This window comes from Gymnoscopelus braueri (assembly GCF_963280865.1).
Source record: "Gymnoscopelus braueri genome assembly, chromosome: 13".
NCBI classification, from domain to species: Eukaryota; Metazoa; Chordata; class Actinopteri; order Myctophiformes; family Myctophidae; genus Gymnoscopelus; species Gymnoscopelus braueri.
In genome coordinates, this window is record NC_137615.1 from 10,378,030 (window position 1) to 10,450,118 (window position 72,089).

At 42.1% G+C, this 72,089-nt stretch overlaps 1 protein-coding gene across 2 annotated transcripts; it reads right to left on the bottom strand.

Moving 5' to 3' along the window:
- Positions 1-10,111: 10,111 nt before the first annotated feature.
- LOC308098417 (uncharacterized protein) lies at positions 10,112-53,219 on the bottom strand. Of its 2 annotated transcripts, XM_080446764.1 has the most exons (6): positions 52,653-53,219; positions 28,191-28,520; positions 21,575-21,889; positions 17,918-17,992; positions 16,976-17,250; positions 10,112-13,229 (listed from the first exon to the last, which is right to left on the bottom strand). In XM_080446764.1, exons 1-6 carry the CDS (start codon positions 53,053-53,055, stop codon positions 12,954-12,956), a joined length of 1,674 nt encoding a protein of 557 aa, XP_080302890.1. In that variant the 5' UTR covers positions 53,056-53,219; the 3' UTR covers positions 10,112-12,953. The 2 variants fall into 2 exon arrangements, with proteins under 2 accessions (XP_080302890.1, XP_080302891.1); XM_080446765.1 differs by lacking the exon at positions 17,918-17,992.
- Positions 53,220-72,089: the final 18,870 nt, after the last annotated feature.

Here is a 72,089-nt window from a genome sequence, read left to right on the forward strand (position 1 = left end):
CTAGTAGGCTACTACACAGGATGTGACTCATGAATGCATGCCAGAAATATGCCAGTGACATATAGTACACTACAATATATACATGCTGGCGTACACAGAATGTCAAAATGAAACAGCTGGTATTTTATTCAGTGCTGGCAGGAACGGTAAGGCACACCAAGGGTTTGGTGAGGTGCTGACCTTCGAGAACAATCTTACAAAGGAGAGGAAAAAGTCCCACACTCCGGCTCCATATGCATAATGTCGTTTATTTGACGTTTCAGCCCTTATAGGCCTTCCTCAGAATCGACAAAAAAATTGTGTTGATTCTGAGGAATTTGATTCAGTGCTGCCAGAAACCTTTCAACAAAGTGAATCCAAAATCTATTTTTTTCTAATTGTCCATGAAGCTGCCTTATTGTGCATCACTGACCTATGGGACCACAACTGTCCCTGTTCTCCATATATGGATGTGGTGTTATTACTAGTAAATACAGATTTATTAAGTGAGAGGTGGTACATAACTGTAATTTGCTGCTTTGGGACAGTTTAGGACAACTTTGGGTGTGTTACATAATTTTTATTGATTGGTTGGTGGTTGATTGATTTGTATTAACAAAACACATATGAATTTTCTTTTTTGCATACCGAAAAAAAAATCAATCAATAATAAATACATTTACCATATTGGGGCTGGGTCCTTGCCAGCCGCCAGCCCGAGTTCTGGTCCAACGTGGGGCCCTTTGCTGCTCGTCTCCCCCCAATCCCTCTATCCTGCCATTTCCTCTCTCTCTCTGCTACATTTAATAGCGGTTCCAGGGTCATACTGGCTAAAACTAAACGTGCAAGGCCCATAGCCTAGAGCAATTTATTTATTAATACTTTCAACAAGGCCCCCCTATTTTGGGCATAATAAATTAATAAAAAATAAATAAATAAAAAAATAAGCTCTATAAATTCACAACGTGCCACATTGTGATGTATATTCTTTTCCAATCCAAATCGAAACCACAACCAAAATAATCGATTTATGTATTTAAGTAAAACACAAACTTGTCACTATAACAGAAGGCAGTCATTACCACTGTGCTCAGGTGGCGCAGTGGTGAAGTCCCTGCCCACCACTACTACTACGGAGGCTGTGGGTTCGAATCCACCGTGGTACGACCGGCTTTGTCGGGCGTCTACGCAAACACAATTGGCCCGTGTTCGGGGGAGAGCAGCCGGGCGGGGAGGGTGATATTGGTCATTCATTGCATATCCTATACAGGCTCTGGGGTGGCACCTGTCAGCAGGGAGTGTTGGTTGGGAGGAGTAGCACAAAGGCTCAACGTCCTCCCGGTGGAGGCTCCTCACTGGCAGTTGAGTCAGTAGGATACAACACAGTAATGTGTGTGGGGAGGAATTAATTGTCATAACGACTAAATTGGGGGGGGAAACTGCTCAGAATTTGGTATAAGTCATCATATGGCTGCAATGAGAACATTAGGCCTACTACATAATGGCCTGTATCAAAAGTGAATAAATTACACTTAGAAAAAAATAAAGATGATGAAACCATATAAGCTATATATTTTATGCATTAATTACTGAAGTAATTATTCAATTAAGAATAAATCTGAGAATGAGAAAAATCTCTTAAAGCTGGCAACTAAAGCCTGCTTTATACTTAGTTGCATGCTGGTGTTGCATGCGGTAAATAGCAGATATACAAGCTCACGACGAGTCACATTTGTGATGCGTTGTGAGCTTTTATATCAGCTATTTACTGAGCACGAAACTGGCACGCAACTTAGTGTAACTGAGGCTTAAGGAGAAACTCTCAGCCTTAAATCAAGTGGATTCAGGATTTCCTTTTGGTCAGAGGCAGAGTGAAGACCAAGTGAAATTGCTGGCGACACCAAGACCACCAAATTGTGGTCAAGACAAAGACCCATCTTGAGTACTACAGCCGTACTGACTGAACATGTTATTCTTAAAATGTGATATCAGTGTGCAGTCAAAAGGAAAGGCTGCGACATCTTAAGACTGGTACATACTCAAAGGAGTATGTACCAGCCAGGCTTTTAGAATAAAGTAATGCCACAAGACACATAGAAAACAGACAATTGGGAAGTTGTTAACATTTATTGGTTTATTTGACTAACATTTAAAGTACCCAGTCTCAACTTCTAAAACAGGTAAGAAAAAAACATCACCATTTGCCTACATAATAATCATATTATCATGACAGTTTTAACTTGGCATGAATGACATTCAGACTTGCACTCATGTTCTCAACATGGGGCGGCACAAGGGAAGAAGACTCATGGCTGGACACCATTCCTATTTAAGATAGTCCATTCCGGACATGCAACTACTGAGCGAGTAAACAAAATAATTCCACTGTGAGAAGAGTAGCTCACATTTACAGGAGCATCCATTCGTCACGGTGCTTCTGGTGTAAGCATTTGGCAATAAACTAACAATCAACATGACTTCTGTTACAAAAAGGTCAAGGGTTAAACGTTAAAGCATTACAAAATATATATTTGTTTTTCTTTTTAATTTTACTATAGGACTCTTAGATCCAGAAAGTACTTCTAAAAGCAAAAATAAATGTGGTGAAATCTACGGTGTTTTCTGGAATGGACTGACAGAAAAGTAGAATGGACCCAGCCTTGATCAGAGATTCAGAGGTCAGAGACCAAGCTAGGCCCTTAGAATTTGGCAGGTCTAGCTTAGTTTAAGAGTCCCAAATTACAAAAAGGGCATATTTCAGAAAAAACAAGATTAATAAAAAAAAATGAAATAAAACACTTTAGACTTTATGGTAATTAAATTCACCAGTATCACAACTGGAGTAGAAATAAATAAAAATAATTCTGGATTTGAATATAATCATTCAACACGGTTCCCTGTGTCAGTAGGAAAAAAGAAAAATCCCTTTAATTCCCTCATTCGTAATTTGTATAAGGTGACAGATCATCCCTATTCTGATCATTTTCAAACCTCTGACATCGTTTTGGGAGGAGGCTGGAGTACTCTGGGAACCACACAACCACTTTTCAGGAAACTGCCAAAAAGAGAGACAAAATAAAAATAAAATAAAACGTATCATGGGAATCTTGATGTGTCTGGTGATGTTTGAACCACTACTAAAGCAATGTCGGTTTCACATGCTTTGTGATTCATTTCGTGACCGTTTTCTTGAATGTCCTCCAACATGGTGAGAGCATGAAGAGAAAAGCACCTGGTTAATTCAATACAGATTCAGCAGAATCAAGGAGCACAATCCACTTCACCATCTTTTCCCCTTCAGCTACACCTCTACTGTCCTAACTTTAGTGGATGTACAGGAAAATCGTTTTCATACATCTGATATGTTTGTCCAGTGTAGTGTTTCGTCTGTATGACTTCACTGATACTCATGGCTCTGTTCCATATATATATATAACAATCGTTAATTCCCTTTTTCTGCTTCACTTGAAGGAAGAATTTGATCTTAATTTCACCAACGTGCTAAGTAATTAAGGCTTGATTACACAAAAAAAAGTTTAATAAAAAAGTAATTCAACAAGATTGTAAACATGATTGGCTCTGTAGTCATCTGTAACAATTCATTATTGTTGTTACGACAATCACCTGGTCTCTGGTGGTTACTGGATCCCTTTCCTTACCAATATATAATACAATAGCCTAATGTCACACTAAACTACTATTAACTGTTTGATCCTGGCGACTGTACTATTCTAACCAAGTGCTTTTCTCTTCTTTATGGCTTTTTTTGACCGAGGACTTGACAACAGGTAACATACACTGCCGTTGTTCAGGGGGAGTATTCTCATGTTCGAAATTCGACTGAATGTCCTATACATGCCTTGTAGCCCGTTCATTTTCCAAAGCGCTTGGTTATGGAAAATGTATTGGTACTGTAAATAAGAACTTTGTGTTCCAACAGTCAAGACCATTTGGGCCTTTTGAAACCAGCTAAAACAACATGCTTTTGAAATATGATTTCTTTCCTTGTCTCTTGTATAATATAAGCCAAGACCCGCCTGTCCAACAAAAACAAAAAACTCTACATGTCAGGTAGTCAAATAACAATGACTTAAAAAAACTATTGAGGTAATGAGGTCTGTGTGTCACATATAACAACCGTTTAAAAAAACGACAAAATGAGGTATTGTGTGGATTGGTAGAGTTGACAGAGGGATGGAAAGTGCAATACATTGGAGTAAAGACACAGTCAGTACAGTACTTAAAAACAAAACAAAAGAGGAACAAAAAAATAATGCAGGTTCACACTTGGCATTTGCAGAAAAGCGGTTGGGTAATTCACATATAATGCAAAGCAGAGACTGAAGCGGAATACATTTTATAGTTGCTGCAGTTGGAGGGTTAAGCGTTCGGATGGCTGAATGTCGGGGGGGGGGGGGGGGGGGGACATTATCAGTGAACGAAACCAGACCCTGCCAAGATATGCTATGTGTTTTTTTAAGGCATCTTGAGGATAATCCGGTGTGTAACATGTTGAATCAAACATACCAAAATGTTAGGTTTTCTTTTGCTATTTTGTCCAGATTGTCTGATCGTCTGTAAAGCAGTCTCAGATGTAGAGCAGCCCTGGTTTGGTTTACTACCGTGCAGGATGGTCATGGTACTTCTGAATCAGATTTCTATTTTCTAGCCAAAGGCGGTGTGTGCACATGTGTGCACACATCCTTATTACTGTATGTGAGTTTTAGCCAACATTGTGTCTCTCAGAACGCCGCCCCCCCCCACCTAATACAATCCATCATGGCTCTAATGCCCGATTTATACTCATGTGCCGCGTGAAGAGAGCTGATTTACAAGCTCACAACGTGCCGCAGTGTGACATGTTGTGAGCTTGTAGATCTGCTGTGTTCGGCGCGCGACAACAGCGTGCAACCAAGTATAAATCGGGCGTAATAGTTGCGAGTGCTTTCTCATGGTCTACAATGTTGAATAAGAGGCTAATGTTATCATGCAACAAACATCTACAGCCAGGAAGCAGAGATTCATCTAATATTGCTTGGCGACAAAGTTCAGTTCCAGTAAGGACATATGGAATCGCTGGACCCTAGAGAGAGACATAAGTTCCACAACTCTTAAAAAGTTCTAGAGCATTCTATCACGAAGACATTCTGCCTTTCACAGTAACCAGCAGCCTAATCAGAGATCCAACCGATTGTGCATGCTGAAGCATTGTAGAGCAATATGAGCATTTCAATAAAAGTCAAGATGACAATGTGTTTTCTGTTCTATCTATGTATGTTATGTATCCATCCCACCCTTCTTTTAGCCCAAAAGTCATAGAAAATGATGCCAAAGTTATTTACAAAATACAAGTCACCTCTGAGACTCAGGCAATAAAACATAGAAAATACTGACATTTAAAGAGAGAGCGAAAAGCTAGCTTCACCAATGTGTGAATGCAAATGCTGGGCGAGAAGGTGACGTAACGCATCTACCCGATATGAATTTACATGTTTTGAAAAGTAGACGAGATGTCACCTACATATTTGTCATTCAGCACCGCTCAGGGTTCGCATAATTACAGGCATATGCTAATTTGTATTGAAGAGGTGCGGTGGTGCCTGTACTGAAGCCAGTGATTTTCTCAAGAATAAAGAGCACTTATTGTCTAGACTGCAGAGCTTGTCCACTCTAGTCCAGGTGACCCACATTGGGTTTAATTCTAGCTGTCTAATCAGGGGCCGTGTCGACCTTAGACATCAGGTGAATGCAACTAACTACAGCGTAGCTGGCAGAAGAGAACATATTTATTTAGTCATCTATGGGCCCACACTAGGACCGGAGGTTAAAAGAACCACTGGCTTAGAGGGGCGTAGCTATTTTCTTTTTCCAATGGAAAGTAGGCGCAGTTCAACGTGACAAGTCTTCTAAAACCTAGAATGATTTCACACAGTCGTATCCAGTTCCTTGTCACCTGAACATGGAATTAAAAAAATCTGAATCAACTGGTTCACGTATAACCACATCGATGACACTTTACGTGCCACACAGCACCGACCACAATTACAATCAACAACTAAATGATCTTCCATCGCACAAGATCAGGCTACTACGATGAACTCAAATTCCGGCGACTTCATCGTTATATTAACTGCCAAATTACTTCATAGAACAGAAAAGAGACTGTTCACTACACCTGCCCAAAGTGTATGGTAGAATAGATGTAACTCCTACACCTGCCCAAGGTATATGGTAGAATAGATGAGACTCCTCAGGTGCAATAGATTCACCATTTGGCTGGTGTTCATGTCACGCAGTGAACCGTCTACCAATGCAGCTGAGGTTGAAGGTTTGGGGAGCTAGGGAGCTAGGCTAAGCTTGAATAGATTTGGGTTGAGGTTTAGAGATTTCAAAGGTAGAACCTACAGCGTGAATGTGAGGAATTGACCGAAGAGACAGCGATACGAGACAATGACTTCATGTAATGAAAGAATGTCGGTGTCAAGTGAGACCTTTAACCGCACGAACCCTAGAGTCCCAATTTTGGGGCGTGTCATAATCAGGCAAACATTCTGCAAAAATAGCAGATCTACAAGCTCACGTCATGACACATTGTGAGCTTGTAGATCGGCCATTTCTGCCGACGATAGTTGTCTGTACTTGGAGGGGACCTGCCAGTACAGACCCCTGCGGAACCCGGTTCTGTTCTGTTTTTAACTGTATATTGTTGGTTCCCAAACCACATGCTGCAATGTACCCAAAAGGACCATGTAACCATAATTAATACAATGGTAATATCTGACCTGAACGCAACAAGAACCACAGCTACAAATTCACAGGTAAAGTTTTGAGGTAACGTAGAAGCACTAATTACAGCCCAATGTGTAATGTAGGCAAATCGTTTATTGACTAATGGTGAGAGCACCCCTTAAATCACAAGAATAAGGGACACCAAATTGAAAGCAGTTAACAATAAACTACCAGCACTGTCCCCTTGAGCAAGGCACTAACTCCAGTGTAGCAGCCCGCAGCAGCAGCTCATGGTTACACCAGGCATTTATTTTCTCAGGTGGGAACCTGCAGCTATTATGAACATTAGGTCGATGCTGAATAATAGCCGGTATGCTCAGCAAAAACCTTTTACTGGATGAATAAATGTTAACAAATTATCCACATTGATTTTGTATTATTTCTTTTGCCCCAGTTATAAATCCCAAGCTACATTGACTCAAAATGTTGCCGGTGTATTATTGACTTAAGAAACACCATCAATATTTGGAGAGTAGATAGCAGAGCGCCATGGCAGCGCTGTAAACACACAGGAGTGCAGGGTGTTCATACGTTATGTGTCTGGCTTTCACAAAAGCTCTTCGGTCATTGTTTCTTTGTAGTTATTATTTAAATGAGTTTCACACCACTTTCATTATCCATTGTATAAGTTCACAAATACGAGGGTATCATTGATAAATAATATCAATGTCTGAAGCACATACACTTTCCCCAAGTGGACAACAGCCGGGTTGACATGGAAAACATTGTAAAATAATGTAGATGGGCAATTCTGTCTTCAATTGCACAATTGTCCTTTTGTTTAGCAAAAAAACTACTTTATCTCGAGACTTTTGGAAAACCAGACTAGTTTAGTTTGGATGCCTTTAAAAGTTTGGACTGACCTGACACTGTGTACTAAATACACAACTTTATCAAATGTAGGTGTAATTTATAGGGCCATTAAACTATTAATAAAAGGAAGAGAGGGTGTTTCGTCTGGTTCAGTGAGATTCCTCAAACGTAATTACTAGGGTTGGGTTCCAGTCCTGCATGTCCATGTGATTCATTGCTTTGTGGAATTCAATTCAATAACGCATGATAGTTTCTTGTTGGTTCCAAGCATCAAAGGGACTGGGAGAAAAACTGGCCTGTTTGAACCCAACCCAAACAGAGCATTGGTATGGTGTAAAGGTGACAATGATTACACAATTGTTTAAACCTACGGTCCAGATATGATTTTGTCATGAGGTAAACCACGGTCTGGGGCTGAGCTGTGGGGTTTCCTACCCAGTGAAACAGGGGTATAGGCAGTGAGGGCCCTATCTTAAACGCCGCCTTAGCCCTTATGCCTAAACATTTTTGATTTAAAATGTTCTTAAAAATAGTAAAACATGCTTACAAGTTTAGGCATGAGGGGCAAGGTGGCGCGCAACTACCCACTACCAGTGAAACTGGGGTAGAGGCTGTGGGGTTTACTACCCTGTGAAGCAAGGGCAGAGGAAAGGGGGGGGGGTCATCTTGTTTTAATGTCTGGTGAATTATCCACACAGGGCTCCCCACATGTGCCTCTTATTTCAATAGCTAATAGAATCTCTGTTCTGGCCGTTGAGCTTCATTGGTTCTAATGAGATTCCTTGCGGGGGTTGTGAGGGAGATGATAAAAGTAGGACACACTCTCACCTCTCAGGGTGCTTCCCTAAAACATTGCCATGGTGGTGAATGTATACACATGTTCACATACAATACACGCACGCACGCACGCACGCACGCAGTATTTCTTGCCTGCTTGCTACAAAGTCCATGTTTTGTGTTGCCACAAGCTGTAGAAGAGTCTACAGAGAGGCACACACGATCTGAAAATCAAGGAAGACACTACAATACAAAAAATAAAATCATAGAGCCTGGATGAAATAGCAGGCCTTTGAAATAGAAATCGACTGACTGACAGTGACAGACAGGCTTTCCATGAGTGGAAAAACAACAAAAACCAGCATGACATAATTTTGTCAGCATCTTAGAGACTTCCATTTCACCAATCCCACCTCTAAACGCTTCCTGTTCTGGAATGGCCCCTCCCCTTCCTGTTCTAGCCCCTTCCCTCAACAGTGTCCAATCATGGAGAAGCAGAGCTGCCCATATAAGGCAGGCTCTAAAGTCATCCAGAGATGCAAAAACAAAACAACCCTACATTACCACGGTACTGACGGTAGTATTGCTGCACTTCCTGGGTCACGTGACCTAAAAGTCTTGCATCGTAATCATCGATCCGATGATTTCCTCTTCCTCAACTTGCTTCCGTTTGCCTGACCTTCGGAAACTATCTCTTCAGAGTACCGGCATTGTGTGTGAAATGAGGAAATGGGAATTGCCTAAAGCCTATACAGTAGCAGTTATGATGATAGCAGGTTGTCAAAGACAGAGTGAATCTACAGTATGTTGACTACTGTCCATCATTGGTGTCTCGCTGAAAGAAGCCAGGCTTGATAAAGAAAAAGCATGCCGTTTAAGTGCCTATAGCTAAACCCTTGGTCACGCTATTCGATCTGGATCAGGATGCTTTTGGCTTCGGCATTGGATAATTGTTTGTTTACATTCCAAATATCTCAACTCCTAAACCAGACCAACCTGTTGAGCGTGGTCCCATGTTGATGATATCATCATCACCACTAGCAAAACAAACCACCCGAACATTTCAGGTGTCGTGCCTCGACGGTCCGCCTCTGTCACTTCAAACCGTCCAGCAGATCTGTACGTGTGAGGGTTCTAAATGTAACAAAAGACACATAGCTGTGTTTGTGGAGGAGGTATTCGTGTTGAGATGAAAGTAGAATACTGAGGGGAGAGTGACAGGTAGTAGTTGATAGCGAGCTGACTAAGCAAAGGAAAGAGGAATAAAAAGTAAAAGAGAAAAACCCCATCATTCTGGTTGGCGATGTGCATCGAAGAGGAGACCAAATAACCCATTTCAATCCGTGAACGCGTCTGTGTCATTTTAGATTTCTTTGGATATAAAAAATTTGCAGATATACAAGCTCATAGTGCGGCACCGAGTGCCGCGCTATGAGCATGTAGATCTGTTATTTTTTTTAAATGGTGATTTTTTTTTGCAAATCTTTGAATATATATTTTTTATGTTCTGCTTCTGGTGGGGGTCCCTGGGACAAAATATTTTGAGATGGGGGTCCGCGGCCAAATACATATCATTTTGGGTGGGCCTTGACATGAAAAAGTTTGAGAACCACTGATATTCTAGCAACCTAAGTTTCTTTTTTTTACTGATTTAGAAGACTTTTGTAGAATCCCCCAAAGATTTGAGTTAAAATGTTCACTTTAAAAATATATATATATTTTCAAAGATTTGTACAAATTTTCTAGATAAAAAAAAAAAAAAAAAGATCTACATGCTACACCGAGTGCCGCGCTATAAGCTTGTAGATCTGCTATTTTTGAAAAGGCCAAAGTATAAAATAATGGTTATGGCTAAAATGTAAAATGACACAGTATGCGTTCCGTATTGAATGGGATAATGTCTTCCTTCCGCCTTGTCATTTCAATTGCTCTCTAAACCCTGGCTCATACTGGGCATCGTTCTCCTTTTTCTCTTTCATTCCGTTTGTTATTCTTCTGTTCTCCCTCTTTCTCCAGACTTAACGTTTGATCAGTCCCTTCTGAAGTTATACAACAATATAAAAATGCAAAGGTAGAAACGGTCTAACAAACAAAAAAAAAGGTTCACATTCAATGAATCCTTAAAAAAAAACGCCACTGATGCACGTTGAGCAGTTCAGTTCAGTTTTGTTTGTTTTTGTTTGTTTTTGTGTTTTTTCTTGTCTGTACAAGGCTCTGGGGTCCGATCGCCGGTTGGGCACAGAGGAAACGATGCCCCATCGTCCATGTAAAACAACTAAAATAAAAAGCAGAAAAATCCCCGTGACGACAATCCAAAAATGTAAAAATACGAAGAAAATGCACTTGACAATAATCCAAAACATGTAAAAAAGAAAGAAAAAAAGAGAGAGAGAGAGAAGTCTGTTCCTTTTGAGAAAATCATAAAGGCCACTTAAAAACAAGGTCAAAATGAAATTGGTAGAAAATAAACAAGGTCACTTCATTGGTAAGTGACCACTTCGACTACATTGCTAGGTCCATGCTGTACAGATTTATACAATTAAAAGAGACTACAAAAACTACAACTACAAAACTACGATCCCAGGGCAGGGAAGAAAAGAAAATCCACCGGCCACAGAGGCTGCTGCTACATCCCCCAAAATTCACCAGCCGCTTTTGTTTTTCTACCAGCCAACTAGATTTTTAGAGCCAAAAATGATGGCTGGTCTCCCTCTTATGTGACTGGTAGTGGGGAGGATATTCCCCTGCATTTGTCTGGCGTTAATTTCCCTCCCTAATCCTTTTTGAACTGGGTTGCTGTAGAGATTCATTGACATCCAGGTGGAGATTTTAAAGGAGTGAAAACAGTTCTGTACAGCAGGATGGTGTAATTAGTCCAGTCTGCCCAGAGAGGGCTGTGTATGTGCGTATGTGTGTTTGTGTGCGTCTGTTCTAACTTCTGTCTCGTTGAGTTCCGTTTGATCTGGGTCTAAGCATACAGACCCATGATTTGCCACCTGTTTAAAAGTCTGTCCTAATAAAGTCCTGTCCTGTTTCATGTCAATGGCTTCTATTGAACTGTATCGTGTTCTGATCAATTCCCTGTATTGGATAATTATTATGTTCATATTGTGCCCAGTCTGTTGTGTTGTGTTGTGTTCCCCCATGTTAGGCTATGTTGCACTGTGGTCCAGTGTTCCGTGTTCGTCCATTGCTTGGTTCCTTACTGTCTTCCAGTGGTTCTGCAGAAGTGATCTGGTCCGAACTGCAGTTCCCTGCTGGGCTGCATTCTCTCCTTCCTGGCGTTCTGTGAGTTCTGGTTCCCATTCTTTTCCGTGGTATTTTTCAACCTTTTCCTTTTGGTTCTGTGGAACGCTTTGTGTCCCTTTTCTTTTAAAAACAACAGAGATCTGTTCTGTTCCTTTGGTTCCCTGGGGATCTCTGGAGCTGTTTGGTTAGACCAGTCCAGTTATATATGCTGCTGCCGTGCAACCGATATGTTGACGTCTGACCACCCTGTGTGAATTTATGCTGACCTGCAACCCGCGTGGTTCCTTGTGAATTCCAGGAAGAGGTTCTGTTGGCTCAGTCTCAGTCCTGTCCTGCTGTTGTTGTTGACTCACCCATTCCGGTTCCGTTCTGCTTCTCTTTTTTTTTGGCCTTCGGGTGATCCCGTTTCAGCCCTCGATCTGTTTGGTTCGTTTTGTGGATCCATATTCTGGTCCCATCTCAATGTGCCTGTGTTCTGAGGCTTTGCATTGAACCCAAAAGAAACAACAGCTGAACTGTGTTTTTAGCATTATGCTCTGAGCTTAACAGTAACATCTTGGACTGCATTACTTCCAGGCTGCAGGTGTCCACTATAAACCTGTTGTTTGAGAAAAGTCTCTGATGTCTATTTTCGGGACTAATCTCATTCTGTTGTCAACTTCTAATTGGGACTTGGTTCAGTTCTTCTTAATGCGAGTCCAGTTTTCCTGTGTTCCGAGTTAACCTGATTTGCCTCCGCGGCGTGAGAACGAAGTACTGAGCTCTCCGTCTTGTGAGATCATTCTGCCGTTTTCTGTTCCACACGGTTCTGTTCCGTTTGATGTCCCTCGTTTCTCTTCCAATTAGTTCTGTTCACTTCAACGTCGTGTGCTGTGTTCTGATCCGTCGACCCGGGTTTGGTCCTGATCCTTTTAAGATTTCCCTGCCCATTTCAGTTTTCCGCTTTGTGTTCAATTCTGTACTTTACGCCGGCGTCCAGTTCCATTGCATTCCGGTCTATGATCCGGTTTCTCCTCTGTTCTGGTCCCAGATCAGTTCTGTCTCGACTGGGTTTTCTTCCGATCTGTATGGACCATAGGGGGGGGGGGGGTGGTTTCCTGCCTGTTTTCTCGTGTGCCGAGTCCTGATCCTCGGTTCTGATTCCGTTCCGTCTACAACTGGTTCAAACTGCATTCTTGTTCTGAGTAATCTGTTCTGCTGACCTGGGTTCAGTTCTGTTGAGGTTGATCCTGCCGGTGTTCCGTTCTGTGTTTTAAGCTAAAGTCGTTTCTTTTTTCTTTGTCAAGTCACCCGGGTTTTGTATACGTTTCTGTCTTTACTGAAGTCGGTTCTGTTGCTGCATTCGCTCAGGGTCGTTTCCCGGGGTGACTGGCGCGCAGGTGGCCGTGCAGACGGGAGGCCGAGGAGAAGCGCTTCCCGCACTCCGAGCACCGCAGCCCCGACGACGACGACGAGACCGTCGTTGGCGCGGCAACGTGGTGCGTGGGGGAGGGGGCGGAGGTTTCCATGCCGACGGCATCCCCCCCCCCGCCGTGCGTCTGACGGTGGGCCTTGAGGAGAGAGGCGCGGCTGAACCTCCGGCCGCACTCCTCACACTCCAACCACACTCTCCTCCTCTTCTTCTGGAGACGGAGAGAAAGAGCAAAACAAAAACGCACACAGTTACATAATGAATACAACAATAAACATTACATTTTAATCATTACACCAATTTTAGCCTCCGTTTTAGAAAGCAGCTAAAAATTCTATCGATTACTTTTAACCCATTAAGACCTGGAACGCATCTGTGTCACTTTAGATTTATTTGGCTATTCAAAAATAGCAGATATACAAGCTCATAGCGCGGCACCGAGTGCCGCGCTATGAGCTTGTATATCTGCTATTTTTGAAAGATCGTGATTTTTTTTTTTTTTAATGTTTTTTCAAAAATCTGTTTGGATTTAGAAAACATTTTTAAGAATCGCCTCAGGTCTTAAAGGGTTAAGCACTTTTAAGCACTTTCCATCCTCTATTTTTGGGCATATCATTCTATATATCTTATCTTATATCTTTTTTCTATATTTAAAAAATAAAAACATACATATTTTAAAAAGCAGTTCTAAAAGCTCATATCATGGTGCGATGTGTTGTGAGCTTATAGATCGGCAATGTTTTGCTGCACAACACCTGGTCGTTCCAAAGTCTAGACTGAAGACAAAAGGTGATCAGGCCCTTTGTCACCAGGGACCCTGGACTTGCCTGAGGAGATCAGACAGGCTAGCAAGCTTGTTCCTTTTTAACCCATTAAGACCGGGAAACCATCTGTCGTTTTAGATTTTAGCCACTTTTAACCATTATCTTATATACTTGGGCTATTCAAAAATAGCAGATCTGTTTTGGGGGGGAAATCAGACAGACAGGAAAATTGTGAAAATGTGTGCAAATCTTTGAATGTATATGTTTTTTAAAGCACATTTTTTTGTACTCAAATCTTTGCTTCTGGGGATTCTACAGTAAAAAAAGAAGAAGAAAAGAACGTATGTTGCTATAATATCAGTGGTTCTCAAACTTTTTTCATGTCAACCACCCAAAATGATAGGTATTTGTCCCCGGATCCCCTGCATCTCAAAATATTTTGTTCCAGGGACCCCCAGAAGCAAAGATTTGAGTTAAAATGTATATATATATATATATATATATTCAAAGATTTGCACACATTTTCACGATTTTGTTTTTCAAAAAATAGCCAAAGAAATCTAGAAAGTGACACAGATGCGTTCCCGGTCTTAATGGGTTAAATCACTTCTCAAAACACACTGTTATTATAGACTTGATTTTACTACCTGATTACAGGTAAGTCTGTCTTTGTGTTCTTATCTATTTATGCTCCATGTTTCTTCTCACACACTTATTTATACTTTCATGCCTCTTCTATTAGGTCTCGCACAGTTTTTCCTTTGCTGTGTGAAGCGCTTTTTAACCGTTTTAAAAAGTGCCATACAGACAAAGTTTATTATTATTGTTATTTGCATGATATTTACAGGTATTTCTTATTGACTGGGATAGGAGAGTGATGCGTTCACTACAAAACAACTGTGACGTCATGTTGAACAGTACAGGTGGGAGTCACCAGGGGGCGCCAATTGCAGAGGTCGAATTTTGTGGGGGTTGATTTGTTGATATATATATAATAATTATGAATATTATTTATTTTCTTTTTGTCTTCGTTTTTTTAATTGGCTTCTTTTTCATTCAATTAATCGAAAAAGTAACTGATCGCTCAGAAAATAATCAATAGTTGCAGCACTCCGGGTACTGTTGAGTGACCCCATGACCTATCGTCTAACACCACCAGTGTTGCCAGATTCTGTGAGAGAAACAAGCGACCAGGTCTAGGAAAACCAGCCCAAAAGAAGTGACTATGGGCCACATGAGCACTTTAACATATACGTCAGCTATTTGAAAATAGCAGATCTACAAGCTCACAACGCGTCGCGATGCGACGCGTTGTGAGCTTGTAGATCTGCTATTTTCAAATAAAATCTTGCGGGGAAATTATAATAAGCAGATCTGGCAACCCTGACCACCACCCGGCTAAGAGACCCTCAGGCACAAACTTTTCAAGCAAGATATGGTTGCACTCGGGCAGAAACCCACCTTATCTCCATATTTTAACCTTTTGTGTTCTCTCGTAAATTAAAATCACATAATTAAATAAAATCGTACTACAGCGTCACACAAAAGGTATCAAAAGTAACAGATCTAGGGCGCCCACTGGCCTAGCGGTCCAGGCACAGACCACATATGCTGGTAATCCAGCTTGACAGCGTGTCGCGAGTTCGACTCCCGATCCCAACGACCTTTGCTGTGTGTCACCCCCCGCCCCCCCATCTCTTTCCCCATTTCCTGTCAGCCCACTATCCTACCAATAAAAGGCAGAAAAAGAAAAAAAAGGAACAAAAAAAAAAAAGTAGATCGACAAGCTCAAAACGCTGCGCGCAGCGACGCGTTTCGAGCTTGTAGATCTGCTACTTTTGATATTTTAGAATTTGAGTCCAGGAAAAAGGCACACAGTTTTGGACACATGAGGTTTCCACTCGACCAGAGACGATATATCAAAACCTTATAGAAAGATTCCAGGATGGAAAAAAAGCTAATATTGGTGACCAGACGGCTTTTCCTCTAGCACCACCATTCGCCAATGTGCAGTTGGGCGTTAAAGGAGCTACACCATGAATTTAAAAAAAATATTTGATATTTAATATCATATGGTGTATGTCCCTCAAACCTTTTTCAAAAGGTTTGAGCCTAAATCATCACTCAGATATACTCATCCCAAGTCAATTGTCTCTGGCTTATACAGCACTTTCAGCTGCAATACCAAAACGTCCTCTTGGGCAGGGGGGGGCTACTGAGCAATTCTGTCTGTTAATAAAAAAAAAATATTAAAAAAAAATATTAAAAAAAAAAGAAAAAATGGAAAAATTCTGCATAAAAAGAAGCATCTAAGAAAAATACAAAATCGAAAAAAAAACACTGAACATTTTTGAACAATTCCACCAAGTGTTTGAGGTGCCTGTTTCACCCACTTCCGGGGGGCGGAGCCAAAATCCGAGCCCGAAGTATTTGTTCGTAGACCCCCACTTAGGGGGGGTAGAAAAAGTTTCGGAGCGATTCGGGCACTTTTCATTTAACATTGGGTTTGCCATCAATAATGTTTGTGACATCATAAACATTTCCATTCTGAAATCGCCTGTTCAGACACGCCCATTCTGGAAATCCATGAAATGAGAAGGAATGACTGAATTTAAAAAAAAAACATTTTTTTGGGTACAAGAGACACTGGGGACACCAAAAAATACAAAAAAACAAGAAAAAAGTGATTTTCATGGTGTAGACCCTTTAAGGAGCAGCACGGCATTCTAGAGCATTGGTTCTCAAAGTGGGGTTCGGGGACCCCCCAGGGGTCCTTGGGGGGGGGGGGGGGTACCAGGGGGTTCCCAGCAAAATGAGTTAATTTTTGTATTCAATTCGGTTTAACCACTTGAGCCCGATATACATTGGCTATTTGAAGATAGACGATCTACAAGCTCACAACGCGTCGCAAAATGCGACGTGTTGTGAGCTTGTAGATCTGCTGTTTTCAAAAAGAATCTTGCAAAAATGTTTAACATTTGGAATATTTTTTGAAAAACAAATCTTGTATGGGGGTCCCTGGCACAAAATATTTTCAGGTGGGGGTCCGCGGCCAAATACATATCAATTTGGGGGTCCTTGACATGAAAAAGTTTGAGAACCACTGCTCTAGAGGCCGCTAGCTGATCTTTTATGGATCTGATTGGGGGAAACAAAAGCAGGAAGCCGACGGACAGGCGAAAACACTCCTCACCTTCCTCCCTTTGTCTTCCTCCTCCTCCTCCTCGCCCCCATCCTCCTCCTCCTCGCCCTCCTCCTCTTCCTCCTTGATGGTCACGGGCGACGGGTACGTGCGGCGGTCGGGCGGCTCCGCCGCCGCGCTCTCGCGGCGGCAGTTGGCGATCTCCGTGGCCAGGGCGGCCAGCGTTTCCGTGGCGTCGGCGTTGTCCTGGTCGTCGTCCAGCAGCTGAGCGGGCAGCGTCAGCAGGCGATGGAGCATGGAGGCAGACGAACAATGACCAGAGAGGTCTGGAACACACAGAGAGAGAGAGAGAGAGAGAGAAGATTATTCATCACTTACAACATCTAGACATGTGTGGTTCTGAAACTTCTTCATGTTAACCCATTAATGCCTGAGGTGATTCTTAAAAATGTTTTCTAAATCCTAACAGTTTTTGGAAAAAAAAAATGTTTGAAGATTTTTCAAAAATAGCAGATCTACAAGCTCATAACGCGGCACTCGGTGCCGCGCTATGAGCTTGTATATCTGCTATTTTTGAATAGCCAAAGAAATCTAAAGTGACACAGATGCGTTCCAGGTCTTAATGGGTCTTAATTTCCACCCCCCCCCCATCTGAACAGGCTCTGTGCCAGGGATCCCCAGAAGAGAAGTGACAAGCTGTGAGCTTGTAGATCTGCTATTTTTGAATAGCCAACATATAAATGGATAAGGTGGTTAAAATGATTGTGATTCTACGTCAAATGGACCCCTGAGGGTCCCCGGACCCCACTTTGAGAACCAATGCTCTAGACTTGGTAAACTTGACCTGAGTTGGCTCTGTACTTGGGCCTCTTTTTTTCCCCGTCTTCACCTTCACCAAAATAGTCTATTTTTGGCAAATGTTCCCCCAGAATATGGATGCTGCGGTTCAAGTGGTTAAAGGCCCCGTGAAATCTAAATGAGATAGATAGATACCTTTATTATTAGAGCCAGATCCAATGCCAGATTTCTGGGTCCAATGCTGATCCCAATTCAATGAGAGTCTCCTCTCTATTACCGATGGTTTGTCCAATATTTTGTGAAAGAAAAAGGGGGGAAAAAGTGCAATATCTTTAAAACAAACAGTTTGAAAAACTTGAAAAGCAAATAATGTTTTGATAGATAAACATTTTCAAATGAAGTATATACTGTATATTAAAGGGATATTTCACTTTCAAACAAGTTTGGGGTCATTTTAACGTCTACTCACGCTTTTGTGAGCACCCCAGACAGTTTTTAAGTTGCTTGATTCAGCATTTATATATATGTAGATATTAATTTTATCAGACACGCCCCCTTCCTATATGAACCCATTGTAATTCCATTTTAACCATGTTAGACTCATTGAAAAGACCCATCCTTGGTTCTGGTGACTGATATTGTCCTTCTAATGCGTGAGAGGGACATGTTTTTTCATTTGGAAAATGGAAAAAAATGTAAACTGTCTGGGATGCTCACATATATGTGAGTAGACGTTAAAATGACCCTAGACTCGCGTGGCCAGACTGTTGCCTCCCACAATTCTCAAATGTTTCCGGTCATACAGTCTGGGACTCGGAAGCTCTGATCATCATGATTAAAATATAAAGCGGATGTGAAGCCTCCTCCCCACTTCCGTTGCGTCTTTACAGTCGCGCAAATTCATCCTAATATAAATCTAAAGTATCTAAGTATATATAGCTTGCTGCTTAGCAGAAATGGAAATTAAAAAATAAAATGTAAAGATATTTAAAAATACATTTTCGTGAACGGAAGTGCCAGCTTCTTCTCTCGGATTTCGGGAGGTGTAGTTCCAGACTCTATATACTGTAGCATTCAGGAGGTGTAGTTCCAGACTCTATATAGCATTCAGGAGGTGTAGTTCCAGACTCTATATAGCATTCGGAGATTGTGAAATAGTTGTCTGACTACGCGAGACTAAGATGACCCCAAACATGTTTGAAAGTGAAATATCCTTTTAAACTTCAATTATGGAAAGAACATTTAACTTATACAAAGAACAAGCAAACAAGTAAACATATAATGTACAAATGAACAAATTGTGTCGTCAGTAAGTCAGCTGATATATCAGCCAAACCGATATTGGTTGGGCACTAATAAAAATCAATGTGTACGTTTGTTTAAAACATAATATCTTGCACTGAACATCATCTACAATATATATGCCAGTATCTGTCCCAAAAATTATGGTAAAAAAAAAAAGTGGTTTTGTATAGTTAGTCATGTTAAAGTTTCTATTTATCTGGAAAACATTTTAAAAAAATTGATGACTCATCCTTTACTTGGGAGGAGAGGCGTCCTGATTGGTTAGTCAATACCGGGCACAGTGAGGTCTGACAAATACTTCATTATTTTTAGAAGGGCCTTGGAAGAGTCACAGAGACCAGATTTTCCTCCCCCTTTTTTCTCTTTTTTTCCAGAGCATTCAACTTGTTGTTAGTCGTCTGAATGTAATGAAGAATCTACTAATTTAAACAAAAAATTAACACAAATAAACTTGTCTAGTGCAACTTTAAATGTGCAGAATCAAATGTCATTCTGTCTAGCCATTTCATGTGGCCTTTAAGTGGAACGAGAGTAAGAGAGAGAGACAGGGGATTGCACAATCCACCATGACCTGTGCTCTAGTGGTAATGTCCCTTATCTCTGGACCTACATCTAACCCAGCTAACCTGTAACCCTGCTGTCTTCCTGCTGAAGCTCCTCTATACCGTCTCCCTCTCAGTTGCACTTCCTCACGTCCCCAAGAGAAATGCTAAAGACAGCAATGTTCTCCTTTTTCCAAAGCAGACATAGGAGAAGCTCAGGTCAATAAGAAAACCTTGGGAGTATTGTCTTTGCGTCTCTAACAAATCAAACTTCTACATGGCAGTCTCCTTGACAACATTCTGAACACTTTTCCAAGCCATAATCACATCAAATCTAAATGCGTATCCAAGCCATAATTGCTTAAATGCTCATCCAAGCCATAATTACTTTAACTCTAAATACTTACCCAAGCCATAATTACTTCAATTCTGAAATTCAACAATTACTGATGTTGCTGCAGCACACACTACTACTGTTACTAATGGAACTTACTTCTACTACAACAGGTGCTACTGCCATTACTACTACTGCTGCTACTGCTGTAGTCTTGCGTAGGCAGACGATTGCCAATCTCCATCTACCGATACATCTACATTCAATGTCTTGGCTAGAACAACAGAAAAAACAGCTGCAGTAAAACCTATGCACACTGCTTTATAAACAAAACCTATCACCGTCCAAATAGGAAGGAACCACCCTTAAGTCTTGGCATTGGTTCTGCAGGTATTTCTTTAAAAAAAAAAGGAGGGGAAAAAAAAAATCAGTTTTAGCCACTACAGTGAATCTAGGTGTCACCAGATCGGTATCTGTAAGCAGAGATCTCTGATTCTCTGGCTATGTGAAACTACTGCTGCTGCTGCTGCTGCTGCTCCTGCTACTGATGGTGTTCCTAATGCTACTACTACTACTTCTGGTGTTACTAGTGCCAATACTAGTGGTGTTAACTAATGCCACCATTACTACTCAGGGTTTCCTGCAGGAAGAAACTTAGTCTAGGTGCTACTGGAGGGGGTACATGTGCCTCGCACGCTGGGGATGCACGATATGGACAAAGTGGCACACCTATATTGTATCGCTACCGAGATATTTGGCATAACTGCTGAGGACATGACTGTGGGTTTACACTTGTTTTATAGTGTAGCAACGGTGAAAACTAAACATTCTTCAGAAAAACGGCACATTACAGGTCAATTATGCTCTTATAGATGTTTATTCTGACTGTTAGTCTTGGTGCTGACCAATTCAGCCGTGGTAGTGTGCCTAGACCAGTGGTTCTCAACCTTTTCTGGGTCAGGGCCCACTTGAACATTTTTTTAAAGTGTTCGCGGCCCACCCATATGACCGCTTAACACGGCAGCCAAATGTCATTTTCAGAACAAAGTTTATTTGTGTTCCGGCTTGTATCAATGAAACTAAACATTAAGTTCCTATTTATCGCTATCACAATGAAAACTCATTTTTCAAAGTTGTATAGAAAAAATACCATGACGTAATTTTTTTGGGCGGTGAAACCGCCCCTATAAGTGAGATTTGGAAAAATGTACATTTTCCTGCGCTGTGATCTGGGCCCAGGAAATTTGTACAATTATCCTGCGCTGTGATTGGCCAATCACAGTCTATTCAGGACTGTGATTGGCCAGTGTCACATGACACATGTGCATAGCCCTATATAAGAAACCATAACTTGAAAAAAAACAAAAATTTGTTTTTCAAGTTTTCAAGTTATGGTTTCGTCCATCATAAAGAGTGTTTCAATAAATGTATTTATCTTTTGTACATGATTGGTTGACTCCATTCAGTATTGTGATTAGCTAGCAAGACACCGCCCACTTCACACAGGGTGTGATTTTTTATGTTATATTAACATTACAGTCTTAGTGTTTTGCCAATTAGCTGGGGGCTCACTTTACAACATCCTCACTGCCCACAGGTGGAGAATCACTGGCCTAGACTGAGCTGGTCCGATGGAATCCCCGCTGCTGCTGCTGCTACAGCAGTTCTTACCCGCTGTGGGGCTGAGGGCCGCCTCCCCTCCTCTTCCCGTCGGCGGCTTCTGTCTCTCTGACAGGACGTCGTCGTCGTCCTCGGGGGACAGCACCTCCATGTCCTCGAGAGGGGTCCAGCGGGGGTCCTCCTGCGGGGTGGTGGGAGACGGCTCGAGGTCACAGATGGGGGTGGAGCCGGAGTCCCCCGCGCCCCTCCCGCTGCGGGGCTCGTCTTTGATCTGCCAGATGTCGCTGCACCACTTCTGCCCGAACACCTTGTCCAGGATGGGAACCCAGTCCTGAGAGACGGAGATGACCGCCGGCTTGTCCCGGTCTGAAGGAGGAGAGGAGGAAGAAGAAGAACCGGAGTGGAACAGAGGGAAGAGATGACGATGGAAGGATGTGACAGAAAACAGCGGGAGAAAAGAGAAAAGACAATCGGAAAGGAAAGAGAGATGAGGGGAAATAAGGAAGGAGAGGAACATACAAGAGACTTTTAATGACAGATCTGTAAATGTGAGTTTGTCGTCATAGTAAGCAGACCAAGGGCAGTCCAATCCAGAGACGACGATCATACACCAGCTCTCTGCTCTTACTTCCTGGTTGACACAAGGAAGCTTTTTAACCCTTTAAGACCTGAGGCGATTCTTAAAATGTTTTTTAAATCTTAACAGATTTTTGAAAAAAAATCAAAAAAAAAAAATTCACGATTTTTCAAAAATAGCAGATCTACAAGTTCATAGCGCGGCACTCGGTGCCGCGCTATGAGCTTGTATATCTGCTATTTTTGAATAGCCTAAAGAAATGCTACAAGTTCATAGCGCGGCACTCGGTGCCGCGCTATGAGCTTGTATATCTGCTATTTTTGAATAGCCTAAAGAAATCTAAAAGTGACACAGATGCGTCCCAGGTCTTATTTCTGAACGATTGCGACCTTCGTCATATAATCGGTGCAGGAATATAAAAGAAGACGTATCACAGGTTGTTTTCTAATCACTTGCTTTTCGATGTGCCACAGTACATCATTGTATTGAGGCATCTAAACAGCGGCAGGTATCGTTTCTGTCTCGGAGGTATCGCGAGATTTGGTTGCCAGACAGGAAATGGTTGACAGTCTCGCGCTAAATTTGGCCGTTCAGAAACATACTCTGTGCTCTTTAGATACCTCTATAAAATTATACAGTGTACACATCGAAAAGCAACACAGCAGAAAACAATGTGTGATATGTCCTCTTTTGTTTTCCTGAGCCGAGTATTTTATAAAGGTCTCAATCGTTCAGAAATAGTGTTTGTTCATAAGCTGTCCAGCCGGCTCTCATAGACTGCAGTGTTATTTCACCGACTTCCGGCGAGTCTGCCACCCAGTGCGACGCATCTGCCGGCTGGAATTGCACGATAGAGAAAATGGCGTCGGCTTCCCTTCCTTTCAAAAGCTTCCTTGGTTGACACAGGAAACACTAGACTGAAGCCACTGAAGAGTGCCGATCTCTGAACATGTGACTGATTTGGAGCACATTTATCAGTCTATTAATGAGTTCCTCCCGCTCTCCTTGATGGTGTTCTAATTAGCAACGTCACCTAGTGTAGCTTTGGGTTGGAATGAAAACCTGCACCCCCATACAAACACACACACACTCAATCAGTACACACACCGACAGTAAGTTTCATTAATTATTAACACATAATGTGCATTGATTACTGTTGTGTTCTATTATTTATGTCTGCTACCGTATTATTTATTTATTGCTATTATATTACTTTATATCAGTACTAGGCGCCAAAATCACAAGGCAGATCCAGATGGCTAGGATTCGATGCTACGATGCTAGCCACTGAAGACTGTTTTACTTTACATTTAATATAAGCTGGTGCTTCTATAGTCATACTTAACTCATATCCTAGTGTTGTCTTTTGTGAAGACATTCACATAAACATGCAGACAAAGGGAATATCGGATATAAACACTATCGACAGTAGTGTATTCATTTACACTGTCTATAGTGTATATATCTCCAGGCACTGTTCAATAATTGCCAACTGCTCCTTAGTTATAAAGGATAAATGCAGAGGACAAATTCCAGTTATGTGCAAATGTACGTGGCCAATACCCCTAAAACAACTAAAGAGGGCACATTAATTCATTATTATTCATGATCTATAGTGTTTACATCGTATTTGTATGCATGTACCTCCAGCTGTTAGTTTCCTGGAGACTTTATATTGCATACTGTCCATACTAGTGTAGACACTATCTAAATCTTAGCGTGTTTATACTTCTGTTAATACTGTTCATACTGTATATCTTAGCACATACACATATCGACCTTTGCACTTCATTCTATTTACATGTTATACATACATACATACATACATACAGTATGTACATTACACTGCCCTTTACTGCTTCTTTTGCACTTCTGGTTAGATGCTTAAGTGCATTTGTTTCTTACTATTTGTACTTTGTGCAATAACAATACAGTTGAATCTAATCTAATCTGATCTCATCTACCGGTAATCTAAATATCTATCATGACACCAACTGCTCAATGTAAACCAAATAGTAGGTTTGAAACGGTACAGAATATACAAGGCAACCAATAGCATTCAATACAACGTTTTATTATTTAATTATGTCCAGGGAGAGGGTGAAGATCCAGTGTGTTCCTCCACCCATGGTCTTGCACTCCTGTTGGTGCTAGTTCTCTTTCACACACACACACACACACACACACACACACACACACACACACGCACATGCACACGCACACGCACACGCACACGCACACGCCATTAGAGTGGTTGAAATATAAAATTTCCACATTATTCATGATCTTATGGAACAAAAGAAAAACACCTTTTATGGATCGATGTCTTACCATAATTGGCTGTACAGCGTTTGGAAGAAAGGAAGGATAAATGGCTTCCCAAAAGATACCGACAGGAGAACAAAATAGTTGTTCCAAGTCAGCAGAAGCAACAATAACAGACAGTTACATACCTTGCAAATGGTTGCATCTAGCTGGCTTGCTACTAGGTCATCAAAGTTAGTCTTCCATGCTTTCTCAAATGGTTGCATCTAGCTGGCTTGCTACTAGGTCATCAACAGAAAAATATGACATGATAATAAATAATTATTAGCCAACTGCAATTATTTTTATTTATTTTTCCTGTAATCATCCACATTTATGCTGCTGTTTTCATCACTAGTTACTGATCCACTGACTACTAATAAAGGAAGTGTGTAGCGACTGAATTACACAATTTCAACCAATTATAAATTATTCTACATTTTCCACACGCTTTCTAAAATGTCAAACTGAGCAAAAATAGCCGATCTATAAGCTCACAACGCATCACGATACAATGCGCTAGGAGCCTCTGGATCAGCTATTTGCACTATTTGACGTACAATGAAGTATACAAGGTTTAAATTGAGTTAATCCAGGAACAACCTTGCTAGACACAAACAAGCCATATTACCTAGTTGAGCTAGCTATCGCTCATTGTAATCAGATGTACTTATACTAGTGATGCACCGAAATGGACATGAACTGTATAGAACAGTATGGGCAGTTTCAATATAAATGTTTAAGTTCAGAATGTAGATTTTACGTATGATGAGTATAGGTAGCCTACAGCAGGGAAGAAGTCTATGAATATCTGTGCCTACAGTACATGTCTCCTACTGTACCGTACATCCTATACACTACTTCTTGAACAGTCCGAATAAACGAGGGACAAGGATGCAAAGTCCATAGTAATGATAACATGAAAAAGATAAGTTACACTTTACAAATACAGGGACGGATAGGAACTAAAGAACCAGGCACACAAACACAATGTGGAAGGGGGAAGATAAATAATGAATCCAGTAGAGATGTTTGCACCAGTAGCCTATTGGTCTGGTGTTTCTTACCGAGAGGGATTCACATGAAGTATTTGCGTTTTAGGCCTGATTTGTACCTTGCCATACAACGGTGTCGCGTACCGAGTATAGCCAAGCTTCAAGCACACTAAGGTCACGAAGGTCACGACACATTGTGAGCTTGTAGATTGGTCGTATTCGGTGCGTGACACCACCGTACGTCGAAGTAAATTATAGACAAACCAGGAGAGGAGAGGGGGGCTTGTAGCCATGTGGCAGATGCTCTGCAGTGAGAGTGCTGCTGAGTGCATGCTATATATAGACAGACAGTCCGTCATAACAGCACCAGTCACTCCCACGCTCATGTTGCACGATTATATTATTGAAGCTGTTTCGGTATAATTATTATTATATAATTTTTTTAGTGGTTTTTATTTTCAGCCGAGTAATTTCGGTGCATCCCTAAGTAATACGATCTAAAGCAAGTGTTGGTAACTGAAAAAAACATAACCTTTGAATGCCACAAAACACTGCAATAAGCTATTGTCTTATGATATAATGAACTAAAGCTGACTACATCAAATACCACTATTTGACTAAATTGATGATATGTCACAGATGCAGTCATTTCATCAACTTACCAGTAAGTGCCACGGAAAGCCTGAGAACGAACGAGGTTCAACGCTGGAACTCTAAAGTGTTGTCGGGAGATATTGGTCTCCCCCACCACGACACGTGTTACTTCTCCCATTACAACAGAAGTCTATGGGAGCGTCGCAACTCTTTCTTTCAGCGGGTCTGAGTTTATCCTAAACTTGTTGCACAGCCGCGTCGCTCGCTGAAAATTCAAGAATGATCAGGGACGAGTGTTGCGGTCGTACGACCCAAGTATATGAATTAGGCTTTAACCCATTAAGACCTGAAGCCGATTCTACAAATGTCTTTTAAATCCCAACAGTATTCTGAAAAACCTATGTTTCTATATCAGTGGTGCTCAAACGTTTTCATGTCAAGGACCCCCCCAAAATTGTATGTATTTGGCTGCCGATCCCCAACTCAAAATATTTTGTTCCAGGGACCCCCAGAAGCAAAGATTTGTTCGCTTTAAAATAATATATATATATATATATATATATATATATATATATATATATATATATATATATATATATATATATATATATATATATATATATATATATATATATATATATATATATATATATATTAAAAGATTTGCACACATTTTCACGATTTTTCAAAAATAGCAGATCAACAAGCTGGTAATGCGGCGCTATGAGCTTGTATATCTGCTGAATAGCCAAAGTGTAAAATAATGCTTTTTTAGCTCAAATCAAAAAATTACACAGATACGTTGCAGGTCTTAATGGGTTAATCTCTGCATTACCTTCTGCTAAGCGGTCACAACTAACGGCCCGGGTCCATTTTTATATTCAGATAAAAAAAACGTATCGTCTCTGTCGGGTGGAAACCCTCATTACGTCCAAAACTGTTACTTTCCAGGATTCAAAGTCCAAAAGTATCAAAAGTAGCAGATCTACAAGCTCAAAACGCGTCGCTTCGCGCCGCGTTTCGAGCTTGCAGATCTGCTACTTTGATGCTTTTGGGGCATCTAACACAAACACTGTGGAGAGTTTTCTATTAATATGAACGTCAGATATCACGGAAAGAAAAAAATACGCGATTTAGCGCACAGACCATCCGCTCACGTTTTTAGCTGCGGTGGACTCGGGATGGAGTTATGAAAATGTACCACTCGTCCGAGGATATAATAACATCATATAAAAGGTAATTCTCCTTTAATAATAATAATAACTACATTGAATCCATTGCAGTGGTTCTCACAAGTGGGGTCCAGGTGAGAGTGTACTAAATGGAACCAAATGGACCCATTTGCACACCCTCAGAGTTGTGGGGGTCTGAGAACCACCGATCCCGTTGGAACATCGGGTCTTTTTGTCCCCGTTTCCCCCAAAAAAAACGTAACGCTTTTGGACGTACGGCGTTTCCACCCGACAGCGACGACACCGTCACCATTACAAATTTAAGTTGATGATTAATTGTCATACAAATAATTGCGATTAACGATGTAATTGTTTTTGGTGTTGAACATTGGAACACAATGAATCAAAATTACATTTCAGATTGCTTTTAAGGCTTCGTAATCCAAAATTGCACGGGGCAGACATGACAACTGACTTCAATATTAAATGAACATATTTCATAATAAAAAAAAATTAGACCAGGGGTCTTCAACCTTTTCAGGCCAGGGGACCCCCAAACTGATGGGTATATGGAGCAGGGACCCCCTACCTCGTAGGGTAGGGGGGGCTACCACATATATTGTATATTTATGTATAAAATGTTGTTTTATATTGCCTGCTCCTACGCACCTGCCCCAGTAGGTTTGCAAAATAAAAAATCTCTACAAAATATGTATAAACATACCATGTTATTGTGCATTGTGCCTCCATTTATCTGTTTGCTATGGATTCATGTTATGTTTAAAGACAATTTGACATTTTGGGGGAAAAAAATATTTTTTTCAAAAATATTGTTTAATCAAACAACAATTTCGCGGACCCCCTGCAGTACCTCCGCGGACCCCCTAGGGGTCGCGGACCCCCTATTGAAGACCTCTGTATTAGACGATGATGTTATAATTGTGACAGGCCTATACATATGCAGTGTATAGTTGGCTTGTAAATTAGTGGCTGGTGAATTTTGTAATCCGTCAACACACACACACCATCGCTGGCCGCCTTGTTGGTCTCCTTCTCCTTCTCCATGTCCTCCCTGGTGTCGTCGGAGCCGCTGGGCGAGGCAGAGTCATTCTCGGAGCCTCTCCTCCTCCCTCCTCCTCCTCCTCCACCACCACCACCACCTCGGCCGTTCTCTGCTCCTCCTCCTCCTCCGCCTCCTGCTGCTGTGCTCCTGTCCAGCCGCTCCTCCAGGACGTGCTGCTCGCGCTCCTTCTTGGTGATCTCCAGGAGGAGGTCGTCGAAGGAGGCCTCCACGATCTTGGTCAGCTCGCACACCGCAAAGTCCAGGACCTGCTCCATCACCGTCTTCAACTGACCTGCAGAGGAGATGGGTTATTCATTCATTAATTCATTCATATATTCATTCATTAACCCATTAAGACCTGAGGCAATTCTTTAAAAAAAATTGAAATCCTAACAGTTTTTTGAAAAAAATATATATAAAATATTTTTTCACGATTTTTCAAAAATAGCAGATCTACAAGCTCATAGCGCGGCACTCGGTGCCGCGCTATGAGCTTGTATATCTGCTATTTTTGAATAGCCAAAGAAATCTAAAGTGACACAAATGCGTTCCAGGTATTAATGGGTTAATATATATAATGTGACATTTTCCCAGGACACAGAACACTAAACTAGTCAAAAGAAATTAAAATGTGTTGTCTTGCAGTCTGGCGGGGCCCCTGTTGAAACAACCCCTCCCCCTCCACTGTCTGTTTAAATCATCATCATGTTAATAGCCATTCTGATACGCATTTGGCCGCAAAACCCCATCTGAAAAGGTCTTGTGCCAGGGACCCCCAGAAGATTTGAGTTAAACAAATTCAAAATTATGAATAAATTCAAGACACTTGAAGTATTAAAAAAAAAATAGCAGATGTACACACTTCTGAATAGTCAACGTATAAAATATGGATACAGGGGATAAAATGATTGTGATGTTGCTGTAGTAACAAAGTTTGCTGGGGACGCCCCCCCTGAACCACTGCCATAGGATACCAGGTAAACCATGAACCTAGCACCTGTCACCATATGCATAGCACCATATAACCAACTGTCTGTGTGCCACGGACCCCCAAAATGATACGTATTTGGCCGCAAACCCCACCATCTGAAAATGTTTTGTGCCAGGGACCCCCCAGAAGAGAAGATTTGCATTAGAGAATTCACAATTAGCTTGTATATCTGTTATTGTTGAGAACCACTGTTCTAAATCCTAAGAGATTTCTGAAAAACAAAATGTTGCTATACGTATATACTATATATATATATATAGCTAAAATCTAAAATGACACAGATGCTTTTCCGGTTGTAATGGGTTAAATTAACCATTAGCATTATGGAGCGACTGTGAGGAGTTGGAGACCTAGTAACCTACATTCAGGCGTCATTCAATTATAGTCTTGCGTAGCCAGACAACTATTCCACGATCTCCGAATGCTATATAGAATCTGGAACTACACTTCCTCGAAAGCCGAGACAGGAAGCTGACATCTGTTTCGTCATGTCCGTTCACGAAAATATATTTTAAAATATCCCTACATTTTATTTTTGAATTTCCATTTCTGATAAGCAGCGAGCTATATTATGCTCAGATGATTTGCACGACCGTAAAGATTGTACGGCGGCAAGCATTTGAAGTCAACAGTCTGGCTCGTGAGACTAATTCAACTAGGACTCCTCCATTAATTGCTGTTTGCGCGTGGATTTAATAAATGTCACAAATTCAACTGAAAATTAAAAGATCAAACGCTTGATACCTCCAACAGACTAAGTGCCCTTGAGCCAGGCACTGAACTCCTGTCTGCGCTCAGCCATTGTGAGTCATTGTGGACGAGAGCTAAATGCCACGCAAATGTGAAGTGCAATTCAGTGTTATCCTTATGTACCCGGCTGCTCACACACACACACACACACACACACTATATAGGCTAAGAACATTTCAGCTGCTTTATCGCTCATTCCTCTCCATCCATCCCTCCCTCCCTCAAAACATGTAATCTCATCCATTCAAAGGGTTGGCTCAGCGAGATGACCCACTTTACTTCAACACACACACAAACACACACAACTCCATCAAACACACTCCGACAGCTGTCATCCTTTCAGAGTCACACTTCTGACACACACTACACTCTGTAGCCTAAATAATGACATTGCAGAGGTCAGAGGTCAGGCTGGCACAGCTTTTGTGATTTCTCCATCGCGCGCACGCACACACATGCGCGCACACACACACACACACACACACACACACACACACACACACACAGAGCAGTATATAGGGCCCTCCCATTAGCCAATATATAAAATCCTACTGGATTTTACCATATTTTGGCTGAGTTAAACTGATTAAAGAATGTTCCGCAAACCAAGCCATTTCCTGTTGACTCATGTAGGCATTGAGCTTTTAATCCACAGTGATTTATATGCAGTTATATAAGAGCACTACCCCTCCACTCCTCCCTCACCCAGTCTCTATAAGAGTGGAGCACTACCCCTCCACCCAAACAGTCTCTATAAGAGTGGAGCACTACCCCTCCACTCCTCCACCCAAACAGTCTCTATAAGAGTGGAGCACTACCCCTCCACTCCTCCACCTTAACAGTCTCTCCAAACTGGTGCGTGAAACTGACCCTCATTTTCTGTACGCCCAAACCGGTGTTTCTCAAAGTGGGGTCCGGGGACCCCCAGGGGTCCTTGAGGGGGTTCCAGGGGGTTGACCGGCAAAATTAGTTTAACCACTTTAACCCTACATACTACAAGAAATCTGCTATTTAAAAAACATTTTGGAATATTTCTGAGACATTTTAACAACACAAATCCTCTATGGGGGTCATAACTATTGTCAAGATGGGGGTCCGCAGCCAAATGCATATTAATGTGGGGCTCCTTGACATGAAAAAGTACCGGCCAAGAAGCACTGCTCTAGTCTAGACTACAGACAGCACACACGACACGAGCAGCTACAGCAGCTCTGGAGAAGTGCTGAGCAATTAATTGTAAGAACGATAAGAAAACCTAGTTTGCAATGTGAACTAATATGATTTACCAAATCAGTAATTAAGAGGTTATTAACCACTTAAGCCCTATATCCTTCATCGCGATGACGAAAATGGCCGCTCTACAAGCTCCCAGGCCCGTTGCAGTGCGTTGTGAGCTTATAGATGTGGTACATGTTAGTTTTGAAAATTCAATGACATGCCCGCAATAGGAACGCCAACTTGAAAGTGATTCATTATAATAAATTGTAATATGAACTAATACAATTTACCGATCAGTAATGAAGAGTTTATTAATCCATGCATCTTTTTTTCTCCCTATTTTTTTGTTAATGGTTGTTTTAAAAAATAACTTTAAAAAATAAATGACATTGAAAGTAGTGAAAGTTGAGAAATGTGATGTCTGTACGGGTACAGAGTCGTGACGTTTACTAATGGAAGTCATCAGTCATGGCCTCCTGCGACCATTAACACACACTCAAGTCGTTTCTGTTGTCGGCCTGTCTGTGACGTCTCTCCTCCTCCAACAGAACAGAAGACATTTTCTCTCTCTGGTTGAGCGTGGGAACCATATCAAGTCAATTTGTTTCGCTCCGGGACACCGGGCTCATTAACATAGCGTATGCCACTTGGTGAATGCTTTCATCCCAACAGTGTTACAGTGTCACGATCGTATGAGTCATCCCTACTTTCTTACTACGAATATGACGCGTTCCATTGCGGCAGAGCAGAGGGGGGGAACCAGCCAAAAGAGAAGCGTCAAAAGTTGAGAAGAACTCAACTTTGACGCTTTGAGACGATCAGTAGAGCGCCGTGCTCTTAACCCATTAAGACCTGGAACGCATCTGTGACACTTCTTGATTTGAGCTAAAAAGCATTATTTTACACTTTAGCTATTCAAAAATAGCAGATATACAAGCTCATAGCGCGGCACCGAGTGCCGCGCTATGAGCTTGTAGATCTGCTATTTTTGAAAAATCGAGAAAATGTGTGCAAATCTTTGAATATATATTGTTTAAAACATTTTTAACTCTATTCTTTGCTTCTGGGGGTCCCTGGAACAAAACATTCTGAGTTGGGGTTCGGCGGCCAAATACATATAATTTTGGGGGCCCTTGACATGAAAAAGTTTGAGCACCACTGATATAGAAACATATGTTTTTCAGAATACTGTTGGGATTTAGGAGACATGTAGAATCGGCTTCAGGTCTTAAAGGGTTAAGTAGGCATGGAGTAGGCATGAACACTCGACACACACCACAGAAAAAAAGATGAATGTACGAAAGTAGCCAATATTGATAGCAACGTTTTTAACATGCAGTTGTAGGTGTGAAATTGAATCAAGGTTGAGCAACTACACAGCCTATTTTTTATTTATTTTTACTTTCATAATTTTTATCCCGCGATTTTGTAACCCCATTTTTTTCACCCAGTGCCAATTGTCTAAGTAATCCTGGGCGCTATACTCCCTCTGCCAACCTAGGGAGAACCCAGAGCCTCCTTCAATGCATGAGGGCCAACAGAGCCTTCTTATCACCCGACGGAGGGGAGTTTCCCCGGTTTGGACGTAGCGTGTGGAAGGAACGCGTTATTCCAACCAGTTCCTTTCCCCTCCATCAGGCGCCCCGGCTGACCAGGGGGAGGCAGTATAGAGACCAGGATTACAGCACGTTTTTGTGAGGGTACCTGCCCCTAGGGGACACGGGGAGAACATGCAAACTCCACACAGAAAGGCCCTTTCGCCAACCCCCACCTAGGGTACGGGCACTGATGACACGGCCTATTTCTTACCTAAACTGTATAAAATAGCCCTTACAAACAAGCTGCCAGATATGTGCATCTAACTAACTACTGTCTAGTGTCTACCCTTCTCCCCGTCTGTGAGCTCTGCTGCCGGGTGTGCAGCTGCCGGCTTTGATCCGCCCGGAGCACCCGTAGCTCTCCCCCGCAGCACAGCTATACCTTATTTATGCGGGTGTCACTCATCACCTTGGACACGCCCAATGTATTGCATTCTGCGAATGACCGCACCACGGACATTCGCTTGCAGCTGCCGGTGTGAATTCAGCGTTGCAGACGGTGCCATGGTCGTACGCTTTCATGCCAACAGTCTCGCAGTGGCACTGATCATATCGTCGCTGTCGGGCAGAAACCTCTTATCTCCATATTCTAACGTTTCGTGTTTTTTCCGTAAATTAACGCCCTACGTGATCACACTACAGCGTCACGCAAAAGCATCAAAAGTAGCAGATCCACAAGCTCGAAACGCGGCGCGCAGCGACGCGTTTTGTGCTTGTAGATCTGCTACTTTTGATGCTTTTGAATTTGAATCCTGAAAATATACAGTTTTCCGATGAGGTTTCCACCCGACAGAGACGATATGCGAGTACTGTACTGTCCATACAAGCCCTTACTTCTGGAGGGATAAGTGCCACGTTTATCAACCACTTTCTACCTGGCATCTGTATTTCATGTCGTTCTATGGTGAAAATGTTCACGCTTTGTGATCAACAAGCTCACAAAGCGTGGCATCGTGACGTGCTGTGAGCTTATAGATCGGCTACTTTCACTATTTGTTGGCCAACAAAGTAGTACTATATAGGGCTTAAGTGGTTAAGCTGCTCACAGAATGGAATTAATGCCATGCCATTGAAAGGACAACAGGACAGGATGAGGTTAAACCCCGCTGCTACTGGCACTGGGTTTGAACCCTGCTCAAGTGCTGTCTGATCATACGGTCAGCGCACTAATGTAGGTTTTCTTGTTTAAAATGTCCATGTTGACCTGGTTTTATGATGATGGCGCAAGATGGCGGCGCGCAGGTTGCAGCGGCTTTGGGTGTCTCTCCAGGGACAGAACCTTGTATTGCTATTTATGTTCAGTCTGTGTCTTTGTGCAGCACTGTTTCCCTAACAATGGGTCGGGTCGTCGGGACCCATTTTTATGGGTCACGAGTAAATATCCCTTTTTTCCGTTTCCTACAATTTTCTAATTATTTCGAGAGATTTTCAAAAACAGAAAGGAAATTAATAAAATCAAAGAAATTGCATATTGTCTTTTTTTTTAAAGTAGTGTAAATAGCAGATCTACAAGCTCGCAACGTTTGTGAGCTTGTAGATTGGCTATTTTCACTAGTTTGGGTCCCGAGCAGATCTCAAGTTTCAATTTTGTCTCGAGCTAAAAAGTTAGTCTTAAGTGTTGTACTGTCACCTGCTGATACTTTTTAATTTTGTTGTGTGTACTTGTTATACACAGATGACAATACATTGAATTGAGTCATGAACTTCAGCAATACATTACAACAATTAATTACCCATAAACTAAACCATACCTGTGGATGCATGCGTCCCAAGTACGTGCAGGCTTTGCCGAAAATACTAATAAACAGCTTAACATTTTGAGAAATTGACAAATCTGCTCAGTCGGTCCCTGCCTATGCCGATGCTCAATGGCCATGTCAGATCGACTAGCTAACCCGTTGCGAGGATAAAATGGTAGGATGCTACAAAACCATAAGTTTGTCTGAGTCATTGTTGACTTCATTCAGCTGTCCTGTAATCATGTGTTAGTTTCCTTTTGGCAGCAGAAACTTCACCAACCCAGGTTTTATATCTAATTACTGTTTGAAAACAAAGCTTCAATCTCAACAACTTGGCCCACATTAGAAGAACGCCGTATGCGCACCAATCTTAAGGCACACATCTATTCATATGTATGCAAAATAGCTTCTGTAACCCGTGCTATCACCCTTTATCACTCTGTAAACAAAACGTTTATTTTACTATGGCAAATAAAAAGTTTGATCACTTAAAGGTATAGTTCACTCCCCCCAAAAATTAATTATATCAGTTACTCACCCCATGGAGACTTGAATGTATGAATATTTCTTTTGTTTTTGTGTCCAAGCCCATAATTTGATGACCGGTAGTGGTTCCGGCAGGACACAAAGAGTCTTCTTTGTGTCTCCTACCGGAACTGCTGCCTACCGGTCCGCTGGTCATCAAATGATTGGCTTGGGAATGTGACAAAACCAAAACAAATCCATGAATTCAAGTCTCCTCCATGGGGTAGAAAATTAGTGTACACAAAGTACTGATACAGCCAATTGAAAGATAATTCATAACTTTTTGAATGGTTGTATATGTTAACAGGTAATAACGGGTGGTTGTCACAAAAATCCCAAGACACACATGGACTTGTCTCACAGCCAACCAGTGTTTGAGAACCACATGGTCGTGAATGCGTGCGCCTCCATGCAATATGCATGGATTATTCACGGTATCTCTTGTCTTTTCCCTGTCTTTTTGCACGTGCCAGTGTCTCGCTGTCTCCCTCCGCCACCCCCCCCCCCCCCCTGTCCGTTAAACACATTAAAACCAGGAAACCATCCGTGTCATTTTAGATTGAGCTTAAAAAAAAGCATTATTTTATACTTCATATACCACTGATATAGTAACAGGCCTTAATGGCATAAGTCTGTCAGTCAGTTAATGGCAAGTCTGTCAGTCAGTGTGTCTGTCTTCCTAACAGATGGACGGACACACAAAGCTCCATGTGTTCAGTACAGCGTGTCTATTGAAGTGCTTGTGATGATGTCTCTATTTGTTTCCATGAAAACAACACATAGAATGTCCACTTTACGCTGCCATGGTTTAATGCATACCTTCACGGTATAATGTGCGTTGATGAGTAGAGATCTAGATCAATGCAAAATTCTGACCAATCCAAGTCATTATAGATGTGAAAGGGTGGATATGAGAGCAGATTTAAAGCTGCAATCCGAAACTTGAATGATTAATATGACGTTATTTTAACCCGTCTGTGTGGTAGAGTATATTATGGTGTTTTTTTGGATGAGAAATGAGACATGTTGATTTACCTTTGTGTGTTTACATTATTATCAGTTGATGAAACCTTTACAATTATAAAAGCTACGTAAATGTACTCTGCTTTCATGCCAGCAGACTGGAGTAGATCCTGAAATCCTATGTTTGAATCGAGAATCGTTTTGAATCGGAACAAAATCGATTTTGAATCTGAAAAAAATAACGTTTGAATCGAAAATCGTTTGTTTTGAAAAAACGGGGGAAAAACGGAATTGTGACCCCAAGAATCCAAAACGAATCGAATCGTGAGATAGCAGACGATTCACAGCCCTACTTGGTAGTACAGTATAACACTGTAGATCGCTGTGGATCGCGGCCATAATGCAATCTGTCCCTTTTGCTGCGAGCAACTAACCTCCTCCCTGCCTAAAAGAGAGCTTTTTCAGACTTTCAATGTTTAGTTTCTTGTCGCCTATATGCTGCTTCAGAGGCTGTTCCACTTCGACAAGAAGCTATTTCTGGGGGACGTCGTCAGCAGCATGCAGTGAGATCTGTAAATATTGGAGCAGTAAGCAAAAGCCTTTTTTTTATTTTTTTTATTTTTTTTACTGCTCATCTGCAGAATAATATGGATTTTGTGTCTGAAAGATGCATAACAGGCAGGAAGTGGACCGCCAGCCAGGTGGTATTTATGTATTGGGCCCTTCATATTAAATTCATGTCACCTAGAAAACACAGTGGCGAAAGCTCCAACATGATCGAGTTTTTAAATTAGTTGCCGAATATTTTTTGTTTTTAAACAAACAGGAAGGAACAATAACCGAAACCCAGAGAGAAAAAAAGAAAGTGGAAAAGACGGAGTAATATTAATATTAGATGAAGACAGACAAAGACAAATAAGCGACAAAGCTCAGTGACCAAATACACATTTGCCTAAGAGGCTGCAGCAAAGACTTACATTTTTTGCCATTCAAAACTTCTATTGAGGTTTCTGAATAAAGATTCAACGTCATTATTATAATGACTTTAAAAAATCCTCCAATAATAATCAAACATTCTATTAAGCAGCATTTTGACACTAGAATGACGGGGAATTCCATAACTATGAAAATGGCCACGGTCATTTGGACTGCTCTCTAAATATTTGCACCTAATTTCCATAATCAACACAAAATCTAGAAATAAATGACGGGGGGTTGGCAGGTTTGCAACGGACACACAGGCAGTCTAACCTCTTCCCTGTGTGTGTTGGCTTGTGATATGCGCCATATTGCCTGTGATCTGAGTCATTCATCTTTATAGGGGTGTGTGCGTTCCTGCGACATAGGGGTGTGTGTCCTTAAAGGTGCAGATAGCCATTAGAGTTCCCTCTGCAGCCCTCTCCCCAGCACTGGAAGCCATGATGACTGCCGTTTGTGATCAAGTGCTTGCACGACAACACAAATCCAATCCATCAAACCTCGCACTGAGAGGTTTAATCTCAAACGACAGAAACCAGTTACTTAGCCTACATCACATATTATTTTTTTGTGAGTGTGTAGTTCAGCTATTTTCTGAATATTTATCTGTGGAACCAAGTCAAACTAAATGTAATGTCTCAACTACTACAATTCCGAGTGCTTGTCAGGGTGGGGGGGTTCAAATATGTTTCATTTTTTTTGGGAGGTACCAGGGGGTTCCCAGCTAAATGAGTTAACATAGCGTCACAATCATTTTAACCACTTAGCTTTGGCTATTCAAAAATAGCAGATCTACAAGCTCATTGCCGCGCTATGAGCTTGTAGATCTGCTATTTCTTTTAAATCGTGAAAATGTGTGCATATCTTTGAATATATATATATTTTTTAGGCCCGTCCCCGACTAAGGATTTGTTTAGTCGACTCTAATTGGCGACTAATTGCCAATAGTCGACTGGCAGTCGACTAATAAAAAAATTAAAAAAATAAAAACTTTTTTTTTTTTTGGGGCCAAAACATTTTATTTCAAAGGGCCAAGTCTACACAGTTTGTTTTGTCTCCAGCAGAGTTTCTAGTGTCTCTATCTCTCTCTGGAAGAGGTTGCACATGAACCTCTGCAGCCGCACTGAGGCGCTCCAACACAAACAATACCAATACAAAGACGAGGAATAAGAAGAATGTAGTGGAAGTTACGTGTGGTTGCAGGCGTAGACTTGGCCAAAAAACAATTTAAAACATTTTTGGCCCTTTAAAAAAATATTATTATTTTTTTTTTTTTCGACTAGAGTCGACTAAGAGACACTTAGTCGACTCGGACCCCCCGCGACTAACCAGTCGACTAGTCGACTTAGTCGAGGTCAGGCCTAATATTTTAAAGCAATCATTTTCAACTCAAATCTTTGCTTCTGGGGGTCCCTGGCACAAAACATTTTCAGATGGGGGGTCCGCGGCCAAATGTATATCAATTTAGGGGTCCTTGGCATGAAAAAGGTTGAAAACCACTGGTCTATGACATACAGTTTCAGTGCCATCACAGCCCTTTTGACTTCTATTATAAAATTAGAGTTCAATGTTTATATAAAACATACTTTTAGGTGGATGTACTTCTTTGGCCACAGCGCAGTACACATGAGCAGCAGTGTGTGCAGCATTTGAATGTTGAATCTCTCATTTTTAACCCCATTGACCCTATGGCGTCCCTATTCTGAGCAAAACTACACTGTCGAGTAGCAGTAGACATTTCTACTGTATCTGAATGTGTGCAACTGTATGGATGTATGAATTATTGAACACAAGAAGCCTCAGAAATATACAGACTGGTTGTCATGGCGTTGGCGTTGACCTTTCCGCTGATTGACAAGCCAAGAGGTCAAACGACATCTGTCCATACGCGGGGAAGAGGGCCTCGTGAGTCCCGTACACACTCAGCACATGGCATGTGTGTTACTGCGGTCAAGTCTTAAAGACGGCTCACTGCACGTAATTTATCGTCGGCCCAAAGGAAACGTTTAGGCAAAACGTAAACATAGCAATGAAGCCAAGAGAGGTTTTAAAAGATTTACAAACATTTGTGCGTTTTAGGCACTTCAGTCGATTTTCCTCGTCCAGAGTTACTTAATTAAAGCAACAGCACTGTAGTGTAAGCATTCGCCGTTAATTAGTTTCGCGTGCACCGTGCACACACACACACACACACACACACACACACACAAAAAGGCCCAACCACACGTTTTGCTTTAGAGCAGTTCAATGTGATGAGTCTTGTTTCGTTTAGATTACCGTAGAATAAAACTCACTCTGAATAATATAACCCACCCCAGGCACACACACACACACATTTATATATACATATTATTTCCACATTCATTCTCTGTTCCTCTTTGTGGTTAAATTCTCTTGATTTGGCGTGCAGACAGACACACACACACACACACACACACACACACACACACACACACACACACACACACACACACACACACACACACACACACACACACACACACACACACACACACACACACACACACACACACACACACACACACACACACACACACACACACACACACACACACACACACACACACACACACACACCTCCAACCAGCTTCCTCTTTATGTATTCACAGTTTAACGATATAAGATGTGGTGTATTGGCTCAAGTCCACTAGTTGCACAAAAGCTGTTTTCTCTTTCTGGGACACAGGAGGTTGTATTCTGTTCAGATAGCCATCAGCACAAGTCCAGCCACTGTGTGTTCTAGGACAGTGGTTCTCCACCTTTTCAGGCTGTGACCCCCCCCACAATAATCATATTTGAACTGAGGACCCCCCACCCTGACAAGCACTTGGAATTAGTAGGCATTACATTTAGTTTGACTGTTCCTAAGATAAATATTGTGAAACTAGCCGATCTACAAGCTCTCGCAGTGCGAGCTTGTAGATCGGCTATTTTCACAATGTTTTCCTCTTTCTAACTTAAAGGTCCTTCAATTGTAACTTTAGAAATGTGCAGATATACCCTGTGTACACTTAAGCCGCTTTTCCATCACAGCTTAAGCACGACACTGTCCAGTACAGTCCAGAACCACACCGCACCGCTTCAAAATGTCTTGCGTTTCCATTGCACAAAAGTCCCCACTCGCAAAATCCCCACCCCCCCTCCCCTCCCGAAGGAAATCAACGCCCCTTTCTTTAACACACCAACTTAGCCTCAGGCTACAGGGTTAGCCTAAATGCTAGCGTGCTTCCTCAGAGCTAGTTTGGCTCTTAAGTTATTATTTGGCCATGTTCACCCTGACTTTAATCTTCGCTATTGTTGGGAAGACCTGTGTGGTGTCTAAACACGTTGCCATCACTTATATAAAAAACATTATTAGCGTGTCGCACATTCATTGTTGCCAGGTTTAGCAGAAAAAAATAAGCAATCAGGTCTATGAAAACAATCCCAAAAGAAGCGACTATCTACGGCTATTTGAAAATAGCAGATCTACAAACTGTGCGACGCATTGTGAGTGTGTGCATCTGCTATTTAAAAAAAAATATATATATAATGTTGACAAATACATATTAATTTGGGGGTCCTTGACATGAAAATGTTTAAGAACCACTGGTTTCAACAACATATGGAAACAAGCCCCAAATAATCAACTACATTTTAGAAACAAGCAGTGGTGGAAAAAGTACTCAAATGTTTTACTTATGTAAAAGTATCAATACTGCAATGTAGAAGCACTCTACAAGTGAAAGTCTGGAATTACTTGAGTAAAAGTACAAAAACTATTGGTATCAAAATGTACTTAACTCATTCACTGCCAGAACTTTTTTATTTTTGCGTTTGACAAACTGCCAGAGATTTTTCATAGAAAAAAAAAGTACTCAGGAGCCAAGATACAAAATGTTTAAGTTTTAAGTTAACAAGGAAGTGGATTGGAGTCTAGATCTTCAACAAATCATATCTCCTTGGTCTTTAGGTTAAAAATTAAAAGAAAAAATTTAAAGTCGTTTTAGTCGTTCTTGGCATAGGGGGCTTAAAGGACAAAAGTCGTTTTAGTCGTTCTAGGCAGGGAATGAGTTGGTACCAAAAGTAAGTACTAAAATATTTGAAAATAGCAGATCTACAATGATGCGATGCGTTGTGAGCTTGTAGATCGGCTATTTTCAAATAGCCTAGGTATAAAATAGGGCTTAAGTGGTTAATGTATGTTTTATAATGTAATCATTTATATCTGAAAAGTAACTAGTAACTAATAACTAATACGTTTTCAGATAATTGTAGTGGAGTAAAAGTACTACCAATATTTACATGCAACTTTACAGAAAAATAAGCCCAATGTCGCTTATAATAAGTGGACATGGCAACACTGCTACCGTAGTGTTTACATTTTACAGAGACCTGAGTGGACAGACACAGCTGTGAGCCGACCAATCAGTGGCAGTCACAGCTTTAGCCCCGCTCAGACCTACCCAAGACTGGGTACTTTTTAGGCACCAGTTTAGTACCACTTACACACCACTCTACCCACTTCATTGTAGTGGAAACCGTTGCTGTGGTGGGCGGTGTGGGGTGGGGCTAGGTAAGTCCATGTATATGGAAAGCCGCCTTTATACTGTATGTTGGTTTGTTGACTGTTGAGTGAGAAAACAATGTTGCACATTAAGCTAATCATCTGTGGGACCCCCCCCCCCCCCCCCAAATCATTTAGGGACCCCCCAGGGAACCACCGTTCTAGGACAATGGTTCTCAATCTGTGGGCCGTGAGGATATTGCAAGTGGGCCCCCAAATAATTGGCAAAACACTTCATATTTTAATGATAATATAAAATATAAAAAAATATTATATATGTATATGTGAAAAAAGGCCTTGAAAACCTTGTAAATGTTGTTTTCATTGTGATACTGCTAAACAGGAACTCAAAGTACACAACGCCCGTAGTTCCATTGATCCAAGCCGGAACACCATCGATTTAAATGACCACAACAACATGCTGGCGGCTGTCTGTCGCGTTAAGTGGTCAGATGGGTGGGCTCGGCTGCGGGGCTTTTTCAAGTGGGCCCTGATCCAGAAAAAGCCGAGAACCACTGTTCTAAGAACCACTGTTCTAAGAACCACTGTTCTAAGATAGCATGTCGTTGCTGTCGGGCAGAAAACCTCTTCATCTCCATATTTTATGTTTTAGTGTTTTTTTCGTAAATCAACGCCCGTCTTGATCATACTACAGCGTCACACGAAAAGGATAAAAAAGTAGCAGATCCACAAGCTCGAAACGCGGCGCGAAGCGACGCGTTTTGAGCTTGTAGATCTGCTACTTTTGATTCTTTTGAATTTGAATCCTGAAAAGTAACAGTTTCGGACATGAGGTTTCCACCCGACAGAGAGACGATGTAATGTATTCTTCAGGTAAGCCTTAAATAGCCTCAAACATGCACTGCAGTACAGACAAAACGGTGTTTGTGTGCTCTCAGATAGCCCCCCCCCCCCTCCCTCAAACGTGACCTGACCCTGGCCTGCCTACACACACACACACACACACACACACACACACACACACACACACACACGCCATTGTGAGATGTGAGATATTAGCACCTTAGTATCGGGGCCAAGGAGGGTAAAAAGGTGACGCCCTGCGTTTTGTGAGGTCTGGGCCTATACATGAGGTTTGTCTCAGCGGGTCACACATGACCTTGGTGTAACAGGTTCTACGGTTCAGAGAGACCCGACAGCTGCACACAGAGCGGGGAGACTTGTTGTTCTCTCGCCATATTAAATGTCGTCAGGTTTTCTCTAAACTTCGGTAAATAAATAGCGCCAGGTTTTATGTTCATTTTCAGGAACAAATGTAGAAAAGGTCAATATCGAAAATACAGGCAGCAGGCAGCCCCGACTGATGCCAGAAGTTTGAGTTCGATACCATCCCACTGGCGGAGAGTCCTACCTAGACCACCGTTTACAGATTTTGACCGATATTTTGTAAAAAAAAATACATTTTCTAATCAATTTGAAAAACGTAACATTCGATAAATAAAATTATATTTGACAACATTTAACTAGAATTTAATTTATTTAAACACTTAAGTCCTATGACTTTTTCACTTAGAATGACAAGCCCAAAATATAGGGATGGAAATAGAATAAAAGGTTGAAAGTTGACAGATGTTTGTCTCAGCAGGTCACATGACCTCGGTGTACCAGGTTCTAGCAACCCGATGGTTCAGAGAGTTAGTACCTGACAGCTGCAGCTGCACACAGAGCAGGGAGATATAAATCTCCTCTTCTGGGGGTCCCTGGCACAAAACATTTTCAGATGGGGGGGGGGCGGGGGTCCACGGCCAAATACATATCATTTTGGGGGTCCTTGGCACAAAAAAGTTTGAGAACCACTGATTTAGAGGGCATGTGTAGAATCGGCCTCAGATCTTGATGGGTTATTCATGGGTTAAAGCAAAAATAAAATCTCACAACTGAAAATGCTTATATGACAAAGTCCTAATGTGCGATTTGTGAAACATTATGAAAGGAGCCCCCCACTCAATAACACAGATTCCTAAACAATTAACAAAAATTATGACGTTTTAGTAGTTTAGTATGTCCCCGGCGCATTGAGAGCTTGTAAATCGGCTATTTTCGCTGCACAACATGCTTCCATAGAAGATATGCTGGCTTCATATAGAATAAAAATGACTGAAATCAGTCGTGGCGACTGAGAACTTTAATCTATCGTTTTAATGTATCGAATGTATGAAGTTTTCACTAAACTTCAGGAAATAGCGGCAGGCTTTATGTCCATTTTCAGGAACAATGTAGAAAAAGTCAATATAGAAAAAAGACTGAAGCCAGAGGTTAGAGTCCGATGCCAACCCGATGGCGGAGAGTCCTACCACCGATTACCGATTTTGAACGATATTTTGTCAAAAAAGTGCAACATTTTCTAATCAATTTGAATAACTTAAGATTTGATCAAAATGTTCTATTTGAGAACATGTATTTAAACACTTAAGCCCTATAACATTTTCACTTCGAATGACATGCCCAAAAATATGGGGATGGAAATAGAATAAAAAGGTTGAAAGTGGCAACAAATTGGGCCACATAACTGCCGATACCGATGTCGTCAAAAAGAAATTAAACATTTTTCAAATAATGACCGTTCCATCCACTGGATCCACAAATGGAAAAGACTTATTTCAGCGATGTGATGACAAATAATTCACCTAAAATCTTCTGCTCTCCATTTCCCCACTGCGTCTGATTTCAGTTAAATGAACACACATGGAGGTACACTGCTACATTGTGTAGTAAGGAAGTACACAGGAAACGTTACTGTGTCACATTGTCTTGACTGTCAACGCCTGGTCCACACTCCATACATATTCGTCTTCATCATCATCATTACTTTTAGGTCATCCACCCCCCCCCCCCCCCCCAGCCACGGCCTACATATCTGAACTGAATGGGTTAAGAACAAAGCTTCCACAGCCATGAAGACCTGAGGCCGATTAAAAAAAAAACGACTTCTAGATTGCGCCACGTTTCGAGCTTGTGGATCTGCTACTTTTTATGCTTTTTGTGTGACACTGTAGTATGGTCAAGTAGGGCGTTAATTTACAACAACAAAAAAAACACAAAAAGTTAAAATGTGGAGATAAAGAGGTTTCAGCCCGACAGCAACGATATATATAGCTAACCGAAAGGACGTTCAACAGTTTAAACAACATATTCCACGTTCCAGTTCTAAATGGGTTTTAAGGGGAACTATTTGTTTTAGGCCCTGCAGCCGGTATCGCATACAAAATAAAAAATTACATAACCACAGCAAATTTACAATCTCAACAAACAAACAAAAAAGAAAAATGAAAACCCAATTCAATATAAAATAGGCCAGGACGCTTGGAGCAGCCTAAGGCGTTGTGTTGTGTGCGGCGGCAAATAACACAAATACAATACAGCCATCTGTACATAATTCGGCAGAGAGATGGGGTGCATTAGTAACAGCTTGATGTACAGAGAGGGCAGCCCTGCCCTGAATCACACACACACACACACACACACACACACACACACCCCACCCACTCCAAAAACCACCCCACCGCCATACGTATACAATGATTACACACCCCCAAGAACCAAGATGGCGTTACCTCCATTACATAGGTGACTTATCCATCCACACACACACACACACACACAGTCACACACACACACAGAGTGCACACGCACCACTAACTCTACATTCACATGGCAGACATCCACGCTAGCATAGCTTACACTGATTAGCCGTTGTTGTATCTGCTTAACCACTTAAGCCATATACTTTGTTGTCATAGGATAGGATGAATAGAGAGAAAGTAACCAATCACCAAGCTCCCAATTCTTCGTTCTTTTTTCTTCTTTCTTTTTTTAATGTGTGAAAGTTTTTACAAGATTTTGAAATGTTTTGCCAATAGACCAGATCGGAGTGTTTGTAAACAAACAAGCAGAGTGGTATTTACGGGTAGAATGTCTCTATTTTATATTATTTACACAATATCAGGGTGATCTAAAGAAGAAAAGAAACAGCAACAGCACACTCACCAACTCTGTGCAAGTATCCCAACATTTTATTGCAAGCTTTTGGTCGTGTGACCTTCTTCAGGCAATGCCTGCGGTTGCAGTTTTTTTTTGTTTTGTTCACCCTTATGTAATTCAGTTCAGCTCCAGCACCTCACCCAAGTGTTTGTTTGTTTGTTTTATGGATGAGCGGTGGTTTAGTTTACTTTTCATATTTACACAGTATAGAATGTTTGTCAACCTGTGGATATTTAAAACTAAATAATATATTTATAATAGCCAATAACAATACCATAAGTGTCCTGTTCTTCCAGACATGAGGTTACTGAATAATACTGCTATACCGCTGCCGGCGTTTATACATGGATTCATTTAAATCTTTGGCTGTGGTGATGTGAAGATAATTTGGTCTATAATTATAATGACATGCCCAAAAGATAGGGACACCAGGTTTAAAGTGGTTAACCCATTCAATCCCGGGAAGCATCTGTGTCATTTTAGATTTATTTGGCTATTCGAAAATAGCAGATATACAAGCTCATAGCCCGGCACCGAGTGCCACGCTACGAGCTTGTAGATCTGCTATTTTTGAAAAATTGTGCAAATCTTTGAATATATATATTTTCAAAGGGAACATTTTTGACTCAAATCTTTGCTTCTGTGGGTCCCTGTTACAACATATTTTGAGATGGGGGTCCGCAGCCAAATGCATATAATTTTGGGGGTCCTTGACATGAAAGTTTGAGAACCAATGCAAAAAAAACAGTTAGGATTTAGAAGACAAATTATATATATTCAAAAGATTTGCACAAACGTTTCACGATTCTTAAAAAAATAGCAGATCTACAAGCTCGAGCGCTGCGCTATGAGCTTGTAGATCTGCTATTTTTGAATAGCCAAAGAAATCTAAACTTCTTTCTTTCCCGGTCTAAATGGGTTAAGATGCACACACAACACACACACACTCTCACGCAGAGACTTGCTGAGCAAGAGTGCGCATGCGCGTGTCCCTCTGTACTCTCACACACTCTCACACGCAACTGTCCTCTCTCGCATGCGTGCACACATCTACACACTTGAGCAAAAAACACGCAGCAGAGACTAGACACGCAACGCAAGCCCCCTCCCCCTCCCCCCTCATGACAAGAGACATGCCAGGCTCAAGGGCTCCACACAGCTTTAAGGCCTGTCTGGACAACAGACAAAAGACAACTAACCGGCTTCATGTAGTTGCGTATTGAGAAAATACGGTATAGTGGCATTTAGTATATTATACACCACTTATCCTGAGAAACTTAACCCATTAAGAACTGAGGCCGTGTCTAAAAAAAATCTAAATCCTAAAAAAAAAATCGGAAAAAAATATAAAAGAATAATTTTCACGATTTTTCAAAAATAGCAGATCTACAAGCTTGTAGCGCGGCACTCGGTGCCACGCTATGAGCTTGTAGATCTGCTATTTTTTAATAGCCAAAGAAATGTTAAGCGACACAGATGCGTTCCAGGTCTTAATTGGTTAAAAGGGCATAGTGTGTAACTTTGCTCTGTTTACATAACAAAACAATAAATACTTTTTTTTTTACAGATCCTTTCACCCTATACCAGCAGTAATCAGTCACTGGGGTAGTGTGGTGGTGTTTACCTGCAGAAACACACTGCCCGCTCTCGCTGTATTTTGGTGTTTGTTTTGCTAGACGGGGATGTTTTTTGGGCTAAAACAGTGAAAACACCAAAACACAACGACAGAGCAATGTGTTTCTGGCAGGTAAACACCACCACACTACTGCAGTGGCTGATGATGACTACTGGTACAGAGAGAAGTGATGGGTATATATTGTGTTGTTATGTAAACACAGGGCAAAGTACATAATATACTATGAATTTAAAACAAGCAAAACTATATGGAGTAAATAATATCCATTCTCTGTCATCCAGTCCTGAGGGTCAGCGCCACAGTGTTCAGACAATGACCCTGAGATTTGACAATGTCAGTTAAACAGGAAGTGCCATGATAATTAGATGTATATAAACATTTCTAGCAAAACAAAGCCACACATCCATGTACTGTATATATATCATATCATTGCTGTCGGGCAGAAACCTCCGATCTCCATATTTGAACTTGTTGTGTTTTTTTGTAAATTAACCCATTAACTCATTGAGTACCCAGATTATTTCTGGCTATTTCTGGCCAGTGCGATTTTAATTTTTTAAGTAAAAAAGATGTGCTTTGAAAGCGAGATACAGCCTTCTTCAGTTATAAGTTAAACAAGGTGTGGATGGAGCTGCAAATCTTTAGATAATGATATCTTGGGTTCTGAACAAAAAAGAAAAAAAAAATCTTTTTTTTATAACTTTTTTTTTCAAAAACACCTGAAACACATGATTGGCACGTTGCACCATAGCGGTAAAACACGTGACACGTGAATGGCACTCAATGAGTTAAGACCTGAGGCGATTCTTAAAAATGTTTTCTAAATCCTAATCCTTTGGAAAAAAAATATATATATATATATATATATTTTTTTTTTTCAAAAATAGCAGATCTACAAGCTCATAGCGTGGCACTCGGTGCTGCGCTATGAGCTTGTATATCTGCTATTTTTTAATAGCCAAAGAAATCTAAAGTGACACAGATGCGTTCCAGGTCTAAATGGGTTAACACCCTACTTGATCATCCACACAAAATTATCAAAAAGTAGCAGATGTACAAGCATGTCGATCTGCTACTGTGGCCGTTTTTGGAATTAGAATCCTGACAAGTAACTGCTTTGGACATATTGTATGAGGTTTCCACCCGACAGACAATGTCCCGACAAAACTGGGGGACGTGCAGTGCGTCTGTCGAAGGCATTAACACACTCAAGAGGTTAGAGGCTAGCCTCCATTATATGAAAACTAGTCTTCCCCCTTTGATATGGCCCACACACACACACACACACACAATACACTTCAAGGCTGAACACAAACCCTCTCACACACACACACACACACACACACACACAGTACCATAAACACACACAGACATTTAGGTCAGGAGCCCAGCATGTTAAGGTCAGGGGTCGAATTGTTACGAGGCCAGATCCATGTTGAAACGTAAATCCATGTCTATCCTAGCGTTACGATGAAGATGACATGTTGTGACGGCGGTGCATGGGAGGTGGAAGTGTTTCGAATCCCCTTCAGTTTGTACAAATCATTAAAAGAAGCCCTCGGTTTTGTTTATTTAGAGCCGGGGATGATTTAAACTGGGGGGAGGGTTTTGAACCAATACCACGGGATATTACAGGAAGATATGCCAGCAAATCTGTCCAGGGTTAGAATTGCTTTTTTTGAACGGGAATGAATCACTGACGTATTCAGTTCGGGGGCAAGAATTGAATACAAACATGTTGTCGGATTCGTACAGACAGAATCATTTTTATTGAAATGATTTGCAGCTTTTATGAGTTTCAGTGAATGAAGACCGTACATTTTCATGGGGACAACAGCAGTTGACTACTGTTACAGCCACTTAAAGGATGGCCTTTTTAAAGTGGAAAAACACAATTCTGTTCTGTACCAATGCCTGCCAGTACAAACGGGTTTCAAGTTGGGATTTAAAAGATGGCAGAAGGTTCTATTGTGTCCCTCACTCAAATATCTGTTTAAGGAGAGTGTCAGCCAAGTGCTTAAGATGGACATTATGTCATCTGAAGCTCCCTAATCACTAATCGCGTGATAGATTATTAAACATGTAAAGGACACTCCTCTTTCCTGGTGTTTTAGCGCTAACTATGATCAGGGGCGCCGCTGGCCTGGTGGTTAATGAGCATACCACATATAGGCTCTAATGCCGCCTGACAGCTTGTCACTCCCTGTGTCTCTCTACCACTTTTCCTGTCTCTCTCTCTACTGTATACCATCAATAAAGGCAGACAAGCCACACCCCCTCAAAACAATTCTAATATGATCTTTATTGATTCATATGATCAAATCTACAATGATTTCCTCTGTTGATTCATATCTACTGTTATCTCATATCTACTATGATCTCTAATGATTCTAATCTACTATAATGTTCTCTAATGATTAAATCTGTGTATTGATTAAAATTACTATGATCGCTATTGATTCAAATCTACTGTGATCTCTTTTGATTCAAATCTACAATGATCTGTTGATTAAAAACTACTATAGTATAGTAATAAATATACTATAATCTGATCTCTATTGATTCATACTACTGTTATCTCTACTGATTCATGTCTACTATAATCTCTGTTATCTACTATGATTTCTATTGATTCAAATCTACTATGATCTACTGTGTTTTGATTCAAAAAAATTACTATGGTCCTCATTGAATAATATCTACTATCGATTCAAATCTAGCTACTATTGATTCTAGAAATCTAGAGTTCTATTGATTGATTCAAACTGGAGCCATGTTTATGTGAACTGGGCCATCGGAAGCAGATTGCAAGTTAAATTAAACTTTTCAAGAGGGAGTAGCAGTGTGGAAGGACTGTGCAGCAGAACACAGGAACACAATACACAAAATCACAAAGACACAATAATCGACAATGTTGGGTACAGAAAATGACAGAAGACAGTTTCCCCCTGCATATTAACCTTTTGTGTGTGTGTGTGTGTGTGTGTGTGTGTGTGTGTGTGTGTGTGTGTGTGTGTGTGTGTGTGTGTGTGTGTGTGTGTGTGTGCGCCAAAGCGTCTAAAAGAGAATTTATTCAGTGCTTGGACAAAGGTCGTAAATTACAGCTGGCCTCTGGCAGTCTGAAGAGAAAAGAGGAGACATCCTGCTGTGTCTGATAAAAAAGAAGAAGGAAAAGAAACAAACAAAACACCTGTCTGTCTGTCTGTCTGACTGTTTGTCTGTTTCTGCCACTACCCATCAGAGAGGCTGTGGCTACAGCAGAGACGGTGCCATTGGGCGATGCCACACGCCACGCCACGCCACAGTCTTTGGTCTGCCTCTCTGCCAATCCAGAGAGAGCAGAACAAGAAAAACAATATCACCAGTACCACCTCTTGCCCCCACTTACGCTTCTGGGTGTTTGCAGTTTGCACGCTATAGTGTGTGTGTGTGTGTGTGTGTGTGTGTGTGTGTGTGTGCACCCACAAGCGTGCGCATTGTTCGCATGCCATATCAAGAGAATTTAACCACATAGGGGAACAGAGAGTGAATGTGGAAATAATATGGTTTCCTTGTGGCACTCAACATATTAGACAGACACAGATACACAGTCAGATTAGATTAATGCATAATATCATGTCTGACTGTATAATTATTACAGTCCTTCAAATAGACAGATAATAGAACACAAGTTGTATTGACCTGAACTACAGGAATATTAATCTTCAGTTTGATCATATACATTATTCCTCTGGCTCATGTCTTCATTTATCATGCAGCTGATGACAACCCCAGTGTCTCATCTCTCCATCTGCCTGCCTGTCTATCCAATCCATCCATCCATCCATCCGTGTATCCTGTCCATATATCCATCTGTCTATCATTGATGCACCAGTGAGTATGACAAGGCAGCAGCAGGTCAACACAGGACAAAACAACAAGCTCACTGTGGCATCCCGGCAGGCTAGGGCGTGCGTAGTGCGTACTGTCGGCCCGGGCTGGATGTGTCGTTGGTTTGAACCCGGCTTCTACCTTTGTGATATCTCAGCATGGTAACCGGAACGCTCGCCCCAAAACACACTCACCCCCAATTTTTTTGGCGGAACGCTCGCCCCCAGCGGTTCTTGTATTGGTTTTTACTGAGGTTAAGGTTAGGAATATGTTTAGGGTTAGACATAGTTTTACTGAGGTTAGGGTTAGGAATAAGGCTAGGTTTAGGCATAGTTTTACTGAGGTTGAGTTTAGGAATACCTGGTGGCGACCGTTCCGAGGTCACCGGATTAGACCCGGGCCGAGCGTGTTTTGGGGTGAGCGTTCTTGTATTCCTCAGCATCCATCACAAGCAGACAAGTTGATCACAATAGCACAGTGATTCTCAGGACCCCCTCAACTACAGACCTGTAAAAGGTCCATTTGGAACCCCTCAAGGAACACTGAAGGTCCCTTGTCCCCACTTTGAGAAGCACTGCACTTAGTGCACTAGCAGTGCAACGCTCAGAAAACACACAGCCTCATTTTACCAACTTCTTCTACACACTGAAACCACATCTAGACTCTTGGGTTCTGAGAACCCTGAACTGCTGTTCTCTACCAGGTACTTGCCTGTCTCAGCTCCCTCAGGTCTAGATTGAGTCCCTGATTAGGCAACAATAATTAAATTAAAAGTATACACAGATTAAGTGTCTCAGTGTATATCACTCACTGAAAATCTCAGCATATCACTTTTTGGCATAAAGACCTCATATCTTGCTGCTGGGGGGGTTCTCTTTACTTTTAAAAGGCTACAAGCGAGTCCCTTTGTTTCTCTGTAGTTTGTCAGAGATCTGCTTTCTTCTAGTGTTTTAGAAACCCTGTCTATACTCTCGACACTCAAAAGAGATTTCACTTGGGTCCAAAGCTTCCTTCTTTGTCCAAGAAGCACCACCAGAATGTCACCAACTGCCAATTAAAACCAATTAAAAGTTGGTCACCAGTCTCCACTGGAACACCAGGGGGGCGTGTTACAGTGTCGCTGTGCCCACATTTTCATATTTGTCTGTGTGTGACTGTCGCTTCTTTGTCCTGTTTCCCCCCTCCACTCTCTCTAGCCTTAGTTACAACATACATGTCAGTGTGTAGTGTTTCCCTATCTATAGGCCCCTGTGCGCCCTGCCTGCCAGCCGCAGAAACGCACACTTCAGCCGCGCACTGTGGAAATGCAGAGTGCTCATGTAACTCAGAACGAGTGTGAAAATGGAAACCACATGGACCCACACAGACTAAAAGGGTCCTTTTTGGTTCCATCTGCTCACTCTCTCTCGGAGTTACGGGTTTCCAGTCCACAGTGTGTACGGACTGACTGTGGGCCTGCTTTACAGAATTACGTAATGAAACGCGTGTTACACTGGAGCCTGTTTGTTGCAGACACTAGAAGTGTGTCCGTCCGTCTGTGGGTGCGTGTGTCTGTCTGTGTATGTGTGTCGTGTGCGTAACCCTTACCCACGACCCGTCCTTTCTGCTCCAGCCTGCGCGTGTCTGTGCCGTGGCCGTGGCCGTGGCCGTGTCCATGGTTGTGGCCGTGGTGGTGGCCGTGGCCGGGGGTGTGTGCGTGGTGCTCGGGCTTTGTTCTGTCTCCGCCCGCCCTGGCGGCAGCGGCAGCCGGGACCGCGGGGTTGTTGTTGTTGCCGCCGTCCCCTCCGCCGGCCTTACGTTCTCCCTCCCGGGACTGCAGCCGGACGGCGAGCCGCTGGTTCTCCTGCTCCTTCACGGCGGTCTCCAGCAGCAGGGTGTTGAGGCTGGACCCCACCGTCTTGCTGATCTCCTGCACGGCCAGCTGCACCACTTGCTCCAGTACGGACTCCAGCTGCCCTTGGAAAAACGAAATGTACACGGCGCCGTTCATGGTTTCTTTTTCTTCTCCTCCTTCTGCTCGGTGAGGGCTCTTTCATTCTTCTCTCTTCTTCTCCACCTTCCTCCCCCGCCTCGGCCCGCCGTTACCTACAGAATATTACATAAAAATGTTGTACACAAAAGTCAGCACTTAAAGTGATTGAAGCGACTACCTCCTCCTTTCCTCCAGCAGCACAGCAGAGCGCCGTGTGTGTGTGTGTGTATGCCAGCCTTGCCAGATTTTGTGAGAGAAATAAGCAACCAGGTCTATGAAAACAAGCCCAAAAGAAGCAACTTAGGCCACATGAGGCATGAGCACTTTTAAACATATATGCATCGGCTAGCCAATCTATAAGCTTGTAGATTTGCTATTTTCCAAAAAAAAAGTCTTGAAGAAAATGTGAAAAATGTGGAATATTTCTGAAACACTAATCTTGAATGGGGGGTCTCGGTCCCTGGTACAGAAATACATATTAATGTGGGGGTCCTTGACATGAAAATAGTTGAGAACCATGGTTTAAACAACATTAGGAAACAAGTCCAAATATGCAACTACACTTTAGAAACAAGCCCAATATTTACAAGATCAATATCACTTTACAGTAAAACAAGACCAAAGTCGCTTATAATAAACAGACATGGCAACACGGGTGTATGCGTGTGTACACCCCTTCTGGATGCTGCCGTACTGCACGGCCTAGGCGCGCAGCGATATTTCCCCCATCTCGTGGTTGGTGTAAGTTTGTCAGTCTGCTCTCCTCGCCTCGGCCCGTACGTAACGTGCCCATTCACGCCATTTTGCCTTTGAGAAAACATCAGTCAGCCGCCCCTCAAATCATGAGCCTCGTGATCTGAGGGAGCCGATGATCATGAGTTATTTAAAAAAATCAAATGCCAACTCTCTCTTATGAAAGCATAGGCCTACGCAAAATATTGATTCATTATTGATCATTACATAAGAAGAACCGTTCATGTTTCTTTTGGCCTATTCAGATTTGTTTATTGGCTTTTTTTCACATTGTGTAAAAAAAAGAAGAAGACTGTACCATGTACCGTTTAATTAGGAATATAGGAAATATAGGAAAATAAAATTTCCTTTAATATAGGAAAAATACACATGGGGGAGGAGATATGTAATAACAGGTTCATAGAATTGTCACTATATATGCTTGAGATCTGTGCAACTGGCCTGTAGTCATGACTCATACATGAGTGACAGGTTATGCCTACCCCCCTACACACCCCCTACACACACACACACACACACACACGCACACGCACACGCGCACACACACACACACACACACACACACACACACACACACACACACACACACACACACACACTCATGTGTATCTCTCTCCCTGCTCCTGACAGCCATTAAACCAACGTCAACATGACAGTAAACAGTCTCAACACAAACACCAGCGTCCAGTTGTTGATGTTTATGTCCAGTCCTCATAAGGCCTTATCAAACAGCTTCTGAGAAACGCTGTGTAAATAAATGCCCGCCACGAAAACTGGCCTGACACATATATGAAACTGTGTGTGTTGTGTGTCTTTAAGAAGCAGGAGGAGGCTCTTTGTTATGATAGGAAATCTCTCTAAGCTGCAGTTTATTATCAGGGATCAGGAAGTGTATTAATACGGTGTGTTCGCGTACAGCCGGACCCCTGCTCTCTGGCCCGATGGGGTCTCTCTGTAGTCTCTGGGCTGAGGGAGGGAAGTCGTCCATTCAGTCTGTTGACGGCTGGGCTGCCTGTAGTGTAGCGCAATGATTCTCAGCCTTTTTGTTTCATTTCAAGAACCCCCAGTTTGATATGCACATAATTTGCAATTGGACGCTCTTAATCCACAGTGACTTGCAGTAAGCAAGGTAAACGCAAGGTAAATACATCACTAGGCCACGGACATGCACTAGGCCACGGACGGTCCGTGGCCTAGCTAAAAACGAGATAAAAACGTGTATGAAATTTCATACACATTTTTTTCTCTGGGACCCCAATCCTCAGTGTTTAATTAAAAGGGTCCATTTCGACCCCTGGTGGGCCGTCGTTGAGAAACAGTGGTGTGTATAGAGGTTCACAATCACAACCCTGGTCCTCAGAGGAGCCCCATGGAGCTGTTTCGTTTTCTTCCAGGTAACTAATGTAATGAGCTACCAAATCTGTGTAGCAACTAAAAGGTCACAGGTTTGATTCCCATTTCCCACAGTGGGAATGTGTGCTGCTGTCCTCTCTATAGAGCATGGTTCTCGGAACCTTTACTTGCTCTGTGGCTTTCAGTCACTCTGGATGGTGAAATGACTGGAAGGTACTATGGTGACCCTGTGTCCATGACCAGAGCATTACACTTTCCACTGCGTGATAATGGCTCAACTCAACGCGACCCTGGGGCTGAGCGATGTGGACAAAATCAAATATCACAATGTTTGCATAAAAATACCTCAATATTGATACTGAGATTATATCGATCTACAAGCTCACCATGTCATCAATGTATCGCGATGCAAGACGTTAAAACAAGAATAAGCTTGGAGTCACCTCAAGGTTCCAAGCGAGCTGAGCTAATGCCAAAAGGTGGCGTGAAAACACTGCAATGCCCCAATACCTGCAAGGAAGCTCCTCAATAGATTAGACTTAATTGTCCCAGATTTTTGGTTTTGCCATCTGTTTAGCATGAAAGACATAAGAACAGTATACAACACAACATAAGACAGCACATAGAATACCGTACATCCATAATTCCACACAAACAACATATCAGCGAGACAGTTTGTTTAATGCTGCAATGGTTGGGTGGACAAAATAGAGGATATGCGCATGCTTAAAGTGAATGGCACATCGAGTGGCAAAGCGAGTGGCAAAGCAACATGCAAAGTGAGTTTAACATCGTTTAATGTTGTTTAATGCAATCAGATATTACTTTTCTGTTTGGATGCATGTGCTGTCAAGGCCAGAAAGTATTTTTTTGACACTCAGTAGTTCCTGCATAACTTCCGGGTTTGATGATGATGTCACACGCATATCCTCTATACCTACTAAAGCAAACTTTTTCTCAAAGTTCTGTGTCTCTGTCCAGATGGCATTATTGTGACTTGACGATTAAGGGGATGATCAGTGTCGCTTCCTATTGTGAGTGCTATAGGCGTGCGATGGCTTTGTCATTCATGTCAGATAGTTTAGGTGTAGGAAAGACAATAATCTTGGAGGGAGTACATCACCACAAGTAATACAGTAATTTAGTTTTAAATTAGACATTATATATGTGAAATGAAACAATATCGAGCAACTGCATGGCCTATTTTCTCAGCTAAAATGTTTTCAGAAACCTTTTTGACTATTTTGACTGAAATAGAGATAGTTTCCAGACAAGTTGCCCTTGTTCTTCAGTGCACTCCTGTACAGAGGGTTGGACATCGCTATGATGATGACCAGCTACTATCTGCAGTCGAAAACCCACTGGCAGGGTTGAGGGGTCTATTCCATCACTGAAGGACACTGATCTGCCGTAAATGAGACTGCTGAAGAGTTTATCTGTCTGTCTCAGAGGAATCAATAAACTAATTGCAGTATCTGAGTGCTGTAATGTAACCAATACTGTATGTTCAAATATGTTTTTGTGTAAAGCCAATGGTTGTGAATATAGTTTGTATTTGTTGATTGTACTTTCAAATTAAGAGAAGCCAAAGACAGACAGACAAACACACAGTATGACAGTATGGACCAACTGTCTTATGAGGGTGATTATGTCCATAATGTGTTTCTGCTTGTCTTGTAGAGTATGTATTTTATCACATTATGCTGCTGTAACACATCAATTGCCCTTTGGGGATTATTAAAGTATATCTCATCCCATCTCATTTACTATATAGTGTCAATGAAATGGGTCTGGCACAAATTCTGTATTCCAGTGGTTCTCCTCTTGAAAATCTCAAAAGCACCCAAGGCCACACTTTGCGGCCAACCCATCTCACTGCTAAAGTCTGTGGTTTGCCAATTACTTGGGGGCCCACTTGCTATATACTCATAGCCCACTAGTGGGCCACTGGGCCCCAGCCCGCAGGTTGGGAACCGCTGCTGCATTCAGTTCATTTAAATGTTTATTGTCTAGTAAAGGATGTTTAGTTTCCAATAGAAACACATAAACTGTGCTGGTCCTGGTCGACGAGGTCATGTTTAACATAATTAACTCTGAAACTACTTGTACCCTAGCTGACCTATAGGATCAAATCTTTCCCCGTCCAACAGGACTGTCTGCATGCATCTCAGATGTCCTACTGTCTGTCTCTCCTACGCTAGCCTGTCTCCCTCTCAGATGTCCTGCTATCTCTCTTATACACTGTCCCCCTCTCCCATTTCCTATCTCTCCTACACTGTCTCCGTCCCAGCTTTCCTTCTGTCTGTCTCTCCTACGCTGTCTCCTTCTCAGCTTTATGTCCATCTGTCTTAATAAAGCAAAAAATGCCAAGAGGAATGTGCTGCCCAGAACCCTATAAACATTAAACAGCAGGGATCATTTCAAAACACCAGACAAGGGGTTCAATATAGTCTGATAAAGTGTGCAAACAGCATGAGACAGATGGCCTTTAATGAAAAGTAACGTCATCTTATCCCGCAAAGAAGGCAAACGGGACAGACTGCTGTCTTTGCACTAAAATGTACTTTGATGGATTTGATATTCTCAGTCAAGTTATTGTTATACTAAACACCCTGACCTTGTGTTCCCTATTTTAGGGACATAATTTATGTTCCTATAAGATATGGAACACACAGTCAGGGTGTTGGGGAGGCCTGTTGAGCAGACATTTTAACCACTTAAAGCCTACGTCTATACCTTGTTGCCCGGAGTCCCCCAGTTGGTCTATAGTTGGTCCCCTCCTTTTTCCCCTCTACACCAAATCTCTTTGCAGAAAATATCCATCTACAAGCCATCCCCGATACGTCACAATGTGGCGTGTTGTGAACTTGTGGATCTGCTGTTTTTGCCAATTTGCCTATTTTCCGAGAATATTTGCATATTTCTGCCAAATGTTTGCCTATTATACGATACGATACCACTTCATTTGTCAGCTTTCACTGAATGATGTCCACTGTTCTGCTTACCCCTAGCCAGATTCTAAATTTAGCCTCAAAATCGACTGATGAACAAAGGACGCTGTAGTCTGTAGTCTGACCTTATTGAATTTTGGAACAAAAGTTTATCTATTATGACATTCCCAGAAAGGGATGCTATTGTAGGTTCATATGGTTAAAGCAAGGGTTAAATAATGGAAACAAGTCGCCTGGACCTTTTTGTGCAATCCTTGTAGCCTAAATGGCTGACTGTACCTCGTGCTGTTTACATTTCTGTCTAATAAAGTATTCAATCAATCAAAAATACTTTTAAAATCTTTTATAGTACGCAGCCATTGCTCTGTGCCGTGTTCTGCGCATTTACTTAAACATGTGAGTTTGGGGGGGTTTCCTCATTTTGGAATTTTCGCCCAATTTAGCCATCACCCTCTCATCCCAATGCAGCGGAAATTAACTGCAGTGTGACTCCTCCTGCATGGTTGCTGGACCGTGTATACTGTTGTGCCAAGCCCCACTGTTGGTCTGTGGAGGGTGCAGACAAGACAACCACATGCCTCCTGATACACATGGAATCACCAGACGGTTATTTCCGTCTGACAGTTTCACCAGGAGACGTAGATGTAACACGTGCAGAGGTTCACCCAGTTCACCTCCGCTCTGAACATGGCACTCTGACCAGCCCAGCCAGCAGGGCTGCGGGCCACAAGGTCATCATGATCACTCGTAGACATGACGACTTCCCAGTTCCCACCTGCAAGCTCTGCCAGTTTTGCTCACTGGAGCACCCGGACAAGCTGGAGGCAATGCTCACGGTAATCGAACCTCTATATGCCCCACAGATGAAAACAAACGTCTGAGTCTCTGTTGGCTTCATGTTGTTTATATCAGTGGTTCTCAAAGTGGAGAGTATGACGCAAAATCTTTTCAAATCCGCAGCCAAATACATATTAATTTGGAGGTCCTTGTCATGAAAAAGTTTGAGAACCACTGGTTTATATGTCGTTTTAATACCATTTTAATTTTAAAGCACTAGATCAATTGCATACAGAGAGGTGACAGCTTGATGATGATTATAATGATGATGATGATCATGATAACTTTGCCAGACCAGGTCTCTGACTCTGACATTGTTTCTCTTATCATATTATCTGAATTAGATTAGCTGTTATCTGATATATCATACACTGTGTGTACAGTATAGCTCTGTGTGCTGCTGCGGTGAGGCCTGCCGAAGCTCATAGATAAAACTCAGGAAATCCTATGTTTAGATCCTACATTCTGATATGCCTGTGTACACTGCTGTGCGCACACGCCTGGCCTAACGTCATGTTATTACGGGCTTTATTCTCAGTATAAGGACATCCAAGCTCATATCCTATTGTTGTTATTGTTGTTCCTGCTGCACTGTGACTGAGTTATAGCCTAAACCCCCGTCCCTTTGTTTAGCTCTTCTGTCTGCGCGGCATATTACATAACCACCGCCGGGAACGAGCTCGCGTTCCCACACACGGTCCTCCTATTACACCGACTGTTCATCGATTATGAGCCTTAAATATCTCGTTACATCACATCATCACAGCTACCGCATGCCCCCCACCACCACCACGCTGTACACGCCACGGTAGATGCAGTGGAACTGGAAACTGGAAAGCAAGCGCCACGCGTGTTTAATTGACTGCATGCCGCAGCAGCTAAGGAAGGGAGACACTCCCCCCAAAAAAGAGCGCGCGTTAACGGCGTGCGGTGCGGTAAAAACAACAGCCCTCTCTTTGGCCCGGGTGGGAGGAGGAACTATAGGATCATGGTGGGAGGAGCTAGGGGATCATGGCAGATCATTGCCGTGTTGTGTCTTTGTTGTGAGGCGACCGAGAGAACCACACGGCCGCGTTTGATTACAGACTGAAGCCCCGGCTTCTGTTGCTGCATGTCTGTCTGTCTGTCTGTCTGTCTGTCTGTAGGCAGGGGGACCGACCCAACCCGACACGGTCCAGCGGCCCGCCGTCCGTCGTCACACTGCGGGTTAATTCTCTCTCTCTCTGCCGCATTGGGACGAGGCTAGAGCGGCTCCAAGCTGCAGAAAACCCCCACGACACTCACCCAACCATCCATCCATCCATCCATTCACCCACCCATCCATCCATCCAGGAAGAACTACACTGAAACTGCAGTTTGTTTGCACACTCGGGCGGATTGATTTCCGTTTTGCCTGCAGCCTTTTTTTTTTTAGAGAGAAATACCAAACACAAACTAAAAGCTGCTGCTGTGTACCTTTTTTCTATTTATGTAAATCTACCAGCGTGGTCAGAGAGAAAGAGAAGGGGGGGGGGGATACGAAAAGAGGTAACTTGGTGAGAGGGAGAAAGGGGGGAAAAGAGAGAGGTGGTTACATGACGTGGACATACATTAACGCACAGTCACAGAGTGTGGGTTTTGGCACATGTTGGTAAACTGTGCACATAGGGCCGTTGGTTGCAACAGCGCGGAGGCTTTTTATTGGGCGTGTGTGTGTGTGTGTGTGCCCATATAGGGCCTGTATATACCGCTGTGGCTATAGGGTTCCTTTTACAGACATTTTATTGTCTGACTGGCGGCTTTGGGAACAAGAAGCCCTCCCCCTTAAAGAGTGTTTTTCAAAAACACACTGGGTTGATGGGTTCACACACGACCAGAGATTTACACAGAATTATAACGTTGAATGACGCTTACTTACTACAGAGGGCTTAATAAGAAGATAAACAGCAGCCTGGGGAGGGGGGAGTTAAAAAAAAAAGTGGAATACATTTTGTCTCATGAGCTTACATAATTGTTTCTTTTGTGGTTTAGCTACTGAAGTTTTGTTCTGGAGGGATTCATATAAGATTGTATGACTTTAGCCTATTAAAACCAGGAAAGTATCTGTGTCATTTTTCGATTTTTGCATTGGCTATTCAAAAATCTTGAAAGTGTGAGAACTAGTGATTTAGAAGGCATTTGTAGAATCAGCCTCAGGTCTTAATGGGTTAATAGTCTACATTACCATTATTTGTCTGTGGTGCAGGAGAGCCATATGGACATGTTACATGTTAACACAGCAGGCTACAATCTGCCACATGGTACAAGGACAACATGACCTGACACAGTTACACAGTGACAGTACAGTACACATAAGACATGTATAGGCTACACAGGAATACCAGGACCTCACATAGGGTACAAAGGAGCACGCTCACTGTTTGTTTACACTATGTATTATTTAAGTCGAATTTATTTTAGCCTCTGACCCGCTTCTGTCCTTCCCCGAAGGCCTTTTTGCCAGTCTGTCAGTGTAAATAAAAATGTGTTCCTAACTGGCCTGCCTCAATAAAATGAGGTCAAGCAAAGTAATTAAATGTGTGATGGCGTCACCATGGCAAAAATGAAGTAAACCGCCAAGTGGGTGATGCATTTCTGTTTAACTTGAACCATAGCATCTGGGGGGATGGGAATTAGCTGAAAACAACAGATCTACAAGCTCGCAACGTGCCTCATTGTATAGCTTGTTGATCAGCGTAAAAAGTGTTGACCAAGAAAATACAGAGCCGACCCACCCAGATATTAGTTTACAACGTATCAAAGGGTTTACTTTTTAGCATATCATTTGTTTTCAAAGTCCGTACACAACTAAACATTCAAAACTCGCAACACTCAAAAACAGGTTATAGACAAATAATAATAACATCACAACAAACTAACAAACAACACAAACCTGTTACAGTTGATGTGGAGTACTGCAGTGGTTCTCAACATTTTCATGCCGCAACCCCCCAAAATAATGATATTTGAACCGGGGACCCCTCACCCTGACAAGCACTTGTCAGGGTGTACATTTTTGACTCAGTTCCACAGATAAATCAATTTTTTAATGTCTTATATTGACAATTTGGCCAATGTTTGACCAGTTTTTATACTGTAGTATAGTGTGTTGATTGCTTTTGAAGCAGTAATCTTTTTCAATTTCATTTTTCTTTTTTTTTAGGTATTAAAAAGGTCTTAAAAGTCCTCACATTGTCACTTCACTGACCCCCCCCACCCCCCCACATCATGTGGGGACCTGACCCACAGGTTGAGAATCACTGGTGTAATGTACAGTTAATTGAATGTGGTCTGTATTGTGTAAGCGTTGCCCCTCGGAGTGAAACTCACTCCTGGATTGGAATCCCCCACCACCACAGCGCAGGTGGAACCGGTTCCTTCACAGCAGGAGGTGGAATGGTTCAGACAGTATTTGCTCAACTGGCGCTGGTGAGCAGGAGGTTGTTGGTTTAATTCCAGAACGCAATGAAGTGTTGGAACCTGATAACATGCCAGTGGCACTTTGAGATCTGTGCGTGTTGCATACCTGCATATCAAACCCACTCTGTTCTCCTCATTCATTTCACCACATGAACCCCAGCGGCCCTATATCCTAGGCATGTCATCAGGCGAACAGTCAGCAATGCATAGATGAATGTTCCGCAAAAATAGCGGCTCTACAAGCTTAAGACGCGTTGTGAGGTGTCGTGTAGACCAGCTACTTTCGCCATTTGACATACAATGAAGTATTGTAATAGGGTTTAACCTCATCATGAACCCTAACGTACCTATTCTGGGGGGCGAACGTTTGGCGAAAATAGCTGATCTACAAGCTCAGGACTGCGGTTAAGTGATCTTAACTTTTAAAAATAACATGCGAGAAGCAACAATACCAGAGTAAGCACAGTGGTAGGATGTACTTCAATTCTGACATTCCCAGCAATGCAGGTATTTTTAACCAACAGGAATACAAGGTTCAGAACCTCAGGGTGTATAGACCAATTATTTGTTTACCGACATTGAGACTGGATGCACAGGTGATTGTTTCATGCAATCAATTCTCAACCTGTTGTTTTGCCCCGACCCCTCTTGTGTGTTGGCTAGTACTGCGTGCCCTAGCGAGACCTGACAGAATGGGTTTCTTTTGCAACCAGTATGACGCTTGCAACCAGTGTGAGTCGTCTGTTAAGGGGTCTATACAACAGATGGAGTATTCTCAGGTGTGTGTGCGTGTGTGCGTGGATGTTTGTGGCTGTCTTTAATTATGTCTGTACTTCGGATCATTGTAGAAACACAGGAGTATCTGTTATTATCTGTTGCTGTGACCTTTGCACTCCATGCTGTTGATGTCTTTGTATTGTTATGTGGAGGTGGTGGTGGTGGTGGTGGTGATAAATATGAGTTTCTCTGAGCTGGCCTGTACAAAACACATTTAGTTGTTGTTAGTCTTGTTTACACAGAATGCTCACCTACATATTTCTCATTTCTCATTGTATTCATTCATAATTCAACCTGATCAGCAATTGTGAGAGTACATCAGGGGTGCAGCAGTTGATTGAGCTAATCGATTCAATCGATTACATAGTACATAAAAAATAGCAGATCTACAAGCTCACAATGTGCCACACAAGCCTGCATGTAGATCAGCTGTTTTTACTATTTTGTGGGACACCTTTGTACATGGAAGTTTTAGGGGCATACTTGGTTAATCAGAATAATAATAATCCAATTAGTTAATTTCTCCAAAAATGTGTATGACTGTATTTTTCGCATCAATTCACACACACACACACACACACACACACACACACACACACACACACACACACACACACACACACACACACACACACACACACACACACACACACACATATAATCAAAACACGCTCCTTGATTATTCAATTACAAAAATAATCAAACGATCGCTAAGAAAATAATTAGTTGCATACTCGTCTGGGCACTCCTTACTATTGCTATCTTAACTTTAGTCCTTAAGGACATTCATTCTACATGTGGACTCTGACAGCATCAGCTAAATGCCTAGCATATGCATACGGCCACTATAGTTTAGTTAATTTATTTGACATGAGGTTTGATGTGGCTCACAGGCTGCCGTTAGATGTGTGACTGCAACATTAAACCAGGAAGGAAGACCAGACTATAGATTCTATAGGGAAGGCCACAGATGTTCTATCCAAAGGCAGAAGTGTGTGTGTGTGTGTGTGTGTGTGTGTGTGTGTGTGTGTGTGTGTGTGTGTGTGTGTGTGTGTGTGTGTGTGTGTGTGTGTGTGTGTGTGTGTGTGTGTGTGTGTGTGTGTGTGTGTGTGTGTCTTCAGGCTGGGCTCTGTGCATCAGCTGCTGTAATGAGGAAGCTTCTATACGCCACCATGAACTGTCTGGACATGTCCTGTCATCCTAGCCCTGCACATACAAACGTGTATGTGTGCGTGCGCGTGCATGTGTGTGCACGCGCAAGCACACACATGAAAGAGCGAGAGAGAGAGAGGAGGTATGGGGGGTGGGGAGTCACTCGACCCCACACCCAGATTCAAGCACCCAACTAAAAAAGAAGAATAAGAAAAAAATATGAAAATCAGATACTGAGCTGCCGGTCCTAGATATCTGCACTGTATCTCTGAATGAGTGAATGACTAACATTGCCTGGATCAGGGCCCACTTCAAAATCTCAAAAGCCATCACGGCCTACTTTAACACGGGCCGCGATCGGGCCGCACTCAACACAACAGCCTGCCGTGTTAAGTGGTTATATCAGAGCACAATGATCAATCAAACGACTGTGTCCCCACTTGGACTAGTGGAGCTAACGTAGTATAGTTTAAGTTTTTTTTTAAATATTAATGTTATGTCATCAATAAAGTGTGTTTATTTGGAGGCCCAGTGACTTGCAATATCCTCACGGCCCACCAGTGGGCCCCGGCCCGCAGGTTTGGAATCGCTGACATACTGTGTAGGTACAGTCTAACCATTAAGTATACATACTGTACATGCACAGTGAATATACAGTATGAATGAATACATCTGTCATCGATGAATGAATATGTGCAGTCTATCAACAATGGGCTAATATATACAGTACACATACATGGTCTATTACCAATCTATCAACAAGGAGTATTATGATGATTGAATAACAACAATGGAAACATATGTACAGACTATCAACACTGACCAAGTTGATTTGGGGTGTGCCGGGGGGGGGGGGGGGGGATTTCTAATCATCCTCCCCTCCACAGCCTGGGTTAGGGTTAACCTAACCCCAACTTAGGTTAGGGTCCACTGAGTCCAGGTCAACTCCAACTATGGAGCTGGCCTTGCTCGCCAGCTTGTTCAGTTTGTTGTTGACCCTTTGTTCAGTTTGTACACAGTGTACTCTCATTTAGACAAACTAATCATTCAAATTCATCAAAGGACTCAAAAAAGAGAAAGACACAGCTTTAAACTGGCAGCCACTCACTCACAGAGGCACTGTAACTGCTAACAACACAGCCAAACCTGTTGAAACACATTCTCGTCTGTTTTTCTGTGACATGTAAGACGGCTGTGCTGTGTATGTGAGGTGTATTTTTAGTTTGTTTTCCATGTCTAACCATGTCTGGATCTTACTTTGTGGTTCCACTGCAGGTTGGAATGCTGAGAATGTACGTATGCATCTTCTCTGGACAGCTTATTTTAAAGATATTCATTCTGAACAGTCAACACTGGAGCACTCAGCAGAGTGCAAATCAATGCCGGAGGGATGCCTTAATAATAAAAGTGATTTATGCAGTTTAATTTCTTCCTACAGCCATGAAAGAGTAGTAGTAGTAATAGTAGTAGTTGTTGTTGTATTGAGACGATTGTACATCGTCTCTCTACTCACTCTCTCTCTCTCTCAATTCGTCTTTAACATGCTATTCTCTCTGACTTACGACAGGCTCAACAGCTCGTATAGACTCCACTGCACCTCTCATAGCTAGAGTAGTTGTATTTTGGCAGGTTTATAAATGTAGTATGTAATACTTTGGCTTGAATGAACTTGAATGGCCGCCCAACATGCATGTCTGTGATTGCAGATCGCTATAGTTCCAGTCCATAGTCTGGCTTATCCCATGGATGTTGGAGGGACAACATGCATTACTGTTGTTGACTGATTTGAAAAATATTCTAGAATTGAGAAGTATGTTGATCAGACTAATATATGCACACACACACACACACACACACACACACACACACACACACACACACACACACACACACACACACACACACACACACACACACACACACACACACACACACACACACACACACACACACACACACACACACACACACACACACACACACACACACACACACACACACACACACACACACACACACACAATTCAATTCAATTCAATTCAAAGGGCTTTATTGGCATGAGAAAACATACGTTTACATTGCCAAAGCAGAAAGCACAATACAACAATACAGCAATACAATCGAAACAAAAAATATGTACATTTGAAAGTCAGAATCTTCAATAGATCAATTTCTATGTACCAACATCACTGGGTGCAGGTATAGTGCCGGAATATACACAATGATTAGTCTTTAGGGTGGTTGTGTTCCGTTTGATATCCTTTTCCTATCACAGCAACTCACGAATCTTGCTGCTGTGTTTGCACATTGTTATACTTCGCCCAGCAGATATGGGAGTTTTTTGTCATTGGTCATGTTTTCAAAATCTCCGCGTGTGGTTGTAATCTGTGGGAAGTATGTGTCTCTGATGTCTTGGTACAATGGACAGACGGTTAGGAAGTGTAGCTCGGTTTCCACTTCATTTTGTGTGCAGTGGGTGCATAGTCTGTCTTCTCTCGGAATACAGGTCTGCCTGTGACGACCTTTCTCGATCGCAAGACTGTGCTCACTGAGTCTGTACCTAGTTAAGATTTTTCTTTGTTTTGGGTCAGTCACGGTGCTCAGGTATTCTGCCACTGCGTATTCTCTGTTTAGGGCCAGATAGCATTCTATTTTACTCTGCTTTTGTGTTGCTTCTTTCCAGTGTGTCAGGTAGTTTTCCTTTTGCTGTTTTATAATTTGGTTTAGTCCAATGGGTTTGCACACACACACACACACACACACACACACACACACACACACACACACACACACACACACACACACACACACACACACACACACACACACACACACACACACACACACACACACACACACACACACACACACACACACACACACACACACACACACACACACACACACACACACACACACACACACACACAATGCATCATGGTGGAGACAATCAAAGCTAATGGCAGAAGTAACCTGTGACCTGGTTTGGACTTACAAGCCATATAATGTGACATAGTGATAGGTTTAGAGTAGATTAACACAGCAGAGGAATGTCTGTTTCTTTTTGATTAAAGATGTTTTTCAGGGCTTGTTCTAACTTTATTGATAGGAACAGTAGACTGACAGGAAATGGGGAGAGAGATTGGGGGTTACACGCAGCAAAGGTCATGGGATCGGGAGTCGAACCCGCGACGCGCTGTCAGGCTGGATTACCAGCCTAGGTGCCCAGACGGTTACGCCAACTGTCGTCTGGAGTCGAACTTGGGACCTCTGTCCCTTGCTAAAGGACAATTTGAAATTACATAACTGTTAATGGATACACATTGGTTTGTGGCATTGAACCTATAGCGTTTTGGTCACTAGACTGGTCTAGGTCTAAAAATGGGGTTTGAAAATATGGGGTTCTTTTCTATCTTTATTACCTTCATTTTGTCCTTGTAACTAAATGGGAAATTGTATCATCTTTTTATCATGCTAATGTAAAGGTGGAACTTGTACTGTGGCTGGGGTATGTGTGTGTATGTATGGATGGGTAAGTATTTTTGTTACGTTTTTTTTTCTTATTATTTTTTCCTTTTGACGTTCTGTTTTGTGTTGTTGTCTAAATAAAAATATATTTCATTCTATTCTAATACAGGCTTAGACGGAGGACAGTCGTACCATAGCATTCACTTTCTGGACTGCCATTGTTACAACAAGCAACCGGTTGTGTTGAATTGAGGGACAGAGCCACAGCACAAATATTCCCAGAATTATTTTCTATTAGAAGATAATTGTCTTTTATTCAGCCAAAATGATCTAAGTGGGTCTAATTCAGTAATTTGTTACCTAAGTCTTTATCTTCACCACAACAAAGAGAACAGCTCTCACATGATATGCTGGTGGTTGAGTTCTCACTAACAAACAGGATGTTTCTCTGAAACCTGTCTCTGAACAAGGTCTATGATACAACAATTTGATTCTCTGCGGTGTGCGTTCTGTTTTAGCATCACATTGTCCTTTGTCCACTTAATTGACGTTTCCTGTCTCAGTGGGCTTCTAGGGACAATAGTGCAGCGATTCCCAACCTGTGGGCCGGTGTGTCCCCGGTTCAATTCCCAGCCGGCCGGACCATTTGCCTCACAGACATAAAAACCTGGATGAACTTTCTCAAACTCAACTGCAACAAATCAGAAATCATCATCATCGGCCCCAACTCCCTCACCCGCTCCACCCAGGACTTCTCACTCGACATCGACGGCTCCCTTGTCACGACCTCCACCCACATCCGCAACCTAAGTGTCATTTTCGGCCCTACTCTTTCATTCCTCCCCCACGTAAACCAAAACAGCATTCTTTCACCTAGGAACATTGCCCGTCTCCGGTACTCCCTGACATTCTCTGCTGCCGAAACACTTATCCACGCCTTCATTTCATCCCGGTTAGACAACTGCGACAGCAGCCTCCACGGCATGACCTCCAAAACCCTCAGTAAACTCCAATTTGTTCAAAACCCGCCGGCTCACCAGCACCCGCTCCAGAGACCACATCACACCAGTCCTCCATGACCTCCACTGGCTGCCTGTCAAAAAAATTATTCACTTCAAAATGCTCCTCACCACCTATAAGGCACTCCGTAACCTGGCTCCCCCCTACCTTTCTGACCTCCTCAAGCCACATGTCCCGCCCGTTCCCTCAGGTCCAGTGATGCCGGCCTCCTCAAGGTCCCCAAGACCAGGCGCAGAACCTGGGGGTCCGTGTTCTGAGGCAAACATTTGGCCAAAATAGCCGATCTACAAGCTCACTGTCACAACGCTGTGAGCTTGTAGATTGGCTTATTTCTGCTAAATTATTTGGTGTGGAGTGAAAAGTGGACATAGTACAGAGCCCTACAGACCCTGGTCAACAAAGTATAGGGGTTTAAATGACTAAGAAAATGCTGAGTCATGGAGTCTTCAATGTCTGAAGAACCATCACTTAAGGTGATGGTACCAATGTTGATGGTAGTTTCTCAGTATCTATGTACTTTAATTTATTAGTAGTTTACTTTACTTCAGTTAGAATTTATTTATTTGTATTAGTTCAGCTGGATATCGGATGTGCATGCCTTTTCTCCAATATATACTTGGCCCCCTCCCTTTGTCACTCTATTCTACCCCAAATCTCTTCGCCTAAAACAGCCGATCTACAAGCTTACAATTGCGCCGCATTGCCGCATTTTTGCCAAATGTTCACAGAATGTAATTAGCCTGTTTTTGCCAAATGTTTGCCTATCATGACATGCCCAGAATAGGGATGCTAGGGTGGTGGTGGAGCTGAACTACAAAGCACAAATTACTTTTTATACTGCTACAACTGGTAGGCTACTTCAAATGCAAGTACTAGTATTACTAGTGCTATTAATACTGCTTGTACTAGCAGTACTAGTAGCCTAGTGCTATTAATGCTACTACTAGTAATCCTAATATTTTAATACAACTATAGTATTCTTAATGCTACTACTGCTGCTGCTGCTACTGATGCTGCTGCTGCTTGCTGCTTGCTGCTACTGCTACTACTGCTACTACTACTACTACTACTACTGCTACTACTGCTACTACTATAACTACTACTGCTATTAGGCTACTATACTACTGCTGCTGCTGCTACTACTACTACTACTACTACTACTACTGCTGCTAATAATAATACTACACTATACAGCGAAATAAAGCCATTGTACATTATAATGCATGGTAAAGAATAGAGGGTTACCTACTGCAGTGTCTGTCTCTGAATGAATCATGGATTCAGAAAGCAGCTGAGACTCATTGTCATTGACCTCCACACTTCAGGACTGTGGTTCAGATAACGTTACCGCAGGAGCTGTATGGAGACAGCTAGCACAGAGAAGAGAGAGGTAAAGAGATGAGTCACCACAGAGAGAGAGAGAGAGAGAGAGAGGGGTAAATATAGAGGGGAAAGACAGAGGTACTCGAAGCCAGTGGTTCTCAAGCTGTGGGAGGGGACGCCCAGGAGGGTCCCCACATAAGTTTTTTGGGGGGAGGGTCCCCAGATGATAGTGAAGTGATAATTTAACGACTTTTTAGACTTTTTAATACCGAAACAAAATGAAAATAAATGAAAAAATACCATTACTGCATTCAAAAGTAATTAACAAACCATACTATAAAAACTGATTAAACATTGGCCAAATTGTCAAATAATATAAGAAAGAGGCAACAATTGTGAAAATAGCTGATCTACAAGTTCGTTGTATATTTTCACAACATTTTCTGTGGAACAGAGTCAAACTAATGTAATGCCTCAACTCCTTCGATTCCAAGTGCTTGTCAGCTGGGTGGGGGGGTCCCCAGTTCAAATATGATTATTTTGGGGGGTGCCCAGTTCTAATATGATTATTTTGGGCGGGTCACGGCCTGAAAATGTTGAGAACCGCTGCTGTAAGCAACTGTTTCTCAACGTCGGGAGTCCAAGTGGACTCTTACGGGTCTGAAACCCTCAGAGTGTACAAAGGGAACTGTAAAGGTTGACCAAGCGGCCAAGGCTCCAAAAACGAACAAGTTCAGAATTTGCAGATCGTTGAGTTTTATTCTCCGGGAAACAGTCCAATATGCAGCAGGTAGATAATGAAAAATAAATAAAACGTGGAAAAATAGACTTACACAAATTATAGAATTACTTAAAGCATAACTAAAGACAACAAACCATACAGTGACTGCATATACAGGCTATCCCTTAACTAAGGGCCCTGGCAGCTCTGTCTCACGGCTGTTAACGCTTTGCTTGCCAAGTTCAACTAACTGACTGACCACTTGCAGCCTCCCTTAAATAGGGAGTGGATCCTACCACAAGCACAGAAACAATTAACCTCAAAATTAGCTTATCTACAAGCTTACAACTATCTGATGAATAAATAACCTACCACATAAATAGATGTACTTTAAACTAAACACCATTTTGGGTTTGCATTTACTTCAAAAAGACATAGAAATACTTTGCTCATTAACATTGTCAAACACCCCTCCTCCTCTACAGTACATGGCACGTTCCACCCCTTCTTAAACCCAATTGACTAGCCTGCTCTGTTTCGGCAGTTACCAGTCAGATTCAGAGGGTGCCAGTACTGCAGAGGAAAGACCAGGTGACAAACAAACATTTCAGATCGGTTCCAATAAACAGTGTTTAAATAAACAAAGTTTGAACCCCTGCAGTCTGTGTCATTTCTACATTGAATACAGGTAAAAATCATATGCTACAAATAGTCCCTTCCCTCTTAGTGTCTATGTATAGGGCACGGGCTGCCCCGTGACAGGAACCAAATGTAAATGGGCCCATTTGTACACTCTCAGAGTTAAAATCAGATTGGGGTTCCAGTGTATATTTAAGTGATTCTCTACCTTTTTAATTTCAAGAACCGGTGCTGTAAGCAGAAAACAGAGAACTAGAAAAAGTGCTCCTCGGAGCACAGGTCTCGGCCTAGGTTATTGTGGGCCAGCAATGTTTGGAATTCACCAATCAGGATGGAATATGAAAAATCGGACGGATCCGTCTTGATCACTTGACAAGATAATGTGTACCAACTTGCATGGTGTTGGACACAATTTGTAGGAGTAATACAAAAAGAAATAGTTTTGCAAAAATCGGCCTCCTGGTGGCGCTATAATAGGACAATGTTAAAAGGTTGGCATTTGTTCCTCAACGTAGTGCGAATGTGCGTGCAAAGTGTCACCGCTATAACACGCCCATGTGACGGACGGACGGATGGACGGACAGGGTGCAAAACATAGTCTCGGCCATGCCTTTCGGCCT

Bases quoted from the DNA above. Each gene is read 5' to 3' on its own strand.
- LOC308098417 (XM_080446764.1), bottom strand. From the start codon at position 53,055: ATGAACGGCGCCGTGTACATTTCGTTTTTCCAAGGGCAGCTGGAGTCC. The intron at 17,251-17,917 runs GTATCTATCTAT...TGTGTGTTCCAG, and splicing joins ATCTGGCTCTAATAATAAAG to ACCTCTCTGGTCATTGTTCG. The intron at 13,230-16,975 runs GTGAGGAGTGTT...CTCCGTCTCCAG, and splicing joins AGGAAGACAAAGGGAGGAAG to AAGAAGAGGAGGAGAGTGTG.